The sequence below is a fragment of the Lactuca sativa genome, chromosome 6 (genome assembly GCF_002870075.4).
Source record: "Lactuca sativa cultivar Salinas chromosome 6, Lsat_Salinas_v11, whole genome shotgun sequence".
Classification (NCBI taxonomy): domain Eukaryota; kingdom Viridiplantae; phylum Streptophyta; class Magnoliopsida; order Asterales; family Asteraceae; genus Lactuca; species Lactuca sativa.
Window position 1 is genome coordinate 199619768 of NC_056628.2, and position 72089 is coordinate 199691856.

The 72089-nt window shown below is 36.0% G+C and overlaps 4 protein-coding genes across 6 annotated transcripts; 1 reads left to right on the top strand and 3 right to left on the bottom strand.

The window, feature by feature from the left end:
- Positions 1-11472: 11472 nt before the first annotated feature.
- On the top strand, positions 11473-15141 carry LOC111914107 (protein DA1). Of its 2 annotated transcripts, none has more exons than XM_023909844.3 (12): positions 11473-11729; positions 12378-12536; positions 12727-12817; positions 12933-13092; positions 13169-13289; positions 13385-13468; positions 13542-13661; positions 13746-13958; positions 14186-14248; positions 14336-14454; positions 14541-14599; positions 14683-15141. In XM_023909844.3, exons 2-12 carry the CDS (start codon positions 12420-12422, stop codon positions 15009-15011), a joined length of 1476 nt encoding a protein of 491 aa, XP_023765612.1. In that variant the 5' UTR covers positions 11473-11729; positions 12378-12419; the 3' UTR covers positions 15012-15141. The 2 variants fall into 2 exon arrangements, with proteins under 2 accessions (XP_023765612.1, XP_023765613.1); XM_023909845.3 differs by having other exon boundaries at positions 12730-12817.
- A 5412-nt stretch (positions 15142-20553) lies between these two features.
- Positions 20554-22004, bottom strand: LOC111914108 (probable galacturonosyltransferase-like 1). Its single transcript, XM_023909846.2, has one exon. It carries the CDS (start codon positions 21845-21847, stop codon positions 20828-20830), a length of 1020 nt encoding a protein of 339 aa, XP_023765614.1. The 5' UTR covers positions 21848-22004; the 3' UTR covers positions 20554-20827.
- A 30230-nt stretch (positions 22005-52234) lies between these two features.
- On the bottom strand, positions 52235-53472 carry LOC111914068 (uncharacterized). Of its 2 annotated transcripts, none has more exons than XM_023909811.3 (2): positions 53372-53472; positions 52235-52891 (listed from the first exon to the last, which is right to left on the bottom strand). In XM_023909811.3, exon 2 carries the CDS (start codon positions 52871-52873, stop codon positions 52250-52252), a length of 624 nt encoding a protein of 207 aa, XP_023765579.1. In that variant the 5' UTR covers positions 52874-52891; positions 53372-53472; the 3' UTR covers positions 52235-52249. The 2 variants fall into 2 exon arrangements, with proteins under 2 accessions (XP_023765579.1, XP_052620474.1); XM_052764514.1 differs by lacking the exon at positions 53372-53472 and adding an exon at positions 53253-53365.
- A 9921-nt stretch (positions 53473-63393) lies between these two features.
- On the bottom strand, positions 63394-67400 carry LOC111914109 (probable glycosyltransferase At5g25310). The gene is made up of 4 exons (XM_023909847.3): positions 66950-67400; positions 66204-66355; positions 64980-65331; positions 63394-64168 (listed from the first exon to the last, which is right to left on the bottom strand). The coding sequence occupies exons 1-4, from the start codon at positions 67247-67249 to the stop codon at positions 63500-63502; spliced, it is 1473 nt and encodes a 490-aa protein (XP_023765615.1). The 5' UTR covers positions 67250-67400; the 3' UTR covers positions 63394-63499.
- Between the last annotated feature and the right edge of the window lie 4689 nt (positions 67401-72089).

The following is a 72089-nucleotide window of genomic DNA, read 5'->3' on the forward strand; positions in this document are numbered from 1 at the left end:
TGCCGATTTCCCTTAGCCATGGGGTCTATTTATACTTGTAGACTCCTTAAGGGTTACAACCTAAACCCTAATTGGATAATCTTCTCTTAAGGCTATCCAAATCCTTTTCTTAGATAAGTCATGGACGATTTTGAAGCTATCCTAGCTTCTAGAATCCGTCCACTATATATCTATAAGGATTTATAGTCTAAAGCTTAACTATCAAACAATTGACAGTTTATACCCCTTTATTTAATTAATCTCTTTAAGTCACCAAATTAATTCCAATTAATTCTATGACTTATATTAATCAAATAACAATATATTATTCTTTATATTATTCTCATAATATATTAATAATATTTATTCTCTCTTAATAAATCATCCTATCAAGTTGCTATGGTGAAGGCAACCCAAAAGGACCATGCACAACCGGGTCAAATACTTGCCTAATATAGTTGCAGCCTTAGACACTATTCCAACAGAGAGGTGCCATACCTGCAGGAAGGTCAAGGCGGAGCACCAGAGGCCTCACGGCAAGATGCAGCCGTTAGACATCCCCATGTGGAAATGGGAGGACATCACCATGGATTTTATCACCAAGCTTCCCAGGACCGCACGTGGGGTAGATTCGATATGGGTAGTAGTGGATCGGTTGACGAAGAGTGCTCATTTTATACCGATCCAGGAGAGCATATCGGCGGAAAAGTTAGCCGATATCTATGTGCGTGAGATAGTGGCACGTCATGGAGTGCCGGTATCGGTGGTGTCAGACCGAGACGTCCGTTTTACATCCAGATTCTGGAAGCGGTTTCACGACGAGATGGGTACTCGTCTCCATTTCAGCACCGCTTTCCACCCTCAGACGGACGGGCAGAGCAAGAGGACGATTCAGACTCTCGAGGACATGCTCAGGGCATGTGTCCTAGACTTCGGTGGCAGTTGGGATACGTATCTTCCGTTAGCGGAATTTTCGTATAACAACAGTTATCATGCGAGCATTGATCGACCTCCCTTTGAGATGCTTTATGGGAGGAAGTGTAGGACCCCGATTTGTTGGGGCGAGGTCGGTCAGCGGGTCGTTGGGAGCACAGAGGTGGTGCTCAAGACGACCGAGTTGATTCAGCAGGTCCGTAGTAGACTGCAGACTGCGCAGAGTCGGCAGAAGAGCTACGTCGACAGGAGGCGTTCAGACTTGGAGTTCCGGGTGGGCGATATGGTCCTTCTGAAGGTCTCACCTTGGAAGGGTGTCATCAAGTTTCGAAAGAGGGGCAAGCTGGGTCCCAGGTTCATTGGTCCTTTCAGGGTTTTGGCCCTAGTGGGTCGGGTTGCTTATCGGTTGGATCTTCCAGTAAAGCTTAGCCAAATCCACAACACTTTCCATGTGTCTCAGTTGAGGAAGTGTTTGGTGGATGAGTCAGCAGTTGTTCCCTTAGAAGATATTCAGGTTGATAGCAGCCTGAATTATATCGAGAGGTCGGTCGCGATTCTGGACCGGAAGACAAAGACCTTGAGGAACAAGGTAATTCAGTTGGTGAAGGTGCAGTGGCAGCACCGGAAGGGGTCTGAGTGGACGTGGGAGGCTGAAGAGGAAATGAGAGAGCATTACCCAGAGTTATTTGCAAATTCAGCCGTAGCAGACTTCGAGGACGAAGTCTGAGACAAGTGGGGGAGAATTGTAACGACCCGTCTCTGGTATGTTGCTTCCATGACATTTATTTAGAAGTTTTCAAGAGGGACTCGGCGAGTCTATAGCCCGACTCGTCGAGTAGGGACGGGATTTCGAGCACGTGTTAGTCGGCGACTCGGCGAGACCATATTCGGGACTCGGCGAGTCTGCCTGCCAGGAAGAAACCCTAAATCCCCAGGTTTGCTCCCTATTTAAGCAGTGTTATGTGCCCCAAACTCGCCTCCTTCACCCTCAGAGAGCTGTGAGAAACCCTAAACCCATTCCTTGACTGATTAAAGTGCTTTGTGTGGATTCTTGAAGGCTTGAATGCCGGCCCGTTCAGTTAGCAGTAGTTTCCGGACTTCGGTCCGATGCAGTAGTTAGTATGTTTGATGCCTTCGTGGCTCAGATAGAATTTATGTGTTATGCGTTATGTGTTCCGGGCAACGGCCCGATGCAGTATGCAATATATGTGTTTATGCTAGTTGATATGTTATGTTATGCTATGTTCAGTCAGTTTCCGGACATCGGTCCGATGCAGGGGGCAAGGCCCCAGTTAGTCCGGACTTCGGTCCGATGAAGGGGGCAAGGCCCCAGTTAGTCCGGACTTCGGTCCGATGCAGGGGACGGGGTCCCAGTCAGTTTCCGGACTTCGGTCCGATGCAGGGGGCAAGGCCTTAGTTAGTCCGGACCTCGGTCCGATGCAGTGGGCAAGGCCCAGTATGTGCTTTATATGTATTGTATGGTATGTGGTAGTTTGGGGGAGCTCACTAAGCTTCGTGCTTACAGTTTCAGTTTTGGTTTCAGGTACTTCTGCAAGCAAAGGGAAGAGCTTAGGTTGATGGCATCGCACACACCACAGCTTCAGTTTTTGTCCTGGGAGTTGATTCAGTTTCTTCGATATGTTTTGATACAATTGTGATACAGTTTTTCTCACAATGTTTTATTACGGTTTGAGATACACTACGTATGATTTTTATGCGATACTCAGTTTTATGATCTTTGTTATATTTAAAAAAAATGAAATTTTCGGGTCGTATTTTTGGGTTGTTACATATACATTACGCATCATTGCTCATGTACATCCATGGTGCAACAAGTGCACAGTGTTCTCACTCCTATTTTTTACTCAGATATGTTCAATTTTTCCATATCTTTATTCTTCCACGGATTTAGGAAAAAAACAGAGGATGGAACAAAAATGGTTTTTTTGGCGGGTTTGGGTTGAATGGGGGAAGAACAAGGGGAATGAAGTGTGTGTATATGTGTTCTTGTGTATGTGTATATGAGAGAGAGAGAGAGAGAAAGAAAAAGGGAGAGACAGAAAGAGGTTGGGTTTAGACCAAAACCATAAGCAAACTAGCTCAAAGGACCACCAATCCAAAAAAGTTAGGGTTTAGACCAAAACCTGGAAAAAATGCATACCACGGGGACCATTTTTGCAACTTTGTCATGAATGTATTATGATATTATCGGTATTATTTATTTATTAACTTTGTATTATTTGTAATTAAAAAGAGGCCTCAACATCCCCTACATTTTATCCTTGATTCCTTACCTCCGTTTTGAAAGATTTGGTGACTCCTCATCCATATCATCCTCGCTAACAACCTACATCAGTCCCTTCTGCCAACCATAAACAATCACCTCCGATGACCATGTCAAATGAAAGCTAGTAAGCAAAATCATACCTTAAATTAAATCTAAAATCCCAACTTGAAACCAAAATCGTAATTAACCAAAATCCTACCATAAATATTAGACAAATGGTGTTCTTGAGATGCTTGACATCCCACCTTTTTTTATTTCACTCTCATAACGGTCTAGTTCGTATTTTTTTTATGTGGGAATATGGAGATTAGGTTTGGGTTAGAAGAATTTGATCCCTTCCTCTGGAGGAGAATGATCTCTTTTATACATGTCTCTTTCTGAGCATGATCCCAACAATATCCTTTGTCCCGTCTGGACTGACAGGATGTGGAGGAGTCCCATTGGTGGATCGTGGACCACTAGTAGTCATATGATATTGGTGCATAGGAGACAGAGGACAACACTCTAAGCATTACACTTGTTGTCCTAGGAAGTGACCAACTGTGTTTTGGCTTATTATAGACCGAAGATTATCGCCTGGAATTGGACCTTGGTGCGAGAGCGCCAAGCACTAAGGTCCTAGTGCGAGACCACGAGGGCGAGGACATGGGTCTAGCACTAGGTCGGGCAACGACTGTTAACTAGGTCATCCTAAAGATAACAGTTATGTTATCTTTAACGTATTCCTAGAGGGATATGTTAACAAGGCCCTTAGGCTAGCAAACGTCAGCATTGGCATAGCGTAACTGAGTTGTTCTAGCCTTGATCAGGACACATGTTCGGTGGAGATGGTCTGGACGTTTGTTGATGTAATGGAGTCGTTAGCACAGACGGTTTCATCATCGAAACAGTTCGATATTCTCGCTCCTCATTTAAACCTTCCTTATCAGGAACGCTTTTCTTTTTAATCTTTCGCTCGTAACTGCTTCCGATTTTTCTTTGTTTACTCTCTCTCTCTCTCTCTCTCTCTCTCTTCCTTCTCGTATTTGCACTAATAAATCAACGATGACACCATGTTCTAGAATTAAGTCGACACTAGAAGAGTTTGAGGCTCTGCAACTTCGTTTCGGTTTCATGTCGGATCATGGAATGCAGTTCCCGAGAAAGAGGGTCATTATCAGTCAGCCGTTGTCGGGCAAAGCGGAGTCCTGGTCCCAATCTTTAAAGCAGGCTTGTTGATACCTTGGCATTTTCCCCAATTCTGGGTGTTCAAGGCTTACTTCAGCTCATCCACATAGGCGGGTGTTCATACCTTCTCTCATATATGAAACATCCACGCATTCATCATCAACCAGAAGGAATCCAAGAAGAACTGGCATGACAAGTGGTTGTGGGTCAATAGAAACATGGTTGGTTCTAGTTATCCCTGAGTGTCCACCTTATCTGACTGGGCACCACAACTATAGGGATCCATTCTATCATGGCATATGCGTTGAAGGGTATCTACATCATCGGTGAGGATTGGTAGGATTACATATTCACATCAGCAAGAATGAGTGTCACTTGGTGGGCCCGGGGGAAGATGACCCAGTTTTACGTGGACAAGGATGGTAAGTGCTCTTATCCTCCCCCCCTTTACTTTTTTTTAAGAAGACGAAAGGGGTTGCTAATTCATTTCTTGTTTGTATTCGTAGGTAATGAAAGGGTGTTATCCCTTGAGATGGTTCTGTGGGGCAAGTACAAGGGCGATCTCCAGTACCGTGAGGTACCTTTGGTAGAGATCCTCCCTCCACATGAAGTTCTTTTATGATAGAGGATAAGAGTTCAAAAAATCAGATCTTGTGAGGGATTAGGAGTGTACGAAATCAAGGCTCCCTTAAGGGGGTATTTATAGGGTATAAGGCAGGTAACTCAAGATAACCCTTAACTCTTTTCTTGCCCCTAAGGCTTCCTATCAACCCTAGGAATCGCCAAAAACCATCCCTCCTGATATGTGAAGGTTCTGGAATCCTTCATTGCTCAACTTTTTGACATTGTCACATTTAGTCCATGTATTTTCAATTAATATAATTAATCAAAAAATTAATTCTAATTAATTTTCGATTAATTCTTAATTAATAAATAATTTCTAATTAATATATTAATCATATAATATTTCAATAAATTATTTATTTTTATTTCTAGTTAAATTATTAATCATATAATAAATTTAGAAGTCACCCCCTCTCTCCAAAAGTCATTATATTCAGTTACTAATTATGAGGGCAATCCAAAAAAGACTTTGCTCTTAATTCAAGAATATACAAATTTAGTTATTGGCTTAGATACCTTAATCCAATAGTCTCACACTTGGATAATTCTGTAACTACAATTGCAAGTATAAACCTTGAAGTAACTAGCAAATGGTGTTTTCCAAAGCCACTGCCAAACTCTGATTCAAATCGGGTATTGGACTTAAGATAAGTGATCAACTACTCCTTCGTTCTACAAGATATTGTATGGACACGAGACATGGATCAAAATCAATCTCATTTTCAAGATTTTGTTTCTCGATTTCCCGACTTGTAAAGACTATATTAGACTTCAAATTGAACGCATCAATTAGTCTTGGTTGGGCCCAACACTATATATAGTCAACATCATATCATCAACGGGCCCAATGATATCGCTTTTCCTGTTAGAGAAAAATGAACAAATTACTTTGACTACATAGTTATATGATTCACATATTGAATCACACATGGAATAACCCTTTATAATATCCAATTACGAGATGTGTTTGAGTGAACCAAGGCATAACTGATTTGCCTTCAGACCCTTCCTTGCTCACAACTTTGTTAGTGTGTAGTTCCGAAATATTTTGGCTTGCCTTTGGCTTTGAGGGATCTATTGGCATGATTTTGGCACATTTTTATGTGTGTCGGGAATCTCGAATAGGAAGTCCGCCAAAGCTTGGGCTTTGATGTTGGTGCATGAGTGATAGTTTATGTCGTTTTCTCCCAGCTCGATCGCCCATTTTTCTAGGTGTACCAATTTTTATGGTATCAATAGGATTTGTATTACTGGGTAACTGGTCATAACCTCAATCTTGTGGGCATGGAAGTAACGCCTAAGATGCCTGGTTGCGTATATTAATGTGAGCACCAGTTTCTCTAAGATCGAGTAGTTGAGCTCAAGGCCTTATAATGCTCTGCTTACGAAATGTATTGGTACTTGTTTCTTATCCTTCTCGGTGGATAGTACCGATGACATGTCCCCGTCGGATGCTGCCAAATACATTTTCAAGATTTCGCCTGGTAGGGGGCTCGACAAGGCTGGGAGATAGTGGAAAGCTTCTGTAACTACGTAAACTTTTAAAACAATTTTTCGCTTTTCAAACACAATAAAACTTATATAATATTCCCAGAATCTCATGTTTATCAAATATCATCATAATAAAACATATCTCATAATCTCAAAACATAATCTTCTGCCAGTGTGTACGAATCATGTCGGCGCCTTCCCGCGATCCTCGATAGTACCTGAAACACATATCACATAACACAGTAAGCATAAATGCTTAGTGAGTTTCCCAAAATACCACACACAGTACATTACCCACTCAAGGCTATAACTCAATTGGACCCTCTGGTCGATGTGTCTCGGTGGGACCCTCCAGTCCCCTAGCTCGTTGGACCTTCCGGTCCGGTCTATAAAGCTCCGCATGACATAATTCACAAAGAAATGATACACAACATAACACGTAAAGCAGGATAACATAATACTCAATGTAAGCACATAAGACCTTCCGGTCACACATAATTACCACACAAGGTAAAGTATAGTGAGAAGACTCACCTCGGATGATGAACAACCCCTATAAACGTTGTTGCTATGCACCGACCACTAACTCTATGCCAAACCCACAGTTATCTCAATTAGAAACTAAGTCCAAACTCTCACTCATTGGGTCTAGATGCTGATCATAAACCAGCCCATCAATGCCCTAAACCCATTGGGCCCACCAAGGCCCAATAATAAATGGGCCCTCATAAGGCCCAATTCTCAAACTAAATGACAAGCCCCACCCAAGGCCCAAAGCATAAATATACAATTCCCTAGTCCAAAACTTAATTACATCAAGCCCAAAATCCAGGACCAACACGATCCTTAGCCTAAAAGCCCACAATGGGGTTACGCGGGGTGTACCCCCTTTGGTACGCGCAATGTACACACCCATGCATGAGACTGATCGGGGCACTAACCCAGTACGCGAGGCGTACTAGGATTTACTTGGGCATACACCCAACTTTGCTTTAGTCCTTTTTCTTGGTCTTAACCCGTTAAGACCTTAACTTATCTCTTGGATGTAGACTCCTTAATAGCTTTTATTCCATAAAGTCAGGGACTTTAAGCCTTTACATGGTTGATGTGTTCTCAAACACACAAAAAACTCATTCTCTTTTCTCATTAAGCCCTTATCTCATGCATGAATTGATTCTTTCATCCAACATCTCATTTTTATGGAATCACTCCATCAAAAACACTCAAAAGGACAGATAATCGGCTCTGAAGTTTAATAACTCATAAAGCTTCAAGCTTTGGGGCCAAAAACCCTAAAATAGACCATACTATGCACAAATGAAAAGGAAGATGAAAGCTTTGAGCTTTATACCTTCAATTGATGCTCCATTCTCATAAAAGCTCAGATCCAAAGCTTGGACTCCAACTCCTTCCCCTTTAATGCTCCTTCTTCACTCCAAGGATTCACAAAGTCACCCCCAAAGGCTCTCATGCACTCACAAGCTCTTAAGGACGAAGACTTAGGGTTTTTAGAGGGTTTTCTCTCTAAGAAGGTGGCCAAGAATGAGGCCATCTCATTCTTTATATAGGGTCATTTAAAATGTTAGGGTTTTTCTTTCACAGCCTCGTACGCCAAGCGTTCCTCTTGGTACACCCAGCATACCAAGTAGTCCTCGTGTCCATTCCACGCTCATAGGTACGCTAAGCGTAGCCATCTTTATGCTCAGCGTACCCGCTTGCCACCCATTTCTTAATAAGGACTAAATTTGCCATATCTTCCAACTATCATAGCTTCTCCGTTCCAAGTCCGATTCCAGCGATTCTTATTTCCACGGAAAGGTGACGAGAGCTCTACCCTTCTATGAACTCGTCACAGTCTCAAGGCTCTACGAACCAAAGCTCAAAACTCATATTTAATTAAACAAGGTGTTACAACTTCTTTTAAGTTTTGCAGGGTCTTATCAGCCTCTGCTATCCATTTGAATTGATTCTTACAAATACAAACTTTCAAAATCTGGAAGAGTGGGAGAGCTTTTTCAGCCAACTTGGCGATGAATCTACCAAGTGTCGTCAACCTTCCATTGATTTCTTGTACTCCTTTGAGGTTGTGAGGGGTTTTAGAGTCGAGGAATTCTTGTATCTTGGTTTGGTTTGGCGAATTTCCTTCTTTGGTTGTTTGTTAACCCAAGAATTGGACTTCCTCTACCCCTAAAGTACATTTACCCAGGTTGAGCTTCATTTGTGCTCTCGTCAAAGTTTGAAAGGTTTCTTCAATGTCGTGAAGCAATGCGACTTCATTATGGCTTTTGATAACCATTTCATAGACATAGACTTCGGCATTTCTGACAATTTGATTTCCAAACACTTTGTCCATCAGGCGTTGGTATGTTTCCCCGACATTCTTAAGGCCGAATGGCATCTTCTGATAACAAAAGGTGCCACGATGGGTATTAAAGGTCATTTTTCTCTCCATATTCTCTTCTCATATGAACTTGATGATAACCCTTATAAGCATCGAAGAAGCACTTGAATTGAAATCCTTCCAAGGACTCAACTTTTGGGTCTATCTCCGGGAGAGGATAATCATCCTTTTGGCAGACATTGTTTAGATTGGAGTAGTTAATACACATCTGCCACGACCCATCATGTTTTTTCACCATCAATGGATTTGCTATCCAGGTAAGGAAAATTGATCCCGAAGAATGTCTACATCCACCAGCTTTGCCACTTCCAGATTGATTGCCCTGCTTCTGTCACCCATTTGCCCCCTCTTTTTTTGCATGATGGGGGTGCTTCCCGAGATGATATTAAAGTTATGCTCGATGACCTCGCGATCGAATCATGTCATATTTGTGGGTTGCGAAGCAAAGACCTTAGAGTACTTCTTTAGGAGGGTGACTAACCTTACTTTGACTTCCTCTGATAGGTTGGCGCCTATTCGTATTGTTTGCTATGGGTGCCCAGGTAGATGATGTGCTTTTCTAGTATGGTGATCTTCCTTTGATTTTTTTGAGGATCATACCAGCTCTGGTATGGCGATGAATTGACGACAATGGTGTACGCGTGAGTTAGAGGTAACGATTGTGGCTGACCTGACTCGTGTGTTGAACTTAACAATACCATGAATTGTTGACGGTATGGCATGTAGTTGGAAAAGTGTCGGTCGCCCATGCAAAATGTAATGTTGGAGACGTATCATTGAGAATTCGATAGTTCATGTGATTTTATCTTTTCTAGCGTGTGTTGAGCAGACCGCCTGTCGGAGGTTTCAGAACCTCCTTCCAGGAGGTAGGCAGTTATCTGAAGCAATGTACATAGAGTATGTCAGTGTTGCTAGTGTTGTCTATGTAAACACGATGAACTTGCATTCGACACATGTAGCTAGTGATCAAGAGTGGATCCTTAGGTTCTTAACTGGGTGGCCTTGGGTCATCTACTAAGAATTTGATGTTGAGTATATTTCTGGATAATACCTCAATGTCATCCCCTACTTTGTGAGGTTCGATTTGCTTACGGGGCCTTATAACACTCATAAAATTCTCGAAAATTTTAAACTTTTTAAACAAATCCAAAACCATCATTGTTTACAATTTTTTTTCAAAATAAGTTCTACATCAGAGAAATCCCAAAATCATAAAACAAAACATGAGGAGGTTCATGATCATGCCTTCGCTTTTCCGCGATCCTTTAAGGTACCTGAAACACAATCCAAAACTGTAAGCCCAAAGCTTAGTGAGTTCCCCCAAAATACCACCACACACATAATCATAAATATCACAACAACAACACGGATGTCGAAATCTTTTACCTAAAATTTGTGTCGGGTTATGTCAGGTTGTCATGTCGTGTCAGGTTTTGTTGGGTCTAGTTAAAGTTTTGAAGGAGCCAATATTTTTTTATTGAGAGTGGAAGGGGTAAAAGCGAACAAAACACAAAGTGAGGGCATATTCTTAAAGATATAATCATGATTTTAAATAAGTTAGGCGTGACTTTTGCGATAATGTCTAGCTTCAAGCTTTTACGAGTCGTGACGAGCCATGTTGTTTGTAAGGCGTGACTTAATGCAATGATTTTGTATATAAATAATATATATATATATATATATATATATATATATATATATATATATATATATATATATACATTCCATAATTATTCATTTTTATATACGTATATGACTTATGGCAACATTTTGTTAAATCATGATGTCAACTACAAGCGTTGGAGCCGTGACGTTCCATGACGAGCTTTTTAAAACCTCAAATATAATATGATCACAAAAAGACTAACATGCATTTCTCGATTTTCTGCCTAATTCAAGATGAATGGATAAAGTTGTACTTTCGACGAGGCTTAGAGTGATTTGTAATGCTCGATGTTGAGTTGATTAATTATACTTGAAAGAGCATATTCTTTGTGGTAATACATTAGATTTTTTAGCATAAATAGCAAATTTTCTAAGATTTGAAAACTTGAGTATAAAATAAATAATAAAGTATAATAATAGGTTAAGATAAGATTTTACATCTAAGCAGAAAATTCTAAGATCTCAATATGGATTTTGCTTTCTCTATAGGAAGATGTTAACAAATACTACATTTATTTATCACATTAAAAAATCAATAATATCTTTTAATATCATAATATATTATTTTTATTTCTCATTATTTGAAACAAAAGTCAAATGTATTTAATTGTTTAGTTTTAAACCAATTGACTTGGTCGACTTTGTTCTAGAGTACACACATTTCATTATTAAGAAGTTTATAATTTCAATTTTATATATTTTTATATACTTTAGTTAATATGAGTTCTCAGAGTTTGTTATAATACTTTTTATGTATTTTTAATATTTATATAGTTTCATACTTACTAGAAGTTTGTTTAAAATTAAATTGACCCATAAATGATAACATGCTTTATTGAGTTATATCTAGGTATAAATTACCTAATAAATAAGATCATAAAACACATAAGATCCTTCTATTTAATATTTAAGGAACGCGTATTTATTTTAATTTTGACTTTTCCTGGTAGAATTCTTAACATCTTCCTAAAGCGAAAGCTAATGCCGTGTTGGGTTCGTGATTCTCAAATTCTTCAAGGTCAAAACAATTTCCCAGAATCACGAACCTAAACCCTTCACACATCTTCGATTTCTCTCTCACGTCCGTGATCCTGTTAAAGCTTCGTCTTGTAATCGTACACCCTCTTTCGCTTTCGATTTTGGTGGAGGATTAACGATTTTGCTCAAGACTTGATTATAATCGTAAGAACACACGATTGCCTTTACTTTACTGTGTTTTAGTTGTTATAATTGTTCTTAATTTTCGTAATGATCATCACTGTTGCTGCATATGAACTGCACAAAACCAGAAGTTTTTGGTGAGTCCGGATGTTTGTGAATTCGGAATTGCAGAAACAATGTTGTCTTTTATGTGGTTTTATCACGTATGAGTAATTAGTCTAATTGATTTCGTTTTATCTTATTTATGCCTCTGTGTGTTCGTTTTATATGAGCTTGATTGTTGTAATACGGCAGCTCTGGATTCTTCCAATTCTTCTACTATCCGATTTGTTTGAAACCTTAAGGTTATTAAACTTATAATCAAGCTATACTCTGGCTTTCCAGCTGTGGCTATTCGATTCTATTACTCTATAATCAGTAGAGAACATTAGTAAGTTCATTCTGAACCGCATTGGTAACTGAGTATTCGTCCCATTTGAACATTTCAATCCATTTATGTTACTTGTCCTCGTTAATCTCAATTTCTCATTATCATAACTGAAGAGCCATTATAGTACTTGTTATCATTAAGGAGTCAAGCCACATTTTTCTATTCTTTATGAGAAATCCCCAATTGAATATCATGATCTTACCTATTCTTTATGCTTTTTTTTTTCTTTCTTTCTTCAGGTAGAGTATTATTTGGACCTGTACAGATAGTAGTTACTATTCATGGGTTGGCTTAGCAGAATTTTTAAAGGCTCCAACCATGAAGTTTCAGAAGGGGAATATAACTGGAGATATGAAGAGAATACAACATCAGCAGGAAATTACCCTTCTACATCTTGGGTAAAATCCATATTTTCACTCCCTTTTTGAGACATATCAATGTAATCAATCTTTGATATTGTAATTTGGAGGATAATCATTTCTCTTTTCAAATTGATCTATGCAATGTTTGACCTTTTTTCAAGCATTTCACCTTGGTATCTTTCTTGTCCAAATTTAATCTTACTTTCTTACATGAATAAAACTTTAGCAGGATCCACAGTCTGAGATAGAAGATATTGATCGTGCAATTGCAATATCACTTGCAGAAGAAGAAGGGAGAGGGAAACATGATGTAATTAGTAAGTGATGTAATTATAATCATCTGTGCTCATATTGTCCTTTTTCATAGTAAAACTATAGATTCAAATATATATACTAAAAGTCGTTTGTTTGTTTCTTAAATTCATTGGCTAGGTGATGATTCTCAACTGAAAGAAGATGAACAACTTGCAAGGGCATTACAGGAAAGTCTTAAAGTCGAGTCACCACCCAGAAATAGACATGTAAATGGAAATGGAAATGGAAATGGAAATATTTATCAACCTATACCATTCCCATATTCAACAGGATTTAGGTAACTTTATTTATTTCTTTATTGTAATTCCATTCTTAAAAAAATGTGTATAAATTGTATTATCATTTTGTTGTAGGATATGTGCTGGTTGTAATTACGAAATTGGGCATGGAAGATTTTTAAGTTGCATGGGTGCAGTTTGGCATCCAGAGTGTTTTAGATGCCATGCATGTAACCAACCAATTGCTGATTATGAGGTATTCATTTCATACATATTTTCAAGAAATAGTAATTTACTTTTGTTTATTTATAAATTATAATTTATAATTTATCCTACTTTTTTTCTCTACAGTTTTCAATGTCAGGAAATTATCCTTATCACAAATCTTGCTACAAGGAGCACTATCATCCAAAATGTGATGTTTGCCAACACTTTGTAAGTAGTATTAATAAACTATAAACTAAAACTTCCATTTTTTTTTCTTTAAAAAAATTTAAATTGTTTACAGATTCCAACAAATGCTGCTGGACTTATCGAGTATAGGGCCCATCCATTTTGGGCCCAAAAGTATTGCCCATTTCATGAGCATGATGGAACTCCTAGATGTTGTAGTTGTGAGCGAATGGAGGTATGTTATATAAACTTATAATGAATAGTTGAATACAATTACTTTGATTTTCTTTTTATTAAATATTTAATTTATTTTTTATAGCCACGTGAAACAAGCTATGCTGCTCTTAATGATGGGAGGAAGCTATGCCTTGAGTGTCTTGACTCTTCAGTGATGGATACAAGCGAATGTCAACCACTTTATCTTGATATTCAAGTGTTTTATGAAAGTATAAATATGAAAGTGGAACAAAAAATTCCTTTACTTTTGGTTGAGAGACAAGCTCTTAATGAAGCCATGGATGGAGAGAGAAATGTAAGTCAACATTTCTTTCCATCATTCAATCTTACACAGGACAAGACAGGTTGTACTGTCTGTTGTCAGTCTGTCAATCTGACACTGTTGTCAGTCTCTCAGATATGACTCAGACTATTGAGACAAAAGTAAACTTTTTAATCCCGCCTAGAACGGCGTAAACACTCACAATCTCTCGCCTATAAAAGAAAAAGACGAAAATACCCTCCTCATTTTTTTTATTTCAGGGTCATTACCACATGCCTGAGACGCGTGGACTATGCCTCTCGGAGGAGCAAACCGTCAGCACAGTATGTATTTATTTTTACTAATTATTTATTTCCTTAAATACCCTTTTAAAAAATTTATTAGTTTATTCATGATTTGACATGTGGCAGGTTTTGAGAAGACCAAGGATGGGGATGGGAAACCGGGTCCCGGATATGAAAACCGAACCGTATAAATTGACACGTCGCTGTGAGGTTACAGCCATTCTCATTTTATATGGCCTTCCAAGGTATTTTTTATTTTCTTTTTTAATTTTATAAAATTGTCAAATTTAGCTACCTTATAAGATCTGAGTTTGACATAATTTGTAAATAGGTTGCTGACTGGATCAATCTTAGCTCATGAAATGATGCACGCGTGGCTTCGACTTCAAGGTTTTTTTATTTGCACTCTTCGTTGAAACTATTTTTTTTTTTTTGACAAATAAATTATTTCTTTTTTTTGTTTTCCTTTAAAGGGTATCGAACACTTAGTCAAGATGTTGAAGAAGGAATATGTCAAGTGTTGGCTCACATGTGGTTAAGATCCCAAATAGCTTTGATATCAAGTGGGACCACGTCATCATCGTCATCATCATCATCATCATCATCTGCCACGTCATCAAGGAAAGGAGGGAAAAGGTCTCCGTTTGACAAAAAGCTTGCTGAGTTTTTCAAGCATCAGATTGAATCTGACATGTCACCGGTTTATGGGAATGGTTTTAGAGCTGGGAATCAGGCAGTAATTAAGTACGGACTTCCAAGAACCTTGGAACATATTCGATTGACAGGGACTTTTCCTTTCTAAATTTCGATCATTTTTTTTTGTTTCTTTGTGATTAGAGAATATATACCACTATTGAAATTGCATTTTTTTTTCTTCCACGTGTAGATTTTGTCTTTATAATAATAAAATCACGCATTCTTTTTTTCTTTCATTTGTTGTTGTTGTTGTTGGCTGCAATTCAGCTTTTTTATGATGCTTTTGTTGAAGGTTTGACATAGAGATGTGAATGGTGCCAAACTCATCACATATGACATACCCAAGTGAAAAGATCATAATGTTTCTCTTTTTTTCAATTAAAGTTGGGTGTGAAGAGAAAATTCATTGCAATTTGCAAATACAAATTAGGATGAATAAGTAGATATAGTTTTCTTGAAAGAATTCTATGTGGTTTACATGCTTTATGTGTAAGAATTTGCATGTTTTAAATCATATATAATACTATCGTTTGAAGCTTTCACTTGTAGAATTTTATAAACAACATTGATAGAATTTTTTTGAATGCAAATCACTAGATAGAGAAAATATATTCTTTCTTAATGTAAGGCCAAAATGGCGTCAAGTGCACATATATATATATATATATATATATATATATATATATATATATATATATATATATATATATATATATATATATATATATATATATATATATATATATTAAAGGAGAACATTTTTTAGGAATAGTAAATTTATGTTGTTTTTTGACAAGAATGGTCCTCTGTTTATGTGTTTGTGTTTAAATCCGCCTTTAGGTCATTTTATGTCGGTACCCATATTTTGTGCGGACACGTGTTGGGAATAGTTCCGGTTTCCTGGTCATTTTGTGTTCAAATCCGTCTTTAGGCGCAATTTTTGTTTTTTAAAACAAATATATATATAAAAAACAAACTTTTTACATCCTATAGTGAAAATGAATACGTAAAAAATAGGAATTTAATTTTTTTTAAAAGTCATTTTTAAAATGTAAAGTTATTTTGTTCATATTTCAATTTTGCTGAAAGACCTGTCGCATCCGACACCCGCAATGCAGGGGTTCCCCACCTAGTCTGAATGATACCGAAAATGATGTCTAAGCATCCATAAGGCTAGAGCCGACAAAAATCAATCCAACCCACCAACCTAACCCAAACCCAACCCAAAATTAACATGTTGGGTTGAGATTTCAACCATTTATGTTAAATGAGTTAACCCGTCTAACCCATTTAATTAAATAGGCTGAGTTGGGTAAAAATTATCAATCTGTTTTCAACACAACAACCTATTTAACTTTAATATATACTTAATTTAATAATTATTTGAATATTACCATATATTAATCTAAGTATTAATTTATATATTGCAATGCTCTATTGTTATTTATTTTTTTAAAATGCAATCATAATTTTTATCTTTTTTCTTTGCGTCAACAACACTAGTCACTATTTAAAAATACTTCGAAATTACATATCTTTAATGTTATTTGAACAATTTCTTTGTACTTGTAAATTGAGATTGTGCTTTTATTATATTTTCAAAGTTTATTTAAGTTTGGAATTATTTTAAGTGGTGTAATCTTTATTTAATTTAGTTTCAGGTTTAACCTATTTATTTAACAGGTTGACTTGAAAATTACATAAATGGGTCAACCCGGTGACAACTCATTTATCTAAAAGGTTGGGTTGGGTTGAAAATATCCACCCATTTAAATAAAAAAGTTGGGTTTGGTTGAAATATTCAACACATCTGTATCTCTCTCTCTCTCTCTCTCTCTCATATATATATATATATATATATATATATATATATATATATATTGAATGACAAACTAATCTACTCCTATATATCACAATCAATGTCTTCGACAAAACCTAAACCAATGACCTTTCAATTGAGAGATCTATTTTATCGAGAACATCTATAATGCATAATTTAATAAAATAATTAATGATGTGTAATACATGGTTGGCATTTAATAAGTTAAGCTCGATCATAATAATGAAATGATATCTTGGATTTCAATCAATGTTTTATGTGAAAATACGTTTTTTTTTTTGTATAAATGTAACGACGTAAATTTTAAACCAATTTTTCATTTTTTTAATTATCAAAAAACACATGTAACAATTCTCAAAAACTCCAAATACCAATATTCAACATAGTTTTCAAAAACATTTATTCACAATCCAGGATCCACAAAATATAATTCCAACTCCATAGCGTGTGTACAATTATGCCGGTGCCTTCCCGCGATCCTCTGAGGTACCTGAAACACATAACGCATAACACGGTACGCACGCATGTTTAGTAAGTTCCCCAAAATACCACGCACAAATAATTAGCCACTCGAGGCTATAGCTTTGTAAGACCTTCCGGTCCCACAACTCTGATGGACCTTTTGGTCCTAGCTCTGTAGACCTTTCGATCCTAACTTTGTTGACCTTCCAGTCACAACTCTGTTGACCTTCTGGTCCTAGCTTTGTAAGCTCAGGGTATAACATATACAAATCACATAAACAGAAGCATAATATCACGTAACTCATGTAAGCACATAAGACCCTCTGGTCATGCATAGTCACCACTCTAGGTAAGGTATAGTGAGAAGACTCACCTCGCAGCTAGTAGGAAATAGACACGTACTCGAGAATCCCGAACTAGCCTCCGCCTAACGCATTAGACAAACATTACAATCAATTATCCTTCATTTTCTCATTTACACCTAAAGTCCTCTTTTCTCTTTCTACTCTCTTGGATGGGTAAAAGACTATTTTACACCTTCATGGTCTCAATGTTCCTAATTGACCCACTCTCAAGTCAACAAAAGTCAATATGAGTCAACAACCAAAGTTGACCCGACTCGCCGAGTGTACTTAGGTGACTCACCGAGTCCACTCGTATCCTCTGAATTCTTCCAAGGGTCTCACACAACCCGTCGAGTTAACCCTTAACTCGATAGGTTATCACTGGGTCACAAATCGTTGGGGCAACCCGATCCGACTCGTCGAGTCATCTCATAGACTCGACGAGTTGACTCATCTGGATGTCTCATTTGGACGCCTGAGATCAGATCTGCAACTCCAACCTCTAGATCTAGTCTCCTAATACCCAAAAGTCACGTAAAGGTTCGATCTTGATGACCATGCATGGCATAAAATGCTCCATAATGCCATCACAAGCTCCAAGGAAGGTCAAGTGCATGGGGACTTGCCTCTAACTCAAAAAAAGTTCGAATCTTTGGACCCTCAAGGTCCTTTCTAGTCCAGATATGAGGTTCTAACCTCAAACCATGCCCAAATAGCTCAAGAACACAATATGCTTGAGAGAAAACCCTAAAAGCTCCCAAAAATGGGATCTAACAAACAAGAGGTCAAGATGAGAGCTTTATACCTCTGAATAGCAGCTAATAACAGAAGAATGCAGGATCCACAGCCTTCTCTTGATTAGATCCACCAACTCTTCCAATCTTTTCTCCAAAAAGCTCAAGAATGCTCAAGATGGCCTCTCTCTCTCTCTCTCTATACAATGAAAATGACAGGTTAGGGTTTCTCTCTGGGGAAGGTGGCCGTAAAGGGGGGCCATAAGGGCCTTTAAATAGGCCACAAGCCCAAGAAATTAGGGTTTCCTTCAGCAGCGCTGACTCGACGAGTCGACTCGATGAGTGGACTCATGGACTCGTCGAGTCCGCTCATTAATCCACGTCACTAGTCGCGACTTTACTCGACGAGTTAAGGCACTAACTCGTCGAGTCACTTCACATAACACAAAATAAATACTTAAAATATTATACCTGGAAATCCGGATGTTACAATAAATATGATTTTATAAAGAAAAAACATATTAGAAACAATTTTTTGAGAAAAAAGTTGTAAAAAAAAAACTAAAGTTAGGATGAATTCATAATAAAATTCTAAAATTTAGGCAAAAAGGGTAAAGTTTAGACCAAAATTGTAACAAAATTTAAAATCTGGGCCAAAAGTGTAAATTTTGGACCAAATTCGTAATAAATTTTGAAATCTGGGACAAAATGTAATTTTTGAAAGTTGGATGACCTGTTGACCGGATCAAAGAGTTAAGTTAAATACGATTACCGGTATTTGAGACTTAATTAAATAAAAAAAATATAGAAACTAAATCGATTATAAGGCCAATATATAGGGACTTTATTGCAGTTTTTCCCTTTAGAGTATAACCATTTATAGATTAGCCTATAAATGACGAAGTATAATTGAAATTTCTAAATTGAATTCAGACAAACAAAACATCGAAAAAATATCAAACTACAAAAATAAATATTGTAAACTAAAAACATAAAATAACAACGTTGTATTCGAACAAAACGCAAAAGGATAATTATAATAAATAATAAATTTGTATTCAATTTATAAGCGTAAAGAGGATCAAATAAAAAGAAACACAAATAAACATATTATTTTAAATAATTTAAATGAAAATAAAAATATTAATAATTATATTAAGTTTTTTAAATAATATATATATATATATATATATATATATATATATATATATATATATATATATATATATTAATCTATCTTAAGTAAAATAAGAAACTAAAAAACATAAATATTAAAGCTTTCATATAGGGAAAATATCCTAAATACAACCAATAACACAGCTTATCTATTAGGTCGTTTGAAGGGTTTTTTTTTTAATTTTTATAACTTAGTTTCAAATGTGGATGCCACGTGGCTAAGTAATCGGGTATAACCGATAAAAACGGAGACAAAATGGTATTTTAAAACTAAAGTTGAAAGTCTGTTTGTTTATTTGGTGCAATTAAAACTTTAGTAATCTAAATAGGTGTGAGACCCATGTATTAAATGAGTTTATTTAATATATATATATATATATATATATATATATATATATATATATATATATATATATATATATATATATATATATAATTTTAATAATTTGAAAAGTTTGAATTTATAAGAAAAATGATAATTTTTTTGAATTATTAAAATTAATGAGGCTTTAATGTATTGAATACATTACATATATAAACATTTTCTAATAAATACCTTATATATATATATATATATATATATATATATATATATATATATATATATATATATATATATTAACTTACATATTAAATGTGGAATTTTAATTTAATAAAATAAAAAATACAATAAAATGACAAGTAGAAAATAGAAAATTTAGAATTTTTAGAAAATGTCATGTATCCAAATAAAAAAGAAAATGATACGTGTAAAAAAAACATTCATTTATTAGAATAGATATATAAAATTTATGTTATTGATTATTATTTTGGATTATTTTTCTGGAAAAAAAATTGTGCGAAAAGTAAAACAATAAGGTGAATATATACATTAAAATCTATATTATAACATCATGGATTCCTAAGTTTAGTTCATTAATAATTGTAGGAAAAATGGAATGTTGATGGCTATTCATTACACTCTACTTAAATCATTGGATTTTTTAGCCTGTCCATATCAAGTATTTGAGCGGCAAAAGTGGGTGGGATCAAGGGCAAAGAAGAAGAAGGTAAAATGTAAATATGATAGGATATCAAAAAGTAGATTTAATATGGATACAAAAGTTAAATTTTGAAACGAAAAATCCATGTTCTTATTACACATTTAACAAACATTATGGAACCCTTTCTTTTCCTAGTTACAAAATTACAAAATCACGAATTTACAAATCATTATTCGAGTATTTGAACAAAAATGTTCATCTTACTAGCCACCAGCCAGTCGTAATAATTACGTTTACTCGAAGAACCATTTGTATATATGTTTATGTACATTCTTGATCATGTTGTACATGATAATTGATAAACAAATTTCAGCTTCAATTGTTCAAGAATCAAACGAAAATGGAGGCTTCAAAAGATCATAAGGTGCCCAAAGAGCATCCAATGGACATGGTCTCTCCGCATCAAGTCTCACCCATGGCTTACTTTTACCACTCCAATGCAATAAACTCACCGGTCCGGGATGTAAATCTCTACAAAGCCCACGAAAATTGTCCCCGCCGAGACCATGCTGGTTCCACCGATGATCCACCGGAGCTATCTTTCCGGCGAAAACAAGCAAGAATGGAGGCAAAGAACCTAGTTCATAAATCCTCATACGTTTCTGCAACTCCATCCATTCTTCTATCTTTGTCGTGTATCCGCCGTCACGCCACCTGTCTAAGTCCATAACCATCACTCCGGTATTGAAGTAGCAAGGTTTCCGGTCATCAAAAGTTGAAGAGAGCGATGGGTTTGACCAGAAAGTAGGTGTAAAGTAGAAGGTGAAGTTAGCGTTGCAGTATTCCGGCGCGGCAAGAATGGAGTCTCTGAGTGGAGTTGCAGCAAGCTTTGCTATGTCGTCGACGAGCACAAGGTCAGAGTCCAGGTACACCACTTTACGGACATGGGTAGGGAGTATGTCTGCGAGGTAGCTCCGGGCGTAGTTGAGTGGGCAGTCAAGGGCGGCGCGTATGGAGGTGGAGATGAGTCCGGCCACCACTGAATCCTCAAAAGGGTAGACGTTGAATCTTAGATAAGGAAAAGAGTTAGCAATGGTGTCGTGTAGGAGAAACGTGTTGGAAGAAGCGGAGGTGACAAAGTGGAAGATTATGTTTTCCGGGCAGGAGGAGTGCTGAAGGACGGAGAGTATGGCGGCCATTGATCCACGGATGTAGGCGGCGTCAAGAGTCATGGCGACATGTACTGTTGAACCATCTTCGGTGTGGTCAGTTGAAGGGCATTCCGGCGAATTGTAGAATTGTGGGGCTTCTTTGAATTGTTGTGAGATGGAGAGGGTGGGTGCGGCGGAGGAAGGGAGGAGAAGGAGGAGGAGGAGGAGGGAGAGAGGAATGAATTTAATCATGGCCGGAGGTGTTTCTGTAATGTCGGAGGAGGTGTTATGGTATTTAAAAGCAAGAAAGGAATCGTAAATTGGGGTTGAAGCAATTGTTTTCTTTCACCGGTCTTCGTCTACCAGCAGCTGTAAGCTGCCGGCCGGTTTGAACCGAGTCTTGGATTTTGATATATATATATATATATATATATATATATATATATATATATATATATATATATATATATATATATATATATATATATATATATATATATATATATATATATATATATATATATATATATATATATATATATATATATATAGAGAGAGAGAGAGAGAGAGAGAGAGAGAGAGAGAGAGAGATATAGAAAATACTCCAATATAATCTCAATTGTATAACAACTCCATTTAAAATTAAAGGTGTCATTTTTAATTTTTATATATACTATTTTTATCCATATTTTAAGGTTTGTTAAGCAAATTAGCTTAAAAACTAACTTTTATGTTATAATATAGTTGGTTAATAATATTGTTAATAACCCATAACCTATTTGATTAAGTTAAATATGGTTTGGTAAAAAAAATATCTTATAAGCTAGATGTCAAATATAAACGGGTAAAAAAAGATTTAGCACAAAACACAATGAAATATTATCGAAATAAATTGCAAATTTCATCATATTAAAATAATTAATAACAAAGATATTTTCTATAAGTTGGGATTAACTCACTTAGCTAATAAGGTGTCTAACTAAAGTTTCTAACAAGGTATAAAACACATTATTGCTTTCAGTATCATATTTTTAATATGGATGAAATTTTTATCTACTTACAATCTTAACATATAATTTTTTTGAATAAGAATATTAACTTTAAAAAAAAAATATATGGAGAGATTAAAGACAAGGGTGGGTAAAAGTGTCATTTCAAGACATTTGTGTGTTGTTGACTATCATGGTCGAATGTTGAGATGCAACATTTGGTGAAAGGGGTACATGAGCGACCACACGCTGACACGAGAGCGTATACCACTCTAAGCAAAAGCAACACTTCAACTTCTAAATATGTGCGATGGCAACAAACACTTACAAATTGTTTAATTTTTGGAAATTTATTAAATTCAAGTTATTAGAATAGAATCCATTTAAAAAAATCCCCTAAACGTGTTTCACATGTATACGTAGTCAGATCAAATGGCATGAAACGTTGCAAAATTTCACGTCATTAGTTTTATGACTTGGCCCATTACATAGAATGAGAATATTTTATGGAGTAAGTTACACGAATAGTCCCTGTGGTTTGGGTAATTTATACGTTTGGTTCATAACTTATTTTTTTTAACTCGGAAGGTCTCTACTGTTTGTTTTTGTTACGTGATTATTTAATGTCTTATCTAAAAAGACAATTTTTACCTTGATTTTGTATTTTATTTAAATAAACACACTTCAACCCCATTTTCACCTCACCTTATTTTACCTTACATACTCCACCTTATTTAAATAAATTAAAAAATCAAGAGCAAAATAGTCTTTTAGATAAGACATGGACCAAGCATGCAATAAAAACAAACTATAAGGTCCTTCTAGGTTAAAAAAATAAATTATGGACCAAACATACAAATTATCCCAAACTATAGGGACCATTCGTATAATTTACTCTATTTTATGATAAAACGTTTTCTTTTATGAAATAAACTTTTAATATGTATTGACAATTTATTTATTTATTTTAGAATGATGCGATCCATACATATTTTAATCTAATCCTAAACTAATTTTGTCAAATTAGCTAAGATTTAGTAAGGCCTCGTTTGATACACATATTTTCAGGTCCAAACAGGTTTTTCTGTCTGAATGGACCGAAAAGATTGTTTGATTTGCACAAAAAAATGGTCTTTTCCGGTAAGATATGTCTTTCCCAGAAAACCCCAAAATCATATCTTTCTGGTTGAATGGGATGGAAAGACAATTATGCACCAAACCCCACCTTTTTCTTTTTTTCTTGGATTATTAATTTTTTTAAATAATTTTTTTTAAATTTTTATTTTTTATTTTTTATTACTTTTTTTCATCATTCAGCACAGTCAATCAGATGTACAATCAAACAACATGATTTCTTTTCCAGTCAGAAAACTTTCCCAGACAGCACTTTACCAGACAACATTTTTCCATACAGAAACTATCAAACGGTATCTAAATGTTGTCTGAGGAGTCTCATTGTGTTTTTAACTATGTTCATTATGAAAATGATACATCAACAAGTGGTCGCACAAGATTTACCCTTTTTTATATGATTTTTCAACTTTTCTGAAAGATAATGGTGTAAATTTACAATTATAACCATGGAATTACAAATTTCACATAATGTTCCTAGATAACATGTTATATTAATGTGGTGGTGTTGCCCATGCTTTGCCAATGTATTTGCTCAAATTAATACCATATAACATGTTATATTAATGAATGTATCGCCATTAAAACATGTACCATAAAGTAGGGATATGGCCGCCTATTTCGATACCCATAACTCTTCTATGGCTATTTTGTCTTACGGTTAATATATATATATATATATATATATATATATATATATATATATATATATATATATATATATATATATATATATATATATATATATATATATATATATATGAGATATTAAATATCCAATCATAAGGAAATATGAATATCCAATGAAATTATTTTGTATTAATAACTAAAGACCAAAAACCTAAATATCATGAATCCCATTACATGAGTAACTAGAAATTTTGTGAAAAATATTTTATTGTAAGGTTTATTAGATTTAGGGTGAGTTTGATTCATAGAGTTAGGACAGAGGGAGTGGGCAACATGTTGAGGGATTTATGGGGAGATATTGGCAACGTCATAGGGAACATCATTCTCTTTTGTGGTAGGTCTGATAAATTTTGACACGACCCATAACACAACACGAAATAAATGAGTTTGAGTTGAGCTTTTCAACCTGTCAATCCACCAACTCATCAACTCGTTTATTAAACATGTCATATATGAGTTTCTCAAGAAATATACGGGTTGACCTGCCAACCCGTTTAGAATTTTAATAAAAAAATTATATATTTTTTAAATGTATTAAGTATTATACACTATACAATTTATACTTTATACTAGGATAGGATACCCGATACCATTGACCATTTGACATTAGACATTTGCCCTAAATAATCTCAGTATCTCACAAACAAAATCGAATAAGCCCTCTATCGCTCTCCCCTCTGTGATGAACGATAAAACGAACTCACAAAGAATGGAGGCATGAATGATTGAATCATTATTGAATGAAGTCGACGCTTGAATGTGAAAGACAAATGCACAACGTAGTAGGCAATTGATTTGCTGCGATCTAACCTACGAACATAGGAACCCAAATCAGGCCCACAATGTAAAATCCGGATTTTCAGGTATTATATTTTATTCTTTATATTTTGGAAGTTGTGAGGAGACTCGGCGAGTTGGTGTTTAAACTCGCCGAGTATGGTCGCGGATTCTTATCCGGGTTCATAGCTGGACTCGGCGAGTCCACGCTGTTTAATGAAACCCTAATTTCCAGGGTTTGAGACCTATTTAAAGGCCCTTAGGGCCGTCATTTGCGGCCACCAAACCCCAGAGAGAAACCCTAAGAGATCTAGAGCGTTTGTGAGGAAGGAGGGGCCATTCTTGATCCTTTTGTTGGTGTTTTTGCAAGAGGGAGGTGACCAAGGCAAGAGGAGGCTAAAGGAGGTGCGATTTTGGTGATTTCTGAGTTCTTAGAGACCATATTGAGGTATTTTGTTCGGACCTTCTTTAGTTTTGGTGTTGATTCTTAGTGTTAGAGTTTTCTAACCCTTTTAGAGGTTGGATAAATGGAGCATTTGGTCCCTTCTCGAGTCTATGTCTTGGATCTGGACCCAAAGAGGTCCAGAGACCTTAACCCTTGGAGCTTTATGAGTCATTTTGGGAGCCATGAGCTTGGGATGTAATTTTTGGGGCTAAATCACCAAGTTAGACCATTTAGATGTTATATGAGTGTCAAGGTCTGAACTTTACGTTATTATCATGCTTGGGAAGGCCAGATCTATGAATGTATGGAACAGATCTGACCTCGGGAGTTGTATGGAGTTTGTGCATGGCATGAACTCGCCGAGTCCGAAGAACAGACTCGGCGAGTAGGATGAGGGTTTCCCGTAAATCACTCAGTGAGTAGACTTGCCGAGTTGGGGAATAACTCGGAGAGTCAGGGAGAGTTAGGGGGGACTGGAGTTCAAGGCCGAACTCGCCGAGTTGTTCTTGAGACTCGGCGAGTTGAGTCGGGGTGGCCCCGCAATTCATGCCAGGTGTGACTCGTCGAGTCAGGGGAAGTACTCGACGTGATAAGAGAGGGACTAAGAGAGTCAGTGGACACGTGTAGACTCGCCGAGGCGCCCAAATAACTCGACGAGTCGGGTCAAAGTTTGACCGTTGACTTTTGTTAACTTTTAGGGTTGAGTATAGTGGTATTTATGAGAGTATTACTTTGTGTGATTAGTGATGGGTTTTGGTCCTAAGAACATCCTATGTGCTCATACAAACCCTAATGCTTGGATCTAGGTTTCTCTATTGTACATGCAAGTTATCGAAGACTATAAACCCTAATTCTAGCATATGGAAATCGATATTAACATATAATTAGGTTTAAGATATTACCTTGATTGTTATGTAGTAATAACAATCCCAATTCCTCCTTGAATTGACTTTAGGAAGCTTAGAGTCACAATTGTCACTCCTCTAATGGTTCACAAACACCATAAGCAAGAGGATGAAGAGGAGAGAGGATGGAGGCTGCCCAAAAACGTCTACAAGCCCTAGAGGAGTCTTCTCCACGTTTTTGGGTCATAAGGGGTCTTTATATAGTGAGGCCATTAGGGTTATCTAAAAAGGAAACCCTAATTTGGATGCTTAAGCCCTAAGCAACCCATAGACTCCTTTAATTAAAGCCTTGGACGATTTCCTTATGGGTTTCCCCATAGAATTCGTCCACCCCTTAATACAAGGCAATCCATGGCCCAAATTGCAATTATCTTATAATTACAATTCCAGTACCTTAAGTTTAATTAATCTCTTTTAGTCACAAAACTAATTACCAATTAATTATTGACTAATATTAATTAAACGGTATGATTTCTCCTTTAATATATTATTTCCATAATATATTAATAAATCATATTTAATCCTTTCTCTCCATAATTCATCCTATCAAGTTGCTTTGGTGAAAGCAACCCAAAAGAACCACGCACCATCGGGTCAAGTACATACCAAAATAGTTATGGACTTAGACACTAATCCAACAGTCTCCCACTTGGATAAGTCTAATAACTATTCTACGTATGACTTCAGATCCTGATCTGCAATCGTAGCTTTCCAAAGCTGCTTTCAACTCTGATCATATCAGATACGCGTGTCCTTAAGATAAGGGATCATATATTCCTCCATTCTAGATATCGTATGAGACATGATTTCAAATCATTCTCTTTGTACTATATCTCGATTCCTGATTTATGACGACTGACTAATTGAACAAATCAAATTAGCCCTAGCCCGGCCGAGCATTTACGTTTGTCATCACAAAATCATCGAGGGGCCCAAAGATATCGCTTTTATCCTACTTTGGATAAAAGGAACGCATAAACTTTGATACAATGCTTGCTTGCACTTACTCACCGAATCACACACAACAATATGTTTTATAACACCAAGTTACTGGTGCGTTTACATATTATCAATGTGCAACCGATTTGCAAGATACAACTCACACATCTCGGTTTCAAGAATATAAGATGTTATCGTCTCACCAATCACTCGTGATACAATCCATGGAGTGATCCAAGTGAGCGTGGGTTTAATCCAATGCTCAAATCATATTCATAAGCACTCATGAACGTTGCAGCAAACATTTGCTTATGTATAATACTCTTTTAGACAATCCACTCACCAATTCACGACAGTCTTCATTCATATCTACTTCCAACATATGAACGACTGTGGCCCATTCGAATAATTTGATTATTCTTAATAAATTCAATTATTCTGGAAGTCAAAACATGCAAATGTGAAACACAAGAATAATACTAATCCCATATGGCCTCAAACCTTTGAGTAAAAATAAAACTCCTTTTATTTATCACCATATCAATTACTCATTATTTGTCGTTTCGGGTAATCAACTTCTTACTTGAATTACTACACTTGTCCCATGCTCCTAGCATGCACAAAATGTTTACCTATGGTTCTTACTTTGTGAAATAGACCAAATTGAGCACATTTCCAATCATTCTCATTTCACAACTCCAAATCCTTTTTCCATAAGTGAAATAATAGCAAATTCTTGCCACTTATAGAATATGCTAGATTCTAACATTCTATGCAACGATCCTTTCGTAATGTCACTGCACCAAAGTCACAAAGACTATTGCCAATGATATTACAAAGTCCTCTATCGGAGATTGTTACAAGACAATTCCTTAGATACGATGTCTCTCACTCAAAGTACATTCTTTGAACATCCTTTTACATAAAAGTTTCTAATCTAGACATAGATTTTCAATATTCAATTCCCAATATGGACACACTTCCATATTTTCCATATGACAACTCATTCTTAATAGAATCTTATCTATTCGTAATGATGTCGATATGGTCCATCCAATATGGAAACATTTCCATAATTTCCATATGACAACTCATTCTTAATAGAATCTTTTCTATTCATAATAATGTCGATATGGTCCATCCAATACCATACTTCCAACTACTCACAAGCGACCAATCCTCGTCAAACTTTGGATTGTCCTTTGATAGTTGTTTAATTATTTTAGTCAAAACCGATTCTAGTCCCTTTTCCCTCTAAATGCGTTAGACATTTGGAAAATTTTAGAATGGTCAAATATTAAAGCATTTGCAATCGATCCTATACCCGAAGCGTATGGGACACGACGCATAATGTTTTATTTGCTATGTTCTCAAAATTTGAATTGTGAAGAGGAATGCCGTAGTCATAATCGAAATTTTAAGAACACACTATGTACTTTTGACTAAATTTATTAACCTTTCTCAACCTAAGCCTTTAGATTTGAAATGAAGCATAATATTCTCTCCCTTAATTATAGTAAAACAACTTTACAACCCTTACAACTTTGCAAACTATAACTCTTGTTTTCTATAATTAATATTGCCAACTTGCAATATGTGCTTTAATAATCATACAATCATAACATTTATGCTCCCACTATCATGATGATTATTATACAACATAACACTTATGCTCCCACTAGCTTTGACATGTATTCAGAAACAACTTAACTTTCAGAAAAACAATGTTTATTGAATTTCTTAAGTTCATGTTTCTAATACTTAGTGCTTTGATAATCTTTTATCAAGGCTTCTTGAACTTATACACCTTTGCCTTAGATAGTTCATATGTGTGTGTAAACAATTGCCAAACCTCACAATTCAAATTATGGAAAGGGATACCGTAACCATAATCGAATTCGAGAATGCAATTTTACAATCACTATATTCTTAAAATCTTTCTTAGTGAAATCATTTCCTCACAATCATTTTCATGAAGTAAGAAATCTTATGACACTTAGATTTAAACGGTGTATGTGTTCCTATCCATGTGAATTTGTTAAAACCAAGGTTTACGGCAAATTCAAACTCATATGGACCGAATTTCTTAATCTCGATTTCTTGCCTTATGGTAGCACAGCTGCCCACCACGTCTTCCAAGTAGTTAAGCAGCTCACCTTTTCTTATCAATGTACTTTCCATTGATCAAGTTCCTTGCCCTTTATGCATTCAAATGAGAACTCATAGGGCTCACATGCATAATTAACTCAATTGGAACGGCACAGAAACAAAATAATGTCAACATGATATGTTGTAAACCTCAACTTGTGTGCTAGTGATGATCGATAAGGTCTATTTGATTTGTTCTTGAAACCTTTCAAGACCAATAAGACTCCCACTGACTCCTTGACATATAAGATTCTCTTGTCAATAACCATTTCTTGACAAACAAATATTCAAGAGTTAGTGTAGCATTTATCAAAACACTTCATAAATTGGTTCAAGCTGGTCTTTGTCTTATCCAAGACATCACAACTTTCCATATTTGATGAACGTTATAAACCTTCTTAATACTTATCACTCAATGTCACACTCTTAACATTAAGACTTGTCTTGGAACGAAGTATGATTGACTTATTGATTTAACCATTTCTTTAATCCTTGATTCCTCTTCTTAAACATACAATTGTACTAAGACTCACTTAGAGGATCAATTGAGATATGGTTCTTAATCATTAAGACCTATCATAAAACATAAAAGCTACTCTCCCTTCTTCTTAGAATGGAGAAACTTTTATCTTTCTGCCTACATGATTCTTCTTATTCGTTTTGCTATTGATTTAAACCTTTTTAATCAATTACGAATTACACTTAATCTTGTAAGTATAATCACATTTACTAAACTTTTAGTAAAACATGACGAATATCTTTGTTAGTCTTATGATGGAATTGACCAACACGCAACTTTGTGTGCTCGATCTCCTAGTCCTTCACTTGACACTTTGTCAACGAACTAGTCTAATTTCCAAATATGAAATTTCTCATTCATCATGCAACCAAGTTGCGTGATTCCAAATTTCTGTCCAATTGAAACTTGGGCGATGAGAAACTCTCCCTATTTGGTAAACTCTCGACTTTCCATAAATAACATAATAAGAACCAAATCTATTATTGCTAATAATAGAAACATTTTAACATCATTTTTTCATACACGCCATTGCAAGGATAAATAAATAAAATTTAAAATCAAAATTTATTTTATTGCGAAAAAATTTGTCCTTACAATGCAACTCATTGAAAAACTTATGCTAATACATCTTTCTTAGCAATCTAACTCTAACTCTAAGTAGTATCTTAAGAATCTAATCTTCGAGAAATGCGATCGAAATCCATTCCTTCATGGTTAGATTCTGCTCACTTCTTCCTTTAAGCTCCCTTTCTTTTCTTCGATTCTACAAAAACATCAATTGTAATCTTATCACATTATGTATTAAGAATCTAGAACAGAAGCTTAAAAGAGTTAGTTAGTGGATTTTACCTATATTAGAGCCATACGTTTCGACTCTCCCATCTCTTAGATCTCTTAGGTAAATGGGGCAACTTCGTCTCCAATGCCCTTTCTCTTGGCAATAAAAGCAAATTGACTCTTTTGGAACATGACATGGAACTACTTTAGACATTGCCTTTCTCTTATCATCAAACTTTTCGATCATAGCATGTCTTTCGTTGCCATTGTCTATATCCATAGAGGTCTTGAAGGCAGATTCACCAATCAACTTTGCTTTTCCATTGCGCCAAACCATTGCTGATTCAGCAGCAATAAGCATATAGGTGAGATCTATAAGGGTCACGTCGCGGTTCATCATATAGTACTCTCTTACGAACTCACTATATGAGTAGTGACTGAAGAACCCAATCAACAGCCATTTCCTCACAGACAACGGATCCCAACATTCTTAACCTATCAATGTGTGACTTCATCCCTAGGACGTGTGCACACACCGACTTTCCTTCTTTATGTTTACTTGCCAAAAGGGCTTGAGTGATCTTGAACTTTTCAAGCCTTTGAACTTGTGGGTTAGGGAGAATAATTTGAGGAGGAGGAGGAAGTGAAGTATGATATCTTGTTCCTCGATCGAATCGTGGAATATGATCTTCATGTGGAATGCTTGTTCCACGGGATTTGAGAAAACCATAGTTGTCGAACTTTGACATCTACAATACGGGAGAAAACAAATTCAAGTTAGTTGATTGATAGAGTCCTTAGCAAATCACCCAAATGAGATACTAAGGCTAGGACCCAACACAATATTCTACAACTCGGGAGAGGGATGTCGTAACCCTAATTGCAGAATATTTGAAGGTAAGTGAATGACGATTCACTAATTTCCACCACGAAAAAACGAAAAGGAAATTTAAGTTTTAAATCTATGAAAACTCCTAGATCCTTTGAGATTCATTGAACTTTCAATGGCATGTTTAAATCTCGATATGCCCCTCTAGTTTGTGACTGGGATGCCGAGGATCACAAAGCGGGTGTGAATAACCATGCAAACTTACATGGTGCCCTCACATGTTACAGTCACCGATTCGATGTGCCGGTAAACCACACACGCTCCACCGAACTATGACAAACATTGAGTCACCCTTTGCTACCTTTGCTTAGAACCATTTAGTGTGCCGGTAAACCACACACGCTCCACTAACGTCTTCGCAAGGGCACAAAGTGTAATTTCATGGAATTGCATCAATTCACTTTTGCCTAAGTAACTAAGATTGGGAATCTTATGAAAACATTTAGTTACTTTAATAATTCATTATACTTATAATGGATGGTTTCATCCTATCCTACCTTTTCGGCTAACGACCCTCCACTGAGTGCGGTGGGTAAGAGTGGATACCCATTCAATCGCCATTTTATAGGCAATTTCCTTAAACACCCCTTATAGACCAGCTTCGTGAATGAGGCCTACTAACGGTAAGACTGACTTTTATTCATACATATATATAATGTTAGACTTTTAATGTTATATATAATATAGGGTGTATTTTACACTTTTAAAATATTAGGTGGTTAAATTTAACAATTATACTTTTAATTCAATTAAATTGTAAACCAAAACTTTTATGGATTTATTAAACTTCCTTTAATTATACACCTTAATTAATTAATAAAACCATAAGGGTGTGATTTGAACTTTTCAAAACAATACTAGGGTTTTAGAATTTAACATTCCTAAATTAAACTTTTAATCAACTTTTAAATTCCAAAACTTGAGGGCAAGTTTTGAAACATTTCAAAAACTTAGGGTTTAGAATTTAAATATACATCAAAATTAAACTATTAATCAAAATTTAAATTCCAAAACTTGAGGGCAAGTTTTGAAACCTTTTCAAAACATTAGGGTTTTAACTATTTAGATTTCAAAACAACAAAACTTTTGGGTTTAAATTTAAACTATAAAACCTAAATGGATTAATTTGAAACTATTCCAAACTTTGTCAAGAATATTCTAGATCACACAATTCAAATAAGGCAATTAAGTATAATTGGTGGTTATCTAATTAGATCTAGTTCAAATTCTTGCAAGATAATGATCAAATAATTTCCATAACTTAACATATATCAAATAAGGTAACAATTATCTAATTAGATGACCAAAATCTTTTATTTTGACAAGGATAATCATAAGGGATTAACAAAATTCGAATTTTATTAAGTTTAAACAATTATGGAAATTATCCTAAGTCAAAATAGGTAAAAATCCCAAAAATCCGTCTGTCAGACAGCAAAACTCGTCGAGTCCCCTAATGGACTCGCCGAGTAGGGGCCTACTCGTCGAGTCCACAATGGGACTCGCCGAGTACATCAGGCAGGAGAAAAAAACGATTTTTTCAAGCATGAACAAATTAACAAGGCATCAATACAATAGAAACCAATCAAGTCTCTGATACCACTGATGGGTTTTGGTCCTAAGAACATCCTATGTGCTCATACAAACCCTAATGCTTGGATCTAGGTTTCTCTATTGTACATGAAAGTTATCGAAGACTATAAACCCTAATTCTAGCATATGGAAATCGATATTAACATATAATTAGGTTTAAGATATTACCTTGATTGTTATGTAGTAATAACAATCCCAATTCCTCCTTGAATTGACTTTAGGAAGCTTAGAGTCACAATTGTCACTCCTCTAATGGTTCACAAACACCATAAGCAAGAGGATGAAGAGGAGAGAGGATGGAGGCTGCCCAAAAATGTCTACAAGCCCTAGAGGAGTCTTCTCCACGTTTTTGGGTCATAAGGGGTCTTTATATAGTGAGGCCATTAGGGTTATCTAAAAAGGAAACCCTAATTTGGATGCTTAAGCCCTAAGCAACCCATAGACTCCTTTAATTAAAGCCTTGGACGATTTCCTTATGGGTTTCCCCATAGAATTCGTCCACCCCTTAATACAAGGCAATCCATGGCCCAAATTGCAATTATCTTATAATTACAATTCCAGTACCTTAAGTTTAATTAATCTCTTTTAGTCACAAAACTAATTACCAATTAATTATTGACTAATATTAATTAAACGGTATGATTTCTCCTTTAATATATTATTTCCATAATATATTAATAAATCATATTTAATCCTTTCTCTCCATAATTCATCCTATCAAGTTGCTTTGGTGAAGGCAACCCAAAAGAACCATGCACCATCGGGTCAAGTACATACCAAAATAGTTATGGACTTAGACACTAATCCAACAATTAGGCGGAGGCTAGATCACATCCCTACCGGGTCAGAGACTTACCGAGACACCTGAGGTGAGTCTTCTCACTATATGTTACCTAGAGCAGTATTATGTGTGGACTAGAGGGTCTTATGTGTTATGTATGAGATTATGTGCTATGTGTTATATGTATGTCGTATGATGATATAGACCGGACCGAAGGGTCCAATGATACAGACCGGGCCGGAGGGCCCAACGAGCTATGATCGGACCAGAGGGTCCAACGAGCTACGGGACTGGAGGGTCCCGCTGAGACACATCGACCAGAGGGTCGTATTATAGCCTCGAGTGGCGTATGTGTTGTATGTGGTATTTTGGGAAACTCACTAAGCATTTATGCTTATAATTGTTGTGTTATGTGTTTCAGGTACTAGTGATGAGCGCGGGAAGGCGCCGACATGATTCGTACACACGCACATTGGAGTTTATATATTTTGATCTTGGGGTTTTGTACTGATACAATGTTTTTAAAATGATTGTGAATGATATTTTATGGTTTTTCAAAAGTGAAAAATTGTTCAAATTTTACGGTGTTACAAGTTGGTATCAGAGCCTTGGTTTGAGGGATTCAGATGCATCTTCGGGCGTATCTGAACTCAAACTAAGGATTTGAGAAAATTTATAATGAAGTAAAATTTTTGAAAAGAGTAAAAAGAGTTTTGAGACAAACAGAGCAGAGCCGTATGTACGATCAGCCAGCACCCGAACGGTGAATCCCCAAAAGTACCCTTACATTATGTGTTATGAGATATGTTATGTTACATTATACATGCTAGAGTAGGCTAGGTATACATATTAGGACTAGAGTGGCCTGATTTGTGATGCCTTAGCCTAAGAGATTTATGCTGCTGTTGCTGCTGCCAGACCTCAGGGAGGTGACTCGTTGTTGTTTCGGGAGTTCAGCAACACGAAACCACCAGAGTTCGACGGGACGCAGGACCCGATTGCCGCTGTGAGATGGATTTATGACATCGAGGGATGTTTTTATATGTGTTCTTGTACATAGCACTTGAGGATTCGGTTCGCCCTGAACCAGCTCCGCTTGGGAGCAAAGGATTGGTGGAAGTTCATGACGACGAACTTCACTTTGGCTGAGATTTCCGAGGTGACCTGGGAGAGGTTCACCGCTATGTTTAGAGAGGAGTATGTTCCCCCGGTGGAGAGGGAATGGTTGATTCAGGAGTTCTTGACCCTCAAGCAGGGTACTGATTCTGTGGCAGTGATCACCAGGAAGTTTCATGAGAGGGCGATGTTTTGCCCTGAGCAGGTGTCTTCTAAGCAGGCTCGTATGAGCCGTTATCTGAGTGTTCTGAGGAGAGATATTCGGGAGTTCGTGGTGAACTCGACTTATCGGACATTTGCTGAGCTCCAGGCAAATTCCCGGAAGAGGGAGATTGAGTTGGAGACTCAGGCCAGGGAGGAGGCCGAGTCACAGAGGGCGGACCGGCGACCGGCTCAGTCTCAGCCGGCAGCCAAGCGGGCTAGACCCGTTGATTCTAGATCTGGGGGCACAAAGGGCCGTACTTGTGGGAAGTGCGGTAAGAGTCACGAGGGGTCGTGTAGGGCTGGAGTATGCTACAAGTGCGGGAAGGAAGGGAATATCACGAGAGATTGCCCCAAGGGATTTTCGGTTTGCTTTCATTGCAACCAGACCGGCCATCAGAAGGCCGAGTGCCCTCAGCTTCTTCATGGATCTGCACCTGCTGCTAGGACTACCGAGGTTCGGCCGGTGAACGCCGAGGCCCCGAAGGCTCGTGGGAGAGCATTTCAGTTGACTGCGGAGGAGGTCCGCGCGGCGCCCTATGTTGTGGCTGGTATGTATTCTCTATTCATCTTTTATTTGAGTTGAGTTTTTATGCTTATATGATGATGTGTGAAGGTACTTTCCTTGTGAGTTATGTGCCTACTTTGGTATTATTTGACTCGGGTGCGAGTCGGTCGTTTGTTTTCGTAGCATTTAGTCAGCTCATTAGTATTCGTCGGGAGGCATTGGATCGACCTCTGCGAGTTTCCATAGCTAATGAGCGAGCAGTGTATGCCTCTGATGTGATTCGAGGATGTGTCCTTGAGATCTTCGGTGTGGAGTTTCCGATAGATCTGGTTCCGATCACGATGGGGGATGTGTGTGTTATAGTGGGTATGGATTGGTTGAGTCGATATGGAGCGGTGATAGACTGCGAGCGTCAATTGGTGACGATTTGAGACCCTAGTGGGGGAGTTCTTACGGTGTACGGCGAGGGTACACGTACGGGGTCAGCATTTTGCTCGGCCGCCAGAGCGAGACAGAGTCTACAGCAGGGTTGTAAGGGATTTGTTGCATATGTGATGGATGCGAGGGTTGATTCAGAGAGACCGAAGTCAGTGGATGAGGTCCCGATAGTGCGTGAGTTTCTGGATGTGTTTCCAGAGGAGTTGTCGGGTGTGCCTTCAGAGAGGCAAGTAGAGTTCGGTATTGAATTGGTTCCGGGAGCTGCGCCTATCGCCAAGGCGCCTTATCGCCTTGCGCCTCCGGAGATGCAGGAGCTATCCTCGCAGCTCCAGAGTTACTGGGGAAGGGATTTATCAGGCCGAGCAGTTCGCCATGGGGGGCGCCTATTCTTTTTGTCAAGAAGAAGGATGGTTCGCACCAGATGTGCATTGATTATTGTGAGTTGAACAAGCTAACGGTCAAGAACCGTTACCCATTGCCGATGATCGATGATTTGTTCGATCAGTTGCAGGGAGCATCTTGGTTCTCCAAGATCGATTTGAGGTCTGGGTATCATCAGGTGAGGGTGCGGGAGGAGGACGTCTAGAAGACAGCATTCCGGACTCGTTATGGGCATTACGAGTTCGTGGTGATGCCTTTCGGACTCACCAATGCACCGGCGGTGTTCATGGATCTCATGAACAGGGTATGCAGACCGATGTTGGATCGCTCAGTGATCGTGTTCATCGACGACAAATTGGTGTATTCGAGATCCAGAGAGCAGCATGAGGAGCATTTGAGGGAGATCGTCGGAGTTCTGAGATCGGAGAGGCTTTATGCCAAATTCTCCAAATGTGAGTTCTGGCTACGAGAGGTTTAATTTTTGGGGCATCTCGTTAACCAGAATGGGATATTGGTCGATCTGGCCAAGATTGAGGCGGTCATGAGGTGGGAGGTACCGAGATCACCCACCGAGATCAGGAGCTTTCTGGGTTTGGCCGACTATTATCGGAGATTTATTAAGGATTTCTCGAAGATCGCCGTTCCACTCACCAAGTTGACCCGGAAGGGTGCTGCGTTTTCTTGGGGTCCAAAGCAGCAGACCTTGTTCGAGACACTTCGCCAGAAATTATGCGAAGCCCCAGTATTAGCCCTTCCGGAAGAGATGGAGGATTTTGTGGTATATTTTGATGCATCGATATCCGGATTGGGAGCGGTGCTTATGCAGAGGGGGCATGTGATAGCATATGCATCAAGGCAGCTTAAGCCTCATGAGTCGAGGTATCCCACTCATGATTTGGAACTGTGAGCGGTAGTGTTCGCCCTCAAGATCTGGCGATATTATCTGTATGGGGTTCGGTGTACGATATACATAGACCACAAGAGCTTGAAGTATTTGATGGATCAGCCCAACCGGAATATGCGCCAGAGGAGGTGGTTGGACGTGGTCAAGGATTATGATTGTGAAATCCTGTACCACCCGGGCAAGGCTAATGTTGTAGCTGATGCACTGAGCCGTAGGGCGGAGGGCGCCCAAATGCGAGATGTTTGTTTGAGATTGACAGTGATGACCCCGGTGTTGGATGCTATTCATGGGGCCCAGGCTGAGGCTGTGAGGCCAGAAATGTAACGTCCCAAAATTCAAGACTAAAAATTTCTTTTAATAAAACATTACTTAAAGCAAGATCATCAAAACAAAACATAATCAGAGTATTAATTTCCAAAACACATGTTCGTTATCAGAGTAAAACATTCTCAGGCTATCTAATCTATGGTGTGTGCCATGCGATCACCCCGAGCTCTTCCCTCCGCTACCGGAAGTACCTGAAACCAAAACTGAAAACCGTAAGCACGAAGCTTAATGAGTTCCCCACCCTACCACATACCATGCATAACCACATACTGGGCCACGCCCGCTATCCTGGGCCTCACCCCTACCTCAGGCCTCGCCCGCTACAACGGCTCCACCGCTCCAGGCCCCGCCTGGCTCCGAGCCCCGCTCGAATACAAATCTGTTTCACTTAGGCCTCGCCTGTCATAGGGCCTCGCCCGCTAACATATAATAGCATGATATGTGCATATTTAGTGTGTATTAAGTGTAGTTTATTATTCATATATTGGCTAAATTGTTGCATATTATGGACAAAAGGTACTTAAAAGTGTTAAATTGTGTTTTTCAGTCCAAAGATGAAGCTCGGAAGCGAAAGGAAGCAAGAGAAGCGGTTGAGAGCTCAAGAGTGGAAAGAAGAAAGAAAACAGCCAAAATAAGGCTTCTACTCGTGGAGTTATCTCTTGACTCGACGAGTCCGGTCGAAGATTCAGAGAGATAAGCATTCGGAAGTCAAGACAGTTATCAGGTTACGACTAATGTGAGAGGGACTCGACGAGTCGCCATATGACTCGACGAGTCGGTATGCATATATAAAGATAACTCTTTAATGCGAAAAAGAAGAGAATTCTGGGAAGTTTCAGAGGTGTTAAGCTGCGAATAAGAAGCCAGAAGAACCCTAGAAGTCGACCAAAGAAGCTAGAATCCAATTCCGGGAGTAATTAAGGCGTAATTTCATCATTCTACTTAATTCTCTTGTTTTGTCAATATGATTAAGCAACTTGAACTTATTTGTTTGCTGTTATTCACCTTAGTTATGAACTAATTTCTTTATACTTCTGTTTGGGGATACAAAGTTGACAATATGGTTTGATTGATTGGTAGGATTAATTCTAAGTTGGTGATTAATTGTTATTTTAGCTTGCTAAAGAACCTTGTGTATGAATTAGTTTATTTTCTGTTAATAGGAAGATAGTTAATTAGCATGAACATCTATTAATTATCGACCTCATATGATAAGTGACCACTAAATCATATGTCTAGGATTAATGAATATGAAACTAGGATTAATAAGTAAATTGAGTAAATTCATGTGCAAGCTTGTAAGATGACTATTGAACAAGAGGTTAATTAAAAATAACAATTTAATTAGCTATTGCAAGTCTAACTTAACCCGAATAATTAATCTAGTAAATATAATTAAGTTAAGCAATTGGCCACTGTTTGAATTAGTTTATTTGCTAAGGATTAGGGTAGTGAACACAACTTAATCACTTGAATCGGTAACCAACGAAAGAATTAATCCATTGCACTATTACCTTAAAAGCAACCATAAAGTTAACCGAGTTGAACTAAACAGAAGTTTCTTTCCCATTATTGAATCTAGTTAATTTGTTCTTTTCTAGCCTTGCATTAGTTTTGTTTAATAAGTTTCTAGTCTTGTAAAACTAGAGAAAAACCCTTAATTGCTAAAGTAATTTGGATAGAATTAGTTTTTAATTTAATTTGCCGTTCCCTGTGTTCGATACCCTGCTTATTTAGCTATACCACAATTGATAGGTTCACTGCCTTTTGTGTGTTATTTGATAATTAAAGTAGGATTAAAACTAAGTGAGTTTTACACACATCATAGCACAAAAACATATCACAACACATAAGCTAAACACATACTAACATATCATGTCCAAAGGCCTCGCCTATCTTGGGCCTCGCTCTTGTCCTGCTACTGATGAGTCATGGAACCCCGTCCATGCTCCTACTGATAGTGAGATACGGGCCCAGCCCACACTCACTCTTTCCCTAACTTGGGCCTCACCCCTGATCTGTTGCTAATGAGATGTGGAACACCATCCACACTCTGCTATTGGTGAGATACGGGACCTCGCCCACACTCACCTCCTTACCAGGCACATACAAGTATCACACAGAATACAAGTATAAACTATCACATAAACCATTCATTGGGCACCCGCCCGCTATCATTGGAACTCGTCCTGAATATCATACTAGTATACTATGCCTAGGGCTAACCCTCGGGTCTTCTACTCATAACTACATGGGCCGACATTGTGGCCGTAGACCCATTCACACAAAAAGGAAACTCACCTGCGCTTGCTGAACTTGTTGATAACCCCTCTGGATGCTGACCGATAATTCCCTGAACCGCTGCTCCGCTAGCTCCCCAAGCTACCAATATCAATGCAACACTTAGTCTAACTGACCCCCGACAGTCAACCAAGTCAACTCTGGTCAAGGTCAAAGTCCTGGTCAAAGTCAACCTCCCAGGTCAACCCTACTCACCGAGTCTGCCTACCGACTCGCCGAGTTCATAAGCTCAGAGTCCTTCCATTCGCGACTTGACTCGCCGAGTCAGTCCATGACTCGCCGAGTCTACCGATTTCCGAGTCCTGACCTGTCCGACTCACCGATTCTCCACTCGACTCACTGATTCGAGTCTCAACTCGAAGGGTTTGGGGTTTCGCGACCTGACTCGCCGAGTCCAAGACAACCTTCAACAGACTCACCGAGTTGTTCTTCCAACTCACCGAGTTCCTGCCCAAATTCATCTGATTCGACGAGTTGTTCATCCCACTCGTCGAGTTCCTCCTAATCTTCATGCTACTCGCCGAGTCCACTCAAAGGACTCGCCGAGTCCATTCAGATCTTCATACATGCAGAGGACTTTTGAGTCATGCATGGACTCCAAACTGTAGATCTACCCTTCCCAAGCCTATTCCTCACGTAAAGTTGCAAACTTTACGTGTAGAGAAGGAGATCTAGGCTAAATACACCATAAACTAGGGTTTAAGGCAAAGAGGCTCCAAAATCAACTCAAGGGCAGATACTTTATGCTTCACAAGGCCAAAATATGCTTAGATCCGAAGTAGCAACTTCAGATCTGGATTCTAACTCAAATGGATACTAATCATGGCTAAAAGCCCCAAAACTCACACATAGATCTAGGTGCAAAGGAGTCCAAGAACTAGTTATTACCTCCAAATGTTCAGAAATATCTTCCCAATCGCAGATCTATAGCCCCCTTCTTGCACCTTCAAGATTCTTCTTCCTTCTCCAAGCTTTCATGCACTCTTCAAGGCAATAATTGGCTCCACAATGGATATGGCGGCTAGGGTTTGGTATTCTGGGTTAGAGAGGCAGTAAAGGAACCCTAGGGAAGAGAATGAGGCACTTAAATAGGCTCCAAGTCCCGAATTTAGGGTTTTCCTCGTACAGACCAGACTCGTCGAGTCTCCTTGGCCGACTCACCGAGTCGGTCACTTACTCCTCGACCCGAATCCCGCTCGGACTCGCCGAGTCGTCCCTTAAAATTAGGGTTTCCTTTCCTTTCTTGGCCTTCCTGACTTTGGGTGTTACAAGAAAGCTAGAAGAGAGAGCGAGTTGTCGGGCTGGTATCGGAATTCGTTACCGATAACCGGGGGCTTATGACATTTCAGGGTCAGACATGGGTACCGTCCGTGGGCGGAACGCATACCATTTTGATGGAAGAGGCTCATCGATCGAAATTCTCGATCCATCCCGGGGCCACTAAGATGTATTTGGACCTGAAAAAGGAATATTGGTGGCGTTGTATGAAGAAGGATGTCGCATGGTTTGTAGAGAGATGCTTGACCTGTCGCAGGGTTAAGGTCGAGCACCAGCGTCCACATGGTAATCTGCAACCATTAGAGATTCCTGAGTGGAAATTGAAACAAATTACCATGGATTTCATCACCAAATTGCCAAGGACCGCGAGGGGTGTCGATGCAATTTGGGTGATTGTGGACAGGTTGATGAAGAGTGCTCACTTCCTGGCCATCAGTGAGAGCTCTTCCGCGGAGAGGTTGGCAGAGATGTACGTGAGAGAGGTGGTATCACGGCATGGAGTGCCGATCTCGATTGTCTCAGATCGAGATGTACGTTTCACTTCCAGATTCTGGAAGAAGTTTCATGAGGAATTGGGTACGAAACTGCATTTTAGTACTGCATACCACCCACAGACTGACGGGCAGAGTGAGCGGACGATTTAGACACTCGAGGACATGCTCCGAGCATGCATGTTGGATTTCGGCGGGAGTTGGGACACATATTTGCCCTTGGCAGAGTTTTCTTACAACAACAGCCATCATTCGAGCATTGGCATGCCGCCCTTTGAGCTGTTGTATGGGAGGAGGTGTCGGACCCCTATTTGCTGGGGAAAAATAGGGCAGCATGAGATGGGTAGTACCGAGATTGTGCTTCAGACGACAGAGCAGATCCAACAGGTCAGACAGAGGTTGTTGACCGCTCAGAGTCGTCAGAAGATTTATACGGACAGTCGCCGGTCCGAGCTCGAGTTTCAGGTCGGCGACTTCGTGCTCCTGAAGGTCTCTCCTTGGAAAGGAGTGATTCGATTGAGGAAGAGGGGCAAGTTGGGGCCCCGATATATTGGTCCTTTCAGGGTGATCGCGAGGGTAGGCAGGGTAGCCTACCGTTTTGAGTTACCAGCAGAGTTGGGTCAGATTCATGACACTTTCCACGTGTCGCAACTGCGAAAGTGTATAGCCGACGAGTCGGCAGTGGTACCATTAGAAGATATTCAGGTGGATGCGAGCCTGAATTATGTTGAGAGACCGGTGGCGATTAGGGATCGGAAGATCAAGGTTTTGAGGAACAAGGAGGTGCCTCTGGTTCAGGTCCAGTGGCAGCATCGGAAAGGGTCAGAGTTAACTTGGGAACCGGAGCATGAGATGCGGGAGCAACATCCATAGTTGTTTGCAGAATGAGACTTCGAGGGCGAAATCTGATTCTAGTGGGGGAGAATTGTAACATCAGGATTTTCAATTATTATATTTTATTCTTTATATTTTGGAAGTTGTGAGGAGACTCGACGAGTTGGTGTTTAAACTCGCCGAGTATGGTCGCGGATTCTTATCCGGGTTCATAGCTGGACTCGGCGAGTTCATGAGTGGAATCAGCGAGTCCACACTGTTTAATGAAACCCTAATTTCCAGGGTTTGAGACCTATTTAAAGGCCCTTAGGGCCGTCATTTGCGGCCACCAAACCCCAGAGAGAAACCCTAAGAGATTTAGAGCGTTTTGTGAGGAAGGAGGGGCCATTCTTGATCCTTTTGTTGGTGTTTTTGCAAGAGGGAGGTGACCAAGGCAAGAGGAGGCTGAAGGAGGTGCGATTTTGGTGATTTATGAGTTCTTAGAGACCACATTGAGGTATTTTGTTCGGACCTTCTTTAGTTTTGGTGTTGATTCTTAGTGTTAGGGTTTTCTAACCCTTTTAGAGGTTGGATAAGTGGAGCATTTGGTCCCTTATCGAGTCTATGTCTTGGATCTGGACCCAAAGAGGTCCAGAGACCTTAACCCTTGGAGCTTTATGAGTCATTTTGGGAGCCATGAGCTTGGGATGTCATTTTTGGGGCTAAATCACCAAGTTAGACCATTTAGATGTTATATGAGTGTCAAGGTCTGAACTTTACGTGATTATCATGCTTGGGAAGGCCAGATCTATGAATGTATGGAACAGATCTGACCTCGGGAGTTGTATGGAGTTTGTGCATGGCATGAACTCGCCGAGTCCGAAGAACAGACTCGGCGAGTAAGATGAGGGTTTCCCGTAAATCACTCAGTGAGTAGACTTGCCGAGTTGGGGAATAACTCGGAGAGTCAGGGAGAGTTAGGGGGGACTAGAGTTCAAGGCCGAACTCACCGAGTTGTTCTTGAGACTCGGCGAGTTGAGTCGGGGTGGCCCCGCGATTCATGCCAGGTGTGACTCGTTGATTCAGGGGAAGTACTCGACGTGCCAAGAGAGGGACTAAGAGAGTCAGTGGACACGTGTAGACTCGCCGAGTCGCCCAAATAACTCGACGAGTCGGGTCAAAGTTTGACCGTTGACTTTTGTTGACTTTTAGGGTTGAGTATAGTGGTATTTATGAGAGTATTACTTTGTGTGATTAGGCGGAGGCTAGATCACATTCCTACCGGGTCAGAGACTTACAGAGATACCTAAGGTGAGTCTTCTCACTATACGTTACCTAGAGCGGTATTATGTGTGGACTAGAGGGTCTTATGTGTTATGTATGAGATTATGTGCTATGTGTTATATGTATGTTGTATGACGATATAGACCGGACCGAAGGGTCCAACGATACAGACCGGGCCGGAGGGCCCAACGAGCTATAACCGGGCCAGAGGGTCCAACGAGCTACGGGACTGGAGGGTCCCGCTGAGACACATCGACCGGAGGGTCGTATTATAGCCTCGAGTGGCGTATGTGTTGTATGCGGTAGTTTGGGGAACTCACTAAGCATTTATGCTTATAGTTGTTGTGTTATGTGTTTCAGGTACTAGTGATGAGCGCGGGAAGGTGTCGGCATGATTCGTACACACGCACATTGGAGTTTATATATTCTGATCGTGGGGTTTTGTACTGATACAATGCTGATACAATGTTTTTAAAATGATTGTGAATGATATTTTATGGTTTTTCAAAAGTGAAAAATTGTTCAAATTTTACGGTGTTACACACAAACCTAAATCTAACCTACGAACCCGCCAACCTGTAAACCCATATAAATAAGTGGGTTGAAGGGTCATATATGGGTTTATGTTCCAAACCCGCAAACATGTGACCCGCCAACTCATGAAATGTATAGTTAAATGGGTCATGTTTGGGTTGGTATATTTTGACCCACCATGACACGATTGTCAGACCTATATTGTGGTATCGAAGAAAAAGGGAAATAACTCTAAGAATATCGTAAACCTGGGAATTGGGTGTATTATTGCATGGAAATCAATCTACAAGGTTGTTGGTCTGATTACAATAATTCTAATATTAGGCTAATATACACATGTATACAATATACACAAACATCTCCCGACAATTTGATCGAGAGGTAAATGACAGACGTATGAACCGGAGCTAAAATCTGAGAATAAGCTGGTGGGTAGACCTTTGGTGAAGATATCGGCATACTGAGAGGCGGATGGAATATGAAGAATTCATATATGGCCGATAGCAACTTTGTCTCGAACAAAGTGAATGTCGATTTCAATATGTTTTATTATTTGGTGTTGAATTGGGTTGGTTAACATGTAGACCGCACTGACATTGTCACAATATACAATGGTTGCTTTTGGCGTAGGACAACGAAGCTCAAGAAGAAGGTTCCAGTGCCAAGAGATTTCAGCACCGGTGTTGGCAACACCACTGTTTTCTGTCGTAGGAGCCCATGGTCAAGAGTGCCTTGAACATAACTTAGAATCTGTTTGAGAGAGTGAAGATGGGGCTCTCGAGGATCATGTATGTATGACAGACATAACAGTACTAAATAAGTACTAGCACATTCTCATATACATACATACCAGAAATAACAGTAGTGAATCCACCGTAAACACTATAACTAACTAAATGGGTCGGCCTTGGTGCCTTCTCACCTCTCAAGAATCTTGAACTGATAAGATAAGATAAGATAAGATCGGATAAGTCCCAATGCGTAGCTCCAACTCAAGTGCCTAAAATTATCATGTGACTAGTTTGGTCAAGATTCCAAAATACCAAAAATACCCTCCAAGTAAAACTTGGTCAACCGTGGTCAAAGTCAATGTCAACAATCAAGGTCAACAGTCAATGTTGACCCAACTCGTCGAGTGCATCTAGCAACTCGTCGAGGCCCTTCAGTGTTCAAAAAACCGGGGAAAACCCTAACCAATTCGTCGAGTTGTCTCATCAACTCGCCGAGTTACTCGTCAGACTGAAAACGGGAAAAACCCGATCCAACTCGCCGGGTTATCTTATCAACTCGTCGAGGTTACTTTCCAGACCGAAAACGGGAAAACCCGATCCAACTCGTTCAGTTGCTAGGGCAAATCATCGAGTTTTCCATTGTCTTAACATAATCGGTCCTTTCAGTCGAATCCAAAGCTCCATACAACATATCCTTAACCATAGATACGTCTAGAAGGGTAAAGTTTCCAACTTTACACCCAAAGACCATCTAATATGCATTAGACTCAAACCCTAGCTCCTTTAAGGAAGGTCTTGACTCATTAAGCCTTTAAACTCACATCCCATCGACCCAAAACACAGATCGGATGTCCAAGGGTGGACAAATCACGTAAAGTTTCTAACTTTACGTCCATGCATGTGTGAAATACTCTCCAATATCCATTTTAGCCTTCATTGTGGACATAATGCATGAATAGGACATGGAGGCTATTAAAGTTTGCAACTTTAATCCTTTAAAGGTTTTATAGAGGACAGATCTACACTCCTAACCTCTGGAAACCTCTTATCTTGAGACATCCAACCCAAAGTTCCAAAATAAGCCCTAAACTACCAAAAGATGAGATCTAAAACACTACATGTCAAGGTTATGGCTTTATACCTTCAAAATGCAGCCCTTGATGTAGAGTTTCTAGATCCAAGATCACTCCTCCAAGATTGCTACTTCTCTCTTCAAGAATTCCTTCAAAAATCACACCACAACACTCAAAACTTCAATGAACAAGAAGGGGAGGTGGTTCTAGGGTTTCTCTAAGTAAGGAGGTTGGTAAGGAGGCCAACCCTAATGGTTAAGTTATTTAAATATGGTACTAAACCCGAAAAATTAGTGTTTTCCTTTACAGTGTCTACTCGTCAAGTATGGGTCGTCCAACTCGTCGAGTAAACCTTGAGTCCCACGTCCAATATCGATCTCTACTCGTCGAGTCTCAGTGCAAAACCCTAAAAATTTTAAAAAAATAAATGATACCTGGAACAAACATTACAATGTTCTTCTTCCAACTACGCAAAATGTTCTGGTGACACTAAAATCACCAACATCATATATTGAATAGTATTAGTTGCACCTATCATAAATTGGTGCAATGGTTGGTATTTATAACACTAAATCTCAACATTTGCACCCTTTATGAAATGGTGCAATGTTTCAAGAAATGTGAGGACCAAAATTTAAGGATTTGTATGTGCTAATCTTTGATAATTAATACTCGTATATAGTACTTTAACTATATAATAATTGCCAAAAAAAAGTACACTAGTCTAGCTATCTTTTAGTTCCCTTTAAATTACTTTCAAATATTTTGAATGAGATTTGAACGTCCAAAAGTTCTTTCACCTACCAATATAAGATACATTGTTAAAGCAACAACTAAAAACCACATATAATTAATATGTGTTAAATATTATATGCTTCAAACACTTAATAAAAGAACGATTTATAGTAAAAAAAAAATTGCAACAGTCGCTTATGTGCATGCATGTGTTGTGTGTGTAGTTACAAGAGGGCAACCTATAGGTTAAATCAACATTTGTTCTCGTAGTAGCACAGGATGTACTAACTACATAGAGTGTAAATCTCAAAAACTCATTAATTTGCTTGTTATTCAAGTAATGAACAGTGAAACATTATTTATAAAACCATTAATATATATATATATATATATATATATATATATATATATATATATATATATATATATATATATATATATATATATATATAAGAAAAAGAGAAAAAAAAATGCTTCCGTGAAGCTTTGTTAAGTGGCTTCACTCCACACCACATTTACGCCTATTATTACATGGCACGGCCACATCATCCTTACGCAAGGTACGTAAGTAAGGACCATTCAGATGGCTCTATAAAACTATTAATTTTACCCAATTTCACAAATTCTATGTTTTGCAAAAAATAATAATAATAATAAATATATATATATATATATATATATATATATATATATATATATATATATATATATATATATATACACCGAAAAAGTAAATTTCACAAAAAAATGTCTTTTTCACGAATAATACGGTGGTGCATACGACTACATGAAATAAATGGTTATTTAATGAAAATAATAGAATTGTGATTGTATTGTGATTAAGTTTTCTATTTTGTTTTTATCATTTTTATGATTAACACTTTATTTTATATTTCTATTAGGTATGTAGTCATTTTCTCATAAACTTTTATTCATTATTCCACTTGAGAACACTTTATTGATGGGAAATAAAGACAACACAAGCTTGGAGTACTCTTGGACAGCCAGATATCATCAGCACTATCCCCATGTGGCAGTGCCCAAAATCCAAATTATAAAAAGTCGAGGGGTGAAGTTGTGGGGTGGGGCACATATGATAAGGTAAAGTGGTAAACCCTTCAAGTTCAACTTGTACTCAAATAGTTACTAATCATCAGGGAACTCTTTACCTTAGCCAACTTTGCATCGATTATGTAAACAAATTAAAGGTTATGGGTTCTTGAAACATGAACATGAACATGAACAGTCTCTGGGATGATTGTGTACCTGAAAGGGAACATAGACAAATGCATCATATATAATGTGTCCAAATGCCACAAGAATCTACACAAAGAAATGGCCATTAAGATGAAGACAAACATGCAAATACCATCAATTACTTTTTTCATATCACATACATCTTTTTTGTGGCAAACAACTTTTGAAACTTATAGAAACTTTTATCTTTATCTTTTAAGAAAAAAATCGAATTAAAGAAAAAGTTTCTTTGAGGTGTATGAGCTTAATCTTTTAGTTTAAACAAAAAAATTCAAAAAACTACTTTAAATAACTTTTGAAAACTTTTAGAAGCTTGTATATTTTATGTTATTTTACATCTTTAAAAAACTTAAATACTTTTGTTGACCGTTTACACATATATATTAAAGCTACTCTACCGACTACAACTACAACTAGTTTTGCCCAACACATTCACAATAATCTAGCCTCTCATTAGATTAAGGTAGGATGATAATTTCCAAAAATAAGAAATAAAAAAACATTATATTTATCCCTTTGATTGAAAATTGTGAATTACTTTCGCAAACAAACAAACACTACACATAGTATATAATCACTTCCATGAAACCAACATAGATAGCAACCAATGTACTTTGTACATTCTTCAAAATATCACGGATGAAAGAGCTATAACAAACAAAAGAGGTCAAAGTCACAAATTTGATTTGATTATGTAGCTTAGGTACTTCTCACATAAAAAGAATCTTAATAATAGAAGTAAAACATCAAAAACAGACATTTAGAGGTGTGTTGGTACTAACGTTCTTGGGAGATGTCCACCACTAATGTTAATTCAGATGTACCTTAGATGTCAAAAGATTTAATAGAAACTCTTGGAACTTGTATTGTACTATTTTTTACCACGTTAATTCCTTAAAAACGAAAATACTAGCATCTTGTCAATGGCTTTCCTAAACTTGCTTGACCCTCGAAATGTCATGCAAAAAAAGTATTCTTCCAACAAACTTTGACCTTAATAACACCAACACGTTCAAGAAACATCATATGTGTTGGTCCCAAGAGGATCGTAGGAAAGGGTATTTGAAATTTTTTTATAAGATAGTGTACAAAAAATATTCAAAACAATCGGATTCAAGAGAATGTAATTCTCATTGATGAAATGATAACGACAATTACAGTTCCAAAAACGGAATGAAATGTTTGATCACTATCAGGGCCGGTCCATTGGTCCATGATGCCCTGGGCGAGTCTAATATTAATGCCCATTTGTTTGTGTCGTCAAACACACAATACACAAACAACAAAAATTTATAAAACAAAAGTTTTCGTAAAATTTTTTAATTAACCAAAATTCATGTAAAATGTTGCAAAAATCGCCTAAACAATTCATACATTCTTTGAAGCAAATACATCAATTACTTTATGATTTCCAATAATAAATAAAACCAAAATTCGATAATAAACATTTCTAAATCAATGATAACACCCACTCATAGATCGGAATGATGAACATCTTTAGTTTTAGGTTCACATTAGATCTGCTATCCAATCTTGCTTCATGTTTTAACTGACTTTACTTTGTTTGCTAAATTTAAATTCAAATCAATGTACATAAGCAATTAAATATAAATATTATGAAAAGAGGCATATGACTAATTGACAACATCTTTAGACATTATTTGACTCCATTGATGATCAACTATGTGTTTCTTGTTAGCAGCATTGTCCTTCCTTTAGAGCTGATTTTCTTGTTTCTTTTCTTAAGCACATTCTTCATTCTCTTTTTGTTTCTTCAAAAGATGTTCAGGATCCAATTGTCCTGCATTAGTTACTTCAACCATATCTTCACACTACAATAAGCTTATAAATTTATAGGAATTGTAATTACCTATATTGCTTCATTAGACATATTAATATAAGAATAATGAAAATTTGAGAAAAAAATTGCATAAATTTTTAAAGGCTTTAAAGAAGTTCAAACCAAACTATTTGAAGCCATACAAAACAAACTTTGGAAGCAAAATAGCTATTCATTCAATATCAAAACGACATAAATCCTAACACCAAACACAACAAATATTCATGCAGTGTTCTCTCAACATAAAAAACATAACTGCACCTCGAGTTCTAAGAACAATGGAAAAACATTAGAGATAGGAATCGAAAAACTTACCTGTTAGATGTTTAACTCCAAAAAGAGAATAAATCACTTAGTCTTTGGTTGTTTGAACTCCAAAAAATGTAGAATTTACTCAATAAGCATCCAATCAAAACACAACTAATCAGATGTTGGGGATTAAAAAGGTCTAAACACAACCAATTAGAAGATATGGATATTGATAATTACATGAAGGTAGTCAACATAATCACAAAGCTAGTCAGCAAAATCACACGGTAAGCAAAATAAAAATTTAGAAAACTCATGAAAATTTCAGAATTGAAAGAAGAAACGGGATTTAATGATTGAATTAGAATCATAAATTAGAAAACTTAAGAATGTTAGTTTTAAGAACTCGAAAACAGGAATCACAATCGAAACTGATTCTATGCTAGCTTGTTGCAATAGATTCTGGATTTCAATGCAACAAGAGCCGTCTCCTCGTTTTCTGAAATGGCATGAAGATGTGCCATCTCCTCGTCTTCTAAACTAGATTTGTAATTATTTTCTTTTGCCGCCTGCTTCAAGCTGATTCGGCGATGCCCTAGACATGACTTGTATTTCTAGTATACGTTCTACCTTGATAAAAAAAGTGGGTCAAATTCACATGTTATGTATAACATGTAGACTTTAAACTGCTGCCCCTTACGTGTTGCTGCCCTGGGCTGTGGCCCAGCTCGCCCAACCCTTGGGCCGGCCCTGATCACTATAATGAAGAACATACTTCGGGTGTTTGAAAAATTGTTTCAATTTATATATTGGTTTGGAGTAAGTAAAATTTAAACCTTATTGAACATATCATCCACATCGAGAATCTCTTGTTTGATGGAAACCAACTTAACATATTTATCTCTTCTCTTCTTTTACCAATTTCCGTTGACAAGAATAGAATATAGCCGTGGGAGATCACAGTCGAAGCCAAAAGTTCTTAGTGTAAACAAATGTTTTGTAGAGTAAATTATTGAAACCATCCCTATGGTTTAGTCAAAATTATACGTTTGGTCTCTAATCTTTTTTTTTTCCACTCGGATCGTCCCTGTGGTTTGATTTTGTTACGTTTTTCATCCCTATGGTTTGGTCAAAATTACATGTTTGGTCCCTAACTTTATGTATATAAGGAACGAAAAACGTAACACAATCAAACCATAAGGACCATCCAAATGCAAAAAAAAAAGATTAGGAACTAAACGTGCAATTTTGATCAAACCATAGAGACAAATTTAATAATTTACTCAAACTCTGTTTTGTATCAACTTTATGAGTTCATATTTTCTGGAAACACATTTTGTAATTATCATGAATAAAAAAAACTTTATGCTTAGGTTATGCTTGATACATTGGGGCTAGTTTATTACTCAAGTTTTTTTTAAGTTGTCATAACTTAAATTAGAAGTGAGAAGAGAAGGTTCAGAAAAGCAATCTGATGTTTTCCTATATATATAAACAATTCTTGAATTATCAAACACAGCTACGAGAGTCAAGTTACATATATACCCTTGTACCTGAGCTAGTGACAAATCGAAGATAGTAAGATATTTTCAAGGACAAAAATGTAAAATCAGATATTGGGTTCCCAAAGTAGAGCAAATAGAAACAGGAGACCAATTACAATAAGGGGCGATACTTCATGATGATGATCTCTGTGGTGACGGAGTTCATGAGCTCCATTTCCATACATATGCGGTCCATTGAATGCATGCATATGAAGACTGAAAATCGACGGAATAAAACCCCCAAATGAAAACGTAAAATTCCCATAAGTCGCAGTAAACGCAGGTCCAAAACCACCGATTATTCCAGATCCATGTTGATGTTGCACATGATGATACGCATTCCGATTTCGTTGACGGGAAGTCTCCGGCCGTTGACCGGCGGGACGATTTGGAACTGATTCAGATTCAGACCTCGCGTCTGGATTCTTCCCTCTTCCGTATAAAGGGACCAATTTCTGTTCTTCAATGGAGGCCTTACACATCGGGCATTCTTGTGAACGAGAAGGCATGTGAAGCCATTTGTAGATGCAAGGCCAGCAAAAGAGATGACCACATAAAGTAACCACCGGATCTTGAGCTAAATCCAAGCATATGCTGCACTCGAAGTTTCCACCATCGCCATTGTTGTTTGAGAACGATGAGCTTTGGGTTGTTGGCCTGCTTGCCTCTTCCCCAAACCCACCGGACATCTCCTACCACAAGTACTACTGTCAATTCAAAACAGACACCCAACAGAAATCGAATTAAGATCATGAACAAATAAATAATTTCCAGAGCGAGAATCAACAAATTTATAATCTCTTCTTCGATCATGAATATCGCATGAATCAGAAAGTAAAACTATCAAAATCCAGCAATACACATAATCAGATCAATTTGAGAGAAATTGAGAATGCATGGTTGATTAATCAATTAGATAAGAAACGTGAAATTAGTGATGATGCATCGATCGAGATAGCAAGATCTTCTACGGGTTCATACGCAATGAATTCGAATGCTATCGTCGATTTCAAATTAACATAACGCAATCAGAAACAAGAAGGGAAAAAGATGAAAATTTTGGACAACCTAAATGCAATCACAATCAAAATTGGATGTAGATTACATTGATTAACAACATAACACGCGATGTTAATCAAATATTATGAGAAATTTAGGAAGTTGAAGAGGGTGGAAGGATTATTCACCGTAGAATCGGAGGAAATATAGCGATTGGCACCCCGCCACCTTTTTGTTTGAGTGAAAAATAGAGGTCGGGATTTTCATGGAAAATTGATTACGATTTGTGATTTTGGAGCCATGAAATATTGAAAATAAAAAGAAAAAAATGTATATCAATTCTACTTTTTTTCAGTTCACAATAGTAGTCCTATATCATGTACACTTGTAACATAACACTGACAATGTTGATGTAGATACCAATCATAGCATCTTTTTTTTATTTTTTATATAACGTTGTTCTATAATGATTGATAGATTAATCCTATCAAACTTTATTCTCAATTTTGGTTATTCAAATTTGTTTTATGCCCATATATTTACCAGAAGGTTTTTATTATTTTTATTTCATGGTCCAATTTATTTCAGACAACTGCATGGATGTTAATGTATTAATGATTACAATAAGACCCATGTTAGGCCCAATTTTATATATCACATTAGGTTGCTTGTATTATGATATTTATACATATTTAATGTCAAACTATTTGTAACACTCATGTATATATATTACTAGACGAATTCACGCGCGTTGCGCAGCGAAAATTAAAAATATATTGTTAAAATATTAAAAAAATATATGCTTAAAATGGTTATGTTATTGACACTAACTTTGAAATAATATTTTTACACTAATATATATATATATATATATATATATATATATATATATATATATATATATATATATATATATATATATATAAAATCTCTATTATTTTGAACAATAATATAAATTGACATCAACCCACATTCCTCATTAATAGAATTAAATATAATTATCTATTTACTATTATTTTTAACAATTATTATTATTGATTAATTATATTTTTACTTATACGATCATTTTCAAATTTCAATAATGATGTTCATTTAAAATACAACTTATTGATAGCTAAATGTAATTTATAATTTGATGTTATTATCATTTAAAATTGTTATTCATTAACTTTAAACCACTTATTATTAATAATAAGTTAAAGAAGATTTTTAAAAAACACTTAATATTATTATTAAAATGTGAAACATATACTATATAATAAAGTGATAAGATAGATAATTTGCATTTTAAAAGAGACTTGTATGGATAATATGACATATCCATGTAATTTGATTTTATTATTTATAACTATTGCTTATTAATTTTAAAACCACTTGTTATTATTAATAAGTGAAAGAAACTTTTAATAAAACACTTATTATTATAATTAAAATGTTACACATATACTAAAATATAAAATGATAAGATAGACAATTTGCATTTTAAAAAATGCTTACATGGATAATATGGATAATATGACATATCCATGAGTTTTAATTAATTATTGTTTTGAAGCAATATTTATATACAAACATGTATACAATAGTTAATTAAATATTATATATATATATATATATATATATATATATATATATATATATATATATATATATATATATATATCACCTTCCATAACATATGTTCGATAACTTGAATCTAATCTAATTACATTAAAATTTCAACCACAACATATAATGAAATACAAAAAAGAATTAGTATATAAGAAACTTACAAATTAAAAACTTCAACATAATAACATGACTTGAAAAATTGTTCAAAGCCCTTAAACCAACACAAAAAAACTTTAAACTTGTTTTCTTTGTGAATTTTGTATGTGATTTCTATTTGTGTGTCTATTCAAAAAGATTGACCTTTTTATAGTAGAGTATCCATTAATTATTTATTAAATATATTATATAAGTTATAAAACCTTTGAATTGTTAATCATTATTAAGAGACTTTTGAGTGATATTCATTAAAATAGGAGGTTTCAAATGCATGGGGTGTGTAAATTTTTATGGGGGTTTCAAATGCATGAGATTCAAGGAAAAATGCTAGCTTTATAAGTATATATGATATGATATGGGTACATTTTAAAGAAAAAAAAATATGAAATTCTAAACATTTGAGAAGTTTGAATTTATAAGAAAAAAATAAAAATATATTGAATTATTAAAATTAAATTATTTTTTTTAATTAAACAAATAATTTAGATAAATAAACAAAGGAAACTAATTAAACCTTAATTTAGAAATTTTGAAATTAGAAGGAAGCCAATTAATGAAATTGATTTGCTTTTATTATTACATTTATTGTAATTATTAAACTTAAATATTATATGAAAATTAATAAAAAAAAAAAAACACAAAATGTCATGTGGAAAAAAATTAATTGAAAATAACCATAAAATGATATGTGGTCAAATCAATGAGAATGTGACATGTGGCAAAAAAAATTTATTTATTATGAAGGATATGAAGATATAGAAATACTTTACCTAGTATAGTTAACATATAAATATAACAATAAAACATCAAAACAAAAAATATTAACTTATTCCTTCACTACTAGTTACAATAGCTAGCTACAACAACTCCTAATTCAAATACCTAGGATCCAAACAAACCAAAAAAAATACTACATTAACCTTGATTATAGCATTACACTTCACCAAATCCCATGCTCGAGCTAACGTTAGCCTTATAAACCCTAATGTTTGTAAAATTAATAAGCCCAACCCACAATAAAGTTCACCACAAACCTTCGATATGGCCTTTTGATCGATAAAGCCCTTTTTTGTCTCAAGTTCTTTGAGTTCGTGTTTTCTTGGATCATTTGGAATGATTAGGGTTAGAGATTGTGAAATGAATTTCTCCATTGATTTAACAACCTGCGATTTATAAAAATAAGAAAATTATTCCAAAAATTATTTATTGCAAATTATAAAAATGGTCATAATATTTTCTGTTTTTTGCTACTTGGGGACCTACACGTAAGTATTTGGATAGTTTCCTTTTAATTTTGATCATCTTCCAAGTATAATTACTTTTTAAATTGCAAAGATCGTCCATATTGTTGACACAACGTGGCAATTTCAGCCTAAGTTTTAAAAAATTTGGCATGAGGGGTCATTGTGGTTCTTTTATTTATTTTTTTAAACTAGTGGGCCTTTGGTCTAACGCTACCAATTTACCCTTGTTGAAACTATAAGGGATTGGGCCGTTGGGGTGGGTATATTGAGTCAATTTTTTCATGGAAATATTGAATTGAGAAATAACTCAATAATATTGGTCGTACAAACCCATGAATTGTCTACATTTGAGTATGTTTGTTCATTTAGAAGGACCGAAAGAGCCTCGAATTCCTAATTTTCCACACCCTTAACACCCTTCTCAAGGTTTTTTTTTTTTTTTTTTTTTTTTTTTTTTTTTTTTTTTTTTTTTTCCAATTTCAGTTCAACAACGTGGTTGGATTATTAACAAAGTTTATTCAATCGGAGATCAAACAACTTTTTATTTAACCACATATAATCATAAAAATGTGTTTTTAACCACATCATTCTAGTATCGTTATTAACTTTTGGAATAATGAAATCCAGAAGATTAACACCATGTTCTCGAGTTAATTTAAGGAGTAGAACGGAAGGAATGAAAGTAGATTACATTGGAAATGTGTTCTTGAGTTTTTTTAAGAGACAGAAGGGGGTGGAATGGAAGGTTAGGGAAACAAAATAACTGTTTTTTTAGCATCCCACTTTTAGGAGGGTTAGGAGTAAAAAAAAAAAAAAAAAAAAAAAAAAAAAAAAAAAAAAACTCAAATCCATCCATTTCATTCCATTTCCCACTAACCCAAGAACACACTTGAATTTTTTTTTTTGCTCTTCTATTTCTTCTCATTCCATTCCAATCCCTTCCTTTAATTAAAAATTTTGAAAACAAGGCGTAACACCCTTTTCCATCAAGTCGTGATCAATACTTGTTATTTTTAATCACATTGTTAAGGGATTGGGAGTAATAATAATAATAATGGAAATTATAAATCCGTCAGTATTTCGTAGCTATTTTGTAGTCATTTTCTTCCGTTGATATTCCGTAGCTAATTAGTTACGGAATTGTAACGCCCGCGTTTTCAGGGTAGGCATTATTGTTGATGTAATAGTTTAAGTTAACCTTTGTAATTCTCTTGAAGCATTAATGATAAAATATTTGAGTATTATGTGTTTTATGCTTAGTCGTGTGGCTTAATTAAAATAAGAATAAAATAAGCGTCAAAATTAAAGTGTGAGATAAGCCCGATATCTTTCATAAAGTTGTAGTGGTCGAAACAAGGATTCCGGAGATATAAGGAATGCCAAAATCCGAGTTATAACGAAGAAGTTATGACCTGTCGAAGTTTCGCGACAGAACCGACACGACGCCGAATGACGTAAAATATGAATTTAAGATAGAGTGATATCTAGTCTTAGTGATCTAAACGAAAGTTGTAGGGTTCGTTAAACCGAGAGCGTGCATAAAAAGAACGCCCAAATCTGACTTCGTATGAGGAAGTTATGATTTTCCGAAGTTTCGACTTAGCGGTATGCAGCCCGAATACTCGAATATGAGATCGAGTGATGCTTAACCGAAACAATCTAAACGAGAGTCGAAGATCTCGTCAATAGTAGTCCAACGATAAAAAGACAGACAAAAACGGAGTTCAGATGAAGGAGTTATGAATTTCGAACGGAGTTTTCCTGTCCCGGCCTACTGAAAATAATATATAAGTAATATATTTATAATATATTAAAAATAAAGTCAAAGTTAGCCAACGGAGTCTAAACCAGAGTTGTAGAGCATAATATCACATTCGCGTCGATATAAAGAACATCGAAAACGGAGTTCGTATGCGAAAGTTATGAATTTCTGAAGTTCGGGGCGCGAACCCCAAAGCTGTGTCAGAGACCACGACATGGCAAGCAGTGCCACGACGTGGCAGGTATTCTGACACCTCCGGGTGTCCCCCAGACGCAACTTGCGATGACGTATGCAGTGACGATCAAGCCCACGACGTGGAAAAAGGTGTCACGACGTGGCAATGGCAGATTTTGCCCTATAAATATATTTTAAGGGCCAGCCGTTTAGGGTTGCTATTTTCTCTTCTCTCTCTCTCTCTCTCTCTCCCGTTTTACCTCGATTTACGTGCAAGAAATATCCCGAAGCCCGGTATCATCCCGAGACCCGAAGCGAGTCCCGAAGCCCGAAGATCCCAAGAAGAAAAGAATTTCCGAGCCGAAGCTCTGCCCGCAAGGAGTCCGGGTTTTGTGAAAATCTTCCAGATCTACCGAAGAATACTACTTTTACAAGCCGTAGTGTTGTCTGATCATCTTCTGATCAAGTGAGTGTGTAGTTACTTTCTTCTAACGCATAATTATGAAGTATTTTATACGAAATACGTGTTATGTGTATATTTTGTTGTTATATGTGTGAATGTATATTCACTTTCTTCTATCTCATGGATATGATTTATTCTCTATGAAATACGTGTTATGTGTATGTGTCTTATCTTTTATCTGGAATGTGTTTTTAATGAATATACTATACAAGTTTTAAACTATGTATAAAAATGTATATTTTATCTACTAAAATGTTGGGTAAAACATGGGTAGATAGTTGTCTTGTGATAAAAAGATGAGAGGCCTCGATGCTTTTGATTTAGTCATCTAGCAGAGTTTAGATGACGACCACAGACTTTTCTAGACAGTCATGTGGAACGCTAGTAGGTTTGCCACATGTAGGTGTTAATGAACTTGGGTGTTCATTCGTTGTACTCCATCCCCCTCATGGTTGCCTTATTTGACTTATATTGCTGAGGAACCCCCGAAGCATGTGTTGTCGCCCCGAAGAAATATTCTTAGACTAGGTCCCTTATGTTAGTTATCTTAGGGACGTAAAGTGAGAATAACGAGAATGAGTAATTGGGTTATTGTTGGTTGGTGGAATTAAATATAATTATTTATTGTAGGTTGAAAACCCTATATGCTCACCAGGCTCCCAAGCCTGACCCACTCAGTTTCTTTGTATTACAGGTAGTGGCGCCAGAGCATAAGTTGGATGATTTTGTCAAGTTATTTTTGGATTATAGACCTGTTGTTGTAAATAACTGTTGTAAGGTCTGTATTAAAATGTTTATGCTTCTGGTCTGTTTATTGGAACATGACATCCCGAGTATTGTAATATAATGAAAAATACATTTCTTTAAGAAATGCTTTGGTAAATCTTATTTTATCATATTTTGTTTTGGGAACGAATTCCGCAACTTTTTAAATCAAATGATTACTCTGAAATCATTTTAAAAGCATAAATTAAACCGATCTTTTTTGGCCGTGATTTTGGGGATGTCACAGGAATCACTACAAATTCGTATTCGTCGCTATTCCATTACTATATTAGGGCATCTCATTCTGTAGCTGATTCATAGCGCGGTAGCGATTTCGTAGGTAATTACCTACGGAAATTTTCCGTAGCTATTTTCTGTAAGAAAACTCTATATTTTCTAGTAGTGCTATTTTCTGTAAGAAAACTCAAATTGGTTAATAAGGAAATTGAATTGGAGTCGGTTATGTATTCATCATGCGCTTCTTTTAACAAAGATGTTAATTACGTGTTTCTTAGCTTTGAGGCGGCGACTCAAACTTTGTGTCGTATTGATCGATGGTTGTACTTATGATTCCCTCGTCTGATATTGTTAGAGACATGTGCAAGTGAATTGATGATTTGATTCTTGTAGTTTGTTTTCGATGAAGTGCAGCTTTGAATGCAATTTTTGTAACGGCCACTCAGGTGTTTTGGAGTTATTGTAATGTGAAAATATTCAGCTCAAATAATTAACGAAAAGATTTTATCTTTGATAGCATTGGTTTCTTCATAGAAATCGCAAAATTAAAGTCAAATGTGTTAGTTGTTAAAATACTCTTAATTAGTGACTTGTAATTGTTTGTTTCTTTATTTTTCTAGCTTATAAAATTCAGTTGTTCAAAAAAAAAAAAAAAAGATGGACCTTTTGTACACATAAATTGTCCGCTTATAATACAAGAAAAAACAGTAGAACGTAGATATTGAATGCATTTCGAAAATAATAGGGAAAATTGTTGTATATTTTGTATAAAACACGACAATATTGCATAAATTAAGATAATATGCAAGGCTATCACATAAATCGTTAGTTAATTAGCCCAAATAGACAATACGTTCAATATAGAGACCAAATTTTTAATTATTTTTTCTTATACACAAATACCATTTTTTGCTAATTTTGTCTTACATAAACACTGTTTCTTTAACTTTGTTACGCAAGAATCATTTATGTAACTTTTTCTTACAGTGTTATTTCTCTTTTACAAGTTATCGTTTCAGTTCATGTCGGTTGTCATTTTTATTGTATGAAGATCGACAAAATTGTAAAAATGGTTCCTGTGGTTGGCAAATTTATGTGCTTTTAGTCCAAAACGAAATATTGGTGCACCACTGGTCCAATTTTAGATACATTGTGTGATTTTGGTCCCTATGGTTGAATTTTCTTGTGTTTTTGGTCCACATCCCACCTAAAATAACTAATATGCCCCTTAAATAATTATATTTTAATTTCTTTTATTTATTTTCTTATTCTTATAATAAAATAAAAAAAATAAATAAACCCACCACTCTCTCTCTCTCTCTCTCTCTCTATGATCCTCCAGATCAAAAAGAAACCCAACTCGTTCTTGAAGGCGTTCTCTATCGGATCAATATTGCAGGCTTCATCATCCCATGCTTCTCCTTCGCACCACCAATAACCACCATTCACATATGTTTCTTCGACGACCATCGTGCCACCGTTACATCTGAACACCTGTAACAAAAACCCCAAATCTCCACAATTTTTTATTCTAAAGAAGAAGGAGACGAACATGAAGGGTCGGGGTTTGGAAATTATCTCAGAATCTGAAGACGAAGAAGGTGATCGGAGAGGTTGGGTTTTTTCTTGCCCTATATCGCCTTGGTTCACCCCACGTCTCCAGTTTTTCTCAATTGATCGACACCTACCTCCCATTTCATCTTCTTTGTTCTAAATAGAGACGTCAGGTCAATTTATGGTGGTGATTGGTGGCTAATTTGGGAGGTGATTGGTGGTTATTGTCGTGTGATCAAGAAAGGGGTGGAGGAGTGTTTATGGTGGTGATTGGTGGCTAATTTGGGAGGTCGATGGATGCGCCGCCACCATCGACCTCATATGTTCCCTTCAATCCACATTCTGCCACATTGACTATTCGACAACAAAATCTACATCAAGCCACATTCAACACTCACCTTCTTCTTTAAATCCATCGATTTTCCGATTTTTCGGGTCTTTGTGGATGGTGAGAAGTTAGCAGAGCTCGGCCAAGCTTTTGGTTTGATTTTTCCGGCAAGATCTGGGAGGGAAAGGCATATAGTAGGGTTTTCTAAAAAAAAATAATCTGATGACCGGTGGTTTGGTGGTTGGTGGTGAAAGCTTATCAGGTTAAGGAAGGAGAGGTGGGGGTGGAGGAGATGGAGGTGGTTGGCGGCGAATGGTGTTGGGGAATGGAGATAGTGGCAGGAGGAGTGATAAAGAAAGATTTTGGGTGTGTTCTTAAGCGGATGGTGGAGAACAACGACGGTGGCAGGCGGATGGTGGTGGTAAATGGCGATGATGGCAGACAGATGGTGGTGGTAAACGTCGTTGGTAGCAGATGGATCTTGGTGGTGAACGATGGTGGGATATGTTGGGAGTTCTTGAGAGGGTGGCATTTGGTGGGTATACTTGAGAGAGAGAGAGAGAGAGAGAGAGAGAGAGAGAGAGAGAGAAAGAGAGAGAGAGAGAGAGAGAAAGAGAAAGAGACTTTTTGTATCTTTAATTATTTAAAAACATTTAAAAATAGAAAATACAAATCTAAAGGGTATAATAGTCATTTTAAGTGTATAGGGACCAAAAACACTAAAAAGATCCAAAATTGGACCATTGATGCACCACCAAACTTTTTTAGACCAAAACCGTAGAATTTTGCCAACTACAAGGACCATTTTTGCAATTTTGTCATGAAGATTTGACTGACTACATTTATCTCCTCCCCTTCGTTCAAAATGGGATTCATAGAATTTGTTGTTGTTGTAGAGGGACCATTTCTATAATTTTTTTATATAGGAACCATTTCTATGATTTTTCTCACACATGAATCATTTTTGTAATTTTCTTTCATCCAGTGATCATTTAAAAACACCTGTACCATTTCTACATTTCTTCTCACACATGGACCAAATTCACAAAAAAAAAATGTATTGTATATAATTTTGACTTTATGAACATATTTAACATGTTGGTAATGTTATATTGGTAACTTAAAAAAAGCTTTTGTTGATTTATGTAAATGTACGTTAATTTTATTTTAAGTATCTCGTTTTTAACTGGAACACATGTAGGCTTTTATACTTACATTTAGGTTATGTTTGGCGCGTTACAACTAGCTTATTTTTTGAGCTTTTTTATGTTGTCGTGTTTGGTAAACAAAAAATAGCTTATAAGCTAGCTTTTTGAAAAGCTACTTAGACTAGCTTTTTAGGAGGTTTTTTAAAACTTTCCAAATACACTCCTTAATTAATTATGGAAACACATATTTTTACATGTCCTTTTATGTAATTTGATATATTTCAGCTAGTTTTACCAAACGTTATTTTTTTTTTATCAACTAGCTTTTCAGCTATCAGCTAACTTTTTATTTAACAGTTAGCTTTTCAGCTATCAGCTAGCTTTTCAGCTAGTACGCTAAACATAGCCTTAACTGTTGTTAATGAATATAACAATCGTTTGTGAAAAAAAAAACATTATAACCAATTGGATGTTAGAACCAACCTTTCTACCATTTTAATCAAACTCCTATAAACTATATAGAAATTCAAGGAAAGAAAAATCATTTTGCGTTACAAATTTACATAGCAACACAAAGAATCGTCTCTTGCTAACTAGGAAAACACGAGACATAGAGGAATTGTTGATGTTTTGGTGTCAGATGATAATTATGTCCCCAAACTATAGATTTATAGGTTAAAGTTGGTATACATATTTAAATATTAAATTTCGCATCATTCAAGATTTTCATATACATCCAAATTTGAACACTCTTGTATACTAAAACGATTATCATAAATTATGTATCAATAAATTAAGAATATAAAATAACAATTTTTCTATGTTATACGTAACCAAAACATAGACTATATAACAAAACTCTACAAATTAAATTTCATTCTTCTAGTTTGAGGTTCAATCTCCTAAGCCAAACAGAATGCAATATCATATGAAACACATCAAATCTTTGTGAAGGTTGATTCAAAACAAAATGTCTTCTAACTTGTCTCAAATTCTCCTTTAACCTCAAGTACTCATCTTCCCTCACCCCCATCAAAATCTCCTTCAACCGTGAAACATCCGACACCTTAACATTAACCGAAAAAGCTTCCCATTTCAACACGTCGCTAAAAGGTAAAACATAGTTTTCAGATATTATCACTGGCACACACTCTGAGTAAATGGATTCTACAATCCTAGGACTAGCGACCTCATAGCCGCTAGGGCAAAGACAGTATTTGGAGGCTAGCATGAGAGAGTAGTAGTCTAGGTGCTTTGGGAGGTACTCAAAGATTTGGAGATCTGGGTCCCGACCCATCCAATGGTGGAGGAGGATGGGTCTGATTGGACCGTGGACTCCACCTGCAAAAAATGCAAGGTGGGATCTAGAGGTGGTGGGTGGTGGAGGGGAGACAAGTTTTGAAGGGATGTTTCCGCTATGGAGATTTATTTCGGGGAGACTGACGTCTTTTTGTGGGTCGAATCCTTCAGATGAGTTTGCGTTGCATAGGACTCGAATTGAATTTGTGTAAAGATTGGGGTGTGCTTTTGAGGCATGTGGGCCCTGAAATTAATGTTTTTTTGGAACATATATAAGATGATTGGAAATTACCATGGTATCATTTGAATTGCATATTTCTTCAAATGAACTACTTAAGTAAATTTCGTTTAATTTGCTTCTATACTCGCATTTATTTGTTTAATTAGTAGAATGGTAATTTCTTTGGTGGTTAGATAAAGATAAAATAATTTAATTTGAGAAATTTGGAAAATATACGTCGACCATAACAAATACACGTTATTGTAGAGTCATGATTAGAAAGAATATGGTGAAGAAAAAAAAAAGTAGAAATAATAAAATAATAATATTTTTGTGCAAAAGAAATTCCAAGTGTTTAGTTTTGAAAATGGGAAAAGAAATAATAATACTAATGCGTATATTATTCACATTTTTGTGCACTAGATAAATTTGAAATGATTATAAGGACCACAAAAAATGTATGGTGGTACACTAGTAGGCATGCCAAAGAGTATTCTCATATAATACCATTGTATTTTATGTTTTATCTATAATAGCAATATATTTTTTTAACAAAAAAAAAAAAACCTTTATTTTTTTAACCTATAATAACAATATATTCTTGTAGTAATTGTGTTTTTATGAAAAATACAAGTATGTTGCTATTATGTGTAAAGAAATTTTAGCAGATTGTTAATATGAGTAATAACAACTGTGCATTGATGAAATTGTTCCATTTGTGGTATATTTTTGAAAGCACAGGGACCGTTCATGTAAATTAATTTTGGCTAAAACTGGAGTAATAATAATAATAGGATTAAAGATAATAATAGAGTTTAAGGAGAAAATTAATTACCCAATCATGACAAGAGAGCATGAAGTGATCAGCGGCATGAGTTGTATTCCAGAAAGGGTGTTTGGTGGAGATGAGTCTGACGTAATCAGATACAAAATGTCGAAGTGGGGTCATGTCATACGTGTCAGGCTTGTACAGATACTTGACCATCCACGTCACACTGAAAGGCATGAAGTAAACATGCGCCTGGTGCGCATGTTTAGTTCTGAAATTATGTCCTCCATGTTCCATCTCCATTATGAATCTTCCTTCTGTTGTGTATATGTTTTTGCATGGTCCATCATGCACCATTGGAAGCTCACCCTCTTCATATACATATACTTTAAATCTCTTCTCCATCTCCATATAACTCCTGTTTAATTTAATTAATCATTTTCTTATATGTAATAGCTAGTTTTGTTGCCTAAATAAATATAACTTTTCCACTAAAATTGTTTTGCTAGAAAAAGAGGATAGTAATTAACAAGACATTGCTACAAAAGAAAAAACCCACTGGATTTTTATTTTTTATTTAATTTCTTCAATGCGTCTATTAGAAGTAAGGCCTTTGATTTCCTTTTAATGATTATAACCCAAAAACAATAGCGACATTCCCTTTTTTTGATGAATGGAATGTTGTGGTTATCATTCTGGTAGTGACTTAGAAGGAAAGTAGTTCTGAAAGGCAATCCAAGCTTTTCCTATTATTTATTTTTAATTATAATAAACTAAATAAATTGTATGTAGCTTATAATTAGTTTTAAATCTTTCTATAGAAAATTTCATCGACGTTTGTTTATTGTTAGTTTTTTACTACTAAAAACGAATTGAAGACATAATACAAAATTATCTTTAGAAATATAAACTAGATACATTTATATCATCTATCTAAGTTTAACCTTGATTAAATTATAAGTTTCTATGTTTTTTTTTACTATAACATAATCTTCATTTTTGTTTATTCTTCTTATTTTAATTGAGGAATAGCGTGCACACCATTTATCTATGACTATTGCTAATGTTATCATTGAAAATATCATTTTTTTTGGAAGATGGTTTGATTATGAGAAGAAAATGTGAATTATGTCATATCTGTAATTATGTAAAGTTTAATGATTAAATAAATAATTAGTTAATTTTTTCCACACGTCAAAACTCAAAATGTTCTTTCGTAATTCAATAGGGACTGAAAGTGAAAATTTGAGAAGCATTCTATGGAGTAAGCTGAGGGGCGAAGAAGCTTACTGATAAAACGCGCTTGGGTTATGATAGATATCACTGGACAAAACGTCGCCGCTTCGAAGAACTTGAGATAGGTTATGAACAGAAGCAGCTCGCCGGATCGCAGCTCTTGCTCTTGCAAGTTCTATCTCCGGCCGCCGCCGCCGCCGTCTTGCCTGCAATGTTTCAACGATAACGCATCACGAATCGCAAATGTTAATCTAAAAACGATGAATATAAATCAAAATTAGGTGAACTAGAATTTGTCGAGTATAGAAGTCGAAATCAGGTGAATTTTTCATAGAATCATGATCAATGCACACAGTCTCTCTCACACACACATACACACCTGAATTCTGCCTGACTAACGTCACCCTAAGAGTAAGTTGGATACAAATCAGGATCGATACAATTTTGAAGCAATCGTGTTTTTCTCTATATCAAAATTTGCGTTTGAGTTTGTAGCTTCAAATGCATATGAACGCACGCAATCAACAAATTCATGGCGATGCTACTTTAATTGTATATTTCCAATTTATACACATATAAATCGTAATGTAACAGATTTGACTATCGGAATTCAGTCGTCTAGATTCAGTGAAAATCGGAAAAACACTCAACACACTCACACATGAAATGCATGCACAATTATACAATTAAGTAAAATATACAGCTTAATTTCATGATTGTCCTGTAAATCGTCAATGTAGAGCTTTACATATCAGAATTAATATCAACAACAATGATTTTTAGAAAAAAATGGTGCTTACGATGAAAGTTCGATTACGATTGAGAATGAGAGGAAAAGACGTTGATGATCGGTAATGATCCGGTGATATGACGGCTCGGAATTTGTATTCGTCGGAATGTTGATGAGTCAAGTTTATCTGACTTTGCAATTGAACAATCGGAATGACGAACTCCGGTTTCGAATCAGTGCTGCTGAGGAAACAAGAGAAGACAGCGCTGAAGGATATAATCAGAACTATGACGACTGTCGTCAGGATAATCGCCGTTGCCGTTGCCGTCGCCACGTAAGCCGATACTCCTCCGTATCTCGTCGTCTTCATAGCTAGTGAGAGACGACGCTTCGATGTGCAGGAGTGGAGAAAACTATCTCGCTCTTTGCCTCTCTCAGTGTTTTTATATGGGAGGAAATTGACACTTTTTATGAGTGTACCATTTTTAGCCGTATATTCCCGGGTCAAAAAAAAAAGGCATGAAAACTCGTTAATTTTAACATTAGAAAAAGAGTAAATTACACTTTTAGTCGCTATGGTTGGCACATTTCTGCACTTTTGATCATATTCTTGAAAATTTGTCGTGGATGATCGCTGTGTTTAGTAAATATTTCATTTTTGGTCCATGTCGCCATCACCATCAACATTTTTCTGTTAAGTTCGTATGCGTGATTAACTTCAAATCTCACCCAAACACACATAAAGGTTGGCTAGAAGTGGGGTAAGATGGTTTGAGACTAACCGTTTAGCTTGATTGTCAAATGGGACCCATATCTTCTATAACCTCGAAATAACGAGAAGACGTCAATGAACAAAATGTATCATATGTGATATGCAACCGTTATTACAAATTGGGTAAGACGATATCTTCTTGTGTACTTTTATTTTCTCCTTCTTTATAAAAAAATTAAACGTTTTTATTATAAAAATAACTTTTATGATATTGCAATAAATGGTAATATTATTATTTATATTCAAAATTAATATCAAAACAACAATGTAATTTTTAATAATGACATACAATTTGATTTTTTTTTTTTTTAACCGGCAAATCTAATCTACTCCTAAGCTAACAATACCTATTACACCTATGTCCACAACGGGACTCGAACCCTCGACCTCAAAAAAGAAGGACACCACCTGATACCGCTGGGCTACAAGCCCTTTGGTACATAAATGGTTAAGTGTAATAAATGAGTTTGGGAATTTTTAATTGTAGATTTGATCTCACAAATAGTTATGGTCTCTTATGTTGGTTATAAATGGCCATAATTTGCCTTTTTAATTTATATATTATTAATTATATTTTTATTATTAGAATTATAAATAAGTAATATTGACATAAAAGTCATTTTATCACGTCGATCATCTTATAGTAAGAAACCATGTTGTTTGATTATACATTTGATTGATTGTGTTGAATGATGAAAAATGATAATATTACCCTGTTGTTCTATACTGTAATAGATGAAGTTGTTGAATAATTATAAAAACATACAAATTGTCATACAAAATCAAAATTACACAATAATCATTTAAAATTCCAAATAGAATATCGATTAAGGTGTTTTTAATTTTTTATTCAAGTTGATATTACGTTGTTATTCTTTCTAATAATTTTAATTTTTTTTTATTACCAAACATGTGATTCTTGACCCAGTTTATGTTTGATAGTGGTGGGATGTATTGTTTTTTAAATATATTAGGATGATGGTGGTGTTGTCTAAAAAAAGAATTAATCTAATAAAAATGATTTAAAAAATTAACTAAAAGAAATTAATAATCTAATAAAATAATATTTATTAATATATAAATATTATATATTTATAAATAATATTTATTAATATATAATAATCCAATAAAAAGAATTAATCCATAAAAAGAAAATAAAAAAAAGAATTATTTAAAAGAAATTAATAATCCAATAAAATAATATTTATTAATACATAAATATCATATATTAAAAATAATATTTATTAATATATAATAATCTAATAAAAAGATTAAAAAAATTGTTTAAAAGAAATTAATAATCCAAGAAAAAAAGAGGCAGAGTTTGGCGTACAATTGTCTTTCCAGCCTATTCAACCAAAAATATATGGTTTTGGAGCTTTCTGAGTAAAACATATCTTAACGGGAAAGAACTATTTTTTTGTGCATATCAAACAGTCTTTCTTGTCCATTCAGTCAAAAAGATTTGTTTGGACATGTAAAGATGTCTATCAAACGGGGCCTTAGAAGTTTATGTGATAGTTAAATTTTATTAAACCTTTTAAAAAGGTTCGCTAATCTCAAATCTTTCTTTTAATATTTTACACAAATGGTCCCTATACTTGTTAGCGATTATAATAGTATATCAGTCAGCTCAAATGTATTTAACATATGAGATATAACTAGGATTATAAACGAACCGAACGAACACGAACACGAACATGACTTGTTCATATTTGTTCGTTTAAGTTAGCCGAATAAATGAACGAACACGAACGGATAAACGAACGGGTTTTCTTGTTCATATTCGTTCGTTTAACAAATTACATTGTTCATGTTCGTTCGTTTAACAAATTACATTGTTCATGTTCGTTCGTTTATGTTCATGAACATGCTAAACGAACATAAATGAACAAAGATACATAAACATAATTTGAACATATATGAACATAAATGAACATATGATATAGTAATGCAATAAAATACAATTAAACATATATGAACATAAAATGAACTTATATGAACGTTCATGAACAAATGTAAATAAACAACATAAATGAACGTTCACGAACATAACTGAACGAACAAGACTATTCTTCATGTTCGTTCGTTTAACTAAACAAGCGGAAATTTGTGTTTATATTCGTTCATTTATTAAATAAATGAACTTCTTGTCGAATGGTTCACAAACAGTTTGTTGAACGTTCAATTCGTTTACACCCTAGATATAACAGAATTATCCTTAGAAACCTCTGATTATCAATTTACAAAAAATAAACTAAAAATACATACCGAAGCAAGCCATATGAACCAAATTTGTAATTTTCTCTAAATATTATTATAGTATATTAAAGCTAACATTTATATCAACTTTCTCTTTTTCTTGTTATTTTTGTATTTTATTATATTAAATATAGAAAAGAGACATATATAATATTATACTTAATATTGTTTAGCCTCTTTTTATTTCATAATTATTTGTTTTAAATACTTTATGTTTGTAATCAAAAAGTCAAATCGTTGATTCCAATATTGTTGTAAATGAAGCAAATTAAAAGTCTTCGTATTTTTTATTATTATTGTAAGAGTATACTTTCATCAGCAAAACTTAATGTTGGCAAATATAGTCCGACTTGGAACGGCTAATGCTTAATATCCAGAAGGCACTAATAAAGATAAGGAGCTGTTAATCGGGTTTCCAAACCAATCAATCTAATTAAAAATTTATTTTCGTTCTGACTTTACAATTTAATTCTCAGTTGTTTTTTAAAAACAAAAAATATGAAATTTCGATATTGCCAAAGTATACAACAAGTTGTGAGACAAGCACTTCAACTGCCATTTTTTAGAGACGAAAGTCGAATAGAGCCAACTCACAGAATCATATCTAAAAGCGTGCCAAACACCAAAATTTTACAAATGGAAAATTGTGTTCCAAGTTCTAAGAGCTACTTGTCTGGAGATGCAATCTACATCTTGTTCTTTTCTTGAGATCATTATTAGTTTAATAAATAAGAAAGTCGACATTGATGATTAGAAATGATCTAGTGACATGACCGCTCAAAATTCGCAATCTTTGTAATGTTGATTACTCAAGTTTGTCTTATTTAAAAATTGAACAATCGAAATCACGAACACGGTTTTGAAGCACTGATGCTAAGGAAACAAGAGAAGACAACGCCCAAAGGATATAATCAAAACTATGAAGACAATCACTAGGAAATTAACAATGTCGTTATGACTTAAGCAAATACTTCTTTGTATCTCGATGTCTTCATAGATAGCGAAAGACACTTCAGTGTTCATGAACGGAGAAAACATGACATGACATGTAACACCCACTTTCCGGACATGAGTTATTGATCAAGTTGATTTAGTTTAAAGTTGAGAAAAATAATTTTTGTCATTCACAGTACGGGTTTTCTTTCGCGCGACTCATACCATGTTATTATGTCGCAAAGCAACTTAAGTGATGGTCATGACACGACGTTGCCATGTGGGACTTAAGTGTGAGGAGTGTTATGCTTTGATATGGTCAAATGTTATAAAATTCATTTTTAAGTATGATGTGAACTATCCAAGAGGCTTATGTAGTCAAGATGAGATTTGTCATCTTATGTATTGAGAGTTAGACATCTAAGACGTCTTACCAAAAGTTGAATACCATATGAGATTGATTGCGGTCCTAATCTCATGTTTACCAAACGGGATAACTAATAACTTACCTTATACACCAATTGTAGCTTTGAGCTACTGGGGAATTGGTCATTGATAGAATGGCACAAAGTCATATGTTGTTGGGACAGTGACACGACGTTGCTATGTGGGACTTTAAGTGTCAAGAGTCATATTAAAATGATATTGTTAATTAACATATGATACTAATGGGTCATATTAACAACAACTTGATACAATTGATTATTTATTAAAAATTGATTTTAATAAATATTCAATAAACTCTTATAATTAATTGGAAATTATTTATTTCATGGAAATATTAATTTTCATTAGCAAGTAACATAATATATCATATTATATGATTTAGTAAGTCATGTGCATTATTTTAGAGTAGAAAGACTCTTTTTGTCTTTTAGCTAAAGTTTAAGGTTTATATCTTATAAAGAGTTATAAGAATTATATAAAATTCTCTTCTCTTTTAATATATAAAAAAGATGAGCTAGTTTCTATGAAACAAGACATGAACTTTTGAATATGATAACGGAAAGTAAGCATGGCTTAAGAGGCACGAGAGACACGTAGGCTTTAGGGTATAGAGTGCTTAAAGTGTTAACAACTGTAACACCCTATTTTAGATCATTTTGTGATTCAGGGCTGTGGGCCAGAAGTCGATTGTGTAAAGACTTTGGGTCTTAAGGAGGTGAAGTTTAGTCATTGCAGAAGGAGGTAATGATGGTTGCGAGATCTTAACCTCTGAATTGTGTTTTAGGTTGTGACAACC

Bases quoted from the DNA above. Each gene is read 5' to 3' on its own strand.
- LOC111914109 (XM_023909847.3), bottom strand. From the start codon at position 67,249: ATGAAGACGACGAGATACGGAGGAGTATCGGCTTACGTGGCGACGGCA. The intron at 65,332-66,203 runs GTAAGCTTCTTC...TAAATTAAACAG, and splicing joins AACCCAAGCGCGTTTTATCA to GAGTTATATGGAGATGGAGA. The intron at 64,169-64,979 runs GTAATTAATTTT...CATTAATTTCAG, and splicing joins TGCTCTCTTGTCATGATTGG to GGCCCACATGCCTCAAAAGC.
- LOC111914107 (XM_023909844.3), top strand. From the start codon at position 12,420: ATGGGTTGGCTTAGCAGAATTTTTAAAGGCTCCAACCATGAAGTTTCA. The intron at 13,469-13,541 runs GTAAGTAGTATT...AATTGTTTACAG, and splicing joins GTGATGTTTGCCAACACTTT to ATTCCAACAAATGCTGCTGG. The intron at 14,455-14,540 runs GTATTTTTTATT...ATTTGTAAATAG, and splicing joins ATTTTATATGGCCTTCCAAG to GTTGCTGACTGGATCAATCT.
- LOC111914108 (XM_023909846.2), bottom strand. From the start codon at position 21,847: ATGATTAAATTCATTCCTCTCTCCCTCCTCCTCCTCCTCCTTCTCCTC.
- LOC111914068 (XM_023909811.3), bottom strand. From the start codon at position 52,873: ATGTCCGGTGGGTTTGGGGAAGAGGCAAGCAGGCCAACAACCCAAAGC.